Here is a 72,089-nt window from a genome sequence, read left to right as displayed (position 1 = left end):
TCAAACAGAGGTGTACTGACTACAGGCAGCAAAACTCCTGAATAGATCTGAAAAGAGTGAACGCAGAAACCAAAATTTAGGAACAAGGCCTTGTCTGATCAACGCACCTGTAACACAGTGAAACTGAAATGCAACGCACCCACTACACTCGGGAAGTGCGCTGCATTTGAAGTTCACAGAACAGACAGTGCGATGGACCAGGGACGAGACTTTGATTGGATTCCGGGTCACAGTTTGCAGTTCAGTTTAGGGATTTAGGCCAAGCAAGTGGTAATCAATAAATCAATCACAGGGGTAGATCTAAGGAGGTTACTAGATCCACCACGAGGGCAATTAGAAAGCTTGTAAATCAATTGTTTAATTCATAAACAAAACCCGGAGATTGACTGAAGCAGCGTTGATCTACTTTGCACTTGCACAACAAATGAAGTTCGAAGGCTAGCTGGCTTGACTTCAGGCTTCGTTTGTAAGTTTATAAAGTAAACAAATGTAGATGAACAAACAATCTACTCGCTCCCCAGTGGAGTCGCCATTTTGTTACCAGGAATAGTGTCTATGCAGAACAGGTAATCCCGCTAAGGCTGGTACCTACCTTAGAAACAAACAAACTAAAACTACTTTCGTTTTCCTTTATGAGAGATAGATGAGAGAAGAATAAAGGAGACCAACCTCTGTCTTGCGCTTGGTTCCTTGTTCGATTCCTTCACGTAATCTTCCTCGTTCGAAACTGGTATGGGTCCCTGCCTGAGGAGCTACCTCGTTGGTCTCCCTTCTGATAGATCTTTTGCTACTCGCTTCCTTGTCCACCCAGCTTCACAGGGTACCTGTAGAATCAAAGCAGCATAATACTATCCAAGAACATATATCTATTATCATAAACAATATAGGATCAGATGTACATTGACCACAAGAATGCATAAAACATTAATCATACAAGCATGTGGAGGATGCATAAAACATTAATCATACTAAATCATAATTTTTTTCTAAATAATACATCATCAATTAATTCATACTGATTTGGTTTCAACTTTAAAGCACGCTTTGTTTTGTAATTGAGATGCATATGAGCATATCCATTCTTTAAATAAAACTTCAAATCAGCATATTGTGATTGTGCATTGTTGAGGCTTACCTCTGATATTTGCACTTCGTTACCTTGGTCCTCTTCTATTGATAAGTGAGAAGCTCCAGTTAGCATCATGCAAAAACCTTGGCCCCTAACAATTTTAGCTGGCCAGATTTCTACATTGTACTCTTGAAGTGCAGTGACCCAATTGGCTCTTTTCTCCCCCACTTCTCTTTGAATCAATAATTGCCTTACTGCAGGGTAAGGTACTACTATTTTTGTATGAGTTTTGAGGAGAAAAGGTTTGAAATGCTTCAAGGTTTTAAAGACAACAAAAGCTTGTTTCTCAAAAATTGAGTAGTTTAGCTCGACACCTATAAATTGGAATTGAGAAAAGAGATAGGTGCCTCGATGTTTTGATCATTCAGTTGTGTTAAAATTGTTGCATATGATGTATCAGATGAAAATTTTTACAATACAAAAGGTTTAAGAAAGTCTAGAGTTCTTAAATAAGGAACATTGATAATGGATCTTTTTATTAACTCTAATGACTCTCTTTCATCTTTCCCCCATTTGAAGATTGCATTCTTTCTTATCATTGATTGAAGGGGTAGAACAATCTGTGAAAAATATGGAACAAATCTTTTTACAAAATTAATCTGGCCTAGGAATGATTGCATGGTCTTTTTATTATGTGGAGAGGAATCTTTTCAATTTCTTGGATTCGATCAGGATCAATATAAATTCCTTTCTTGGACACTATGAGTCTGAGAAGCTTGCCTTCTGCTAAAGCAAAGTATGACTTTTTGGGATTTAAATAAATGCCATATTTCTTGCATCTTTCAAAGATATGCTTTAGGTCATTCAAATGATTGTTTCTGTTCCTAGAGTAGACTGTGATGTCATCTAGGTAAATAACAACTGATTTATTAATCAGACCTTTAAAAGTAATATCCATGGCACGTTGAAATGTAGCACCTACATTGATGAGTCCAAAAGGCATTTTCTGATAAGCATATATCCCCCACTTGGTCCTGAATGTTGTCTTCAATGTGCCATCTGGATGTACAAGAATCTGATTGTATCCTGAAAATCCATCTAGAAAAGACATTAACTCAAAACCTGCAACTAATTGTAATATTTTCTCCATGGTAGGCAAAGGAAAGTTATCCTTTTGACAAGCTCTATTTAAGTTCCTAAAATAAATACAAATCCTAATATCTCCATTCTTTTTCCTGACAGGAACCATATTTGATACCCATTTTGAGTGTCTAATAGGAAATATTATCTTTTCTTTCAGAAGTTTGTTTAATTCGGATTTAATTTGGCTTTTTAAGGTTTGGATGAATCTTTCTAAGCTTTTGTTGAATTGGTTTCTCATTAGAGGTCATAGGTATAGTATGTTGAATTACAGAGGTATCATAGGTCTTGAGATTTGAATAATTCCAGGCAAAGACACCTTTATATGTTTTCAACAACTTGATGAATGATATCCTTTCTTCAGATGATAAACCAAGACCTAGGTTGACATTTTAAGGTTTTTCATTTGTGCCTAGGTTTACCACTTCAAATCTCAAAGTAGAACTCTGAGTCTTGGAGTTGGTAATCTTTTTAAATCTGTCTTTCAAATAATAGAGATCCTCCATTTTGACTACAGACTTTGGAATTGGATTTTGATCTTGTTTATGGTTGATTTGCAAGTCATAATCATGTTCATCTATGATTTGTTCCTCATAAGATCCTTCTGATGTAAGGAAATCGATTATATCAACATCATTATTAAACACTCTCCAATTTTTTACATTATCTGGGATGGATTGTCTAAAAATTAACTCTATGGAAAACCTATATGGACTAAATTCCCCTTAAGGTATAAGCTTAGATGCTACATTGGCAAGTAAATCAACACTTGCATTTTGTAATCTGGGAACTGAAGAAATGTTAAAAGCAATATAATGCGAAGTAAGATTCTAGGCTAAGGATTGATAATGTTTGAGATGCCCAGAGACACAATGGATTGTGTTTCTTACCTGTTTAATAACTATTTCAGAGTCTCCATATACTTGCAAATACTTGACATCAAGGCCAATGGTCCCTTGAATCAATGCTTCATATTCTGCAGTATTGTTAGTGCATTGAAATTCAAGCCTGCAGACTAACATGGTTTTCTCTCCTTGTGGGTTGATTAAGATACATCCAGCACCTGCACCATCTTCAGACTTGGAACCATCAAAATAAAGAGCCCAGAATAATGAATTATCTACAAGTTTATCAACTACATCTATACACTTGGAAGCATCTATTTGCGAAAAAATTTCTATCTGAGATACTACAACGTTATCCAGAAAGGGAAATCTTTGTGCATTAAAGGATCCCAAGAATGACTTAGCCAAGTAATTTCCAATGATATTATTGGTGAAAGCTACAGGTTCATAGCTTCCCTCGAGAGCAGTGATTGTGTACTTCATGAATTTCTCACGTCTACTCTGATTTGGTTAGTCTTACCATTGTATAGTAACCACATATGAGACCAATCGGTTGCAAAGTATCCATGTAATTTTTCATACCAATCCCTACTCAGAATTAAACCATAAAATTCAGGGATATCAACCGCTAGAATATAAATTATCTGTGAAACCTTTGGATTAGAGGAAAGCCTGATTGAAATTTAAATCATTTCTCCAATTACTTCTACTTTCGTCCTCTCCGATTGAACTATGTGTACAACAAATTTTTGAGGTGTAATATTTAATTTGGTGCACACAGTTATTGGCATGATGTTTGAAGAGGCTCCTGAATAAACAAGGCAATTATGGACGTTTTTGTTGAAAATCTCATAGGTAAGAAGAAATGGAGGAGTATGAGAAATAGATCTATCACCTATCAGAACTAGGTCTGTGGTATTTACTTTGTTTGAAGATGAAGGAGGCTTTCCCATATCTTTAGCAGCTTGAGTAACTACAACGGATGGTAAAGGAGCTACAGGAACTGCTTTTAATTCTCTAATTAAGATTTTCTGTTGTTGTTTGAACTTAGTCAATTCATGCAATGAAATATTTTCTCTTTTCTTTTTCATATCTTTGACTGTATTATATTCCATTGTATCTGATATTACTAAAGTTTTGGAAGTAATTGGAGGATCTAATGGAATAGAATCAGTTTGAGTAGTCTTAGATTTCTTACTTACTATCTTCTCTTTTACAGGAGTAGCAACTTTATGTTTTTGATTTGTTGTAGACGTATCAGTAGAGTTTTTACTTCTTGTAGTTATTGGCATAGCTTGGGTTTCCTCTTCAGTTGGAAGAATGAAGTCCCACATTCCATTTAACTCAACTTCTTCTTTAGTTTCTGCTTCTTCTTCGGTTGCTGAGTCTTCTTCTGGTTCTTGATCAGATTCAGCATTTGAAATAGTATTTGGTGGTTGGGATGTAGAAGAAGGATTTCTCTTGAATGGGCGAAAAGATTTCTTGGGAGAAGATGATTCTGCAACTTGTTTCTTAATTTCTATCATTTCATTTGACATGGTCTTTAACACTTTTTGAAGGCCTTCAAGGTCAAAAGGGCCTTTTGGAGCTTTATTTTTTGAATCTTCTTTGGATGTCACTTTCTTTGATTTCCTTTCTTCTATTTGTGACCTCTTTTCTAAGGCAATAATTCTTCTTTCTACAGACAATGTTTCTTTCATGTTTTCTACGAGGGTAACCTTATTGGCTCTATCCACAAAAATCACAATATTAGAGGGAGGGGAGGATATGTACCATTCATTTGCACATCTGTTGTAGGTCTAGAGGCAGCTAGGATTTTGTTTAGCAATTTGTTAAACCTAGAGTTGAATTCTTTGATCCTTTCGTCTAAACTTGCTTTTAGGTTGGAAAGATCATTGATTAAAGATGCCACGGTTCTATCATCGCCAAATTTTGCGAGAAATATTTCTTCAAAAGTGTCCCAGTTTCTTATTGAGCTTGCTGGAAGGGAGAAATACCAGGATCCTGCAGATCCCTGGAAAGTATAAGGAAACAATCTGATGACAACATCTTCATGTGCAACTCCATTAAGATTCATGGCTAACATAAAGTTATTTAGATGTTCTTCTATAGGAAGACCATCATGAGGATTATGCTTAGGTAACCACCTTTCTCAGTTTGCTGCGAGAGCATTTGGATTGGAAACCAGTACAACACCAGGGTTTGTCCAAGGTTGAGCAGGTTGGTTGGCCATAACTTGTGTTGAAGGTTGTGAAGATGAGGAAGCAGGCCCAGAAGTAGATTGTGATGGTGAAGAGCTTACTACTGGACTAGTACTATTGGTAGCAGTACTAATTGTCTGAGTCGAAAAAATGGATTATTGAGAAGAGGCAGATTGAGTAGAAGTGAATGGGGAAGTGAATGGAGGGAAAGGTGATGTGATCTCACTGATATCTGATTCAGATTTTGATGTGGCAACTCTCTTATGCCACGAATGAATGGAAAACTCAAAAGGGGTTACTCCAAGCCTTTCACTTTGTATTTGAGTTAATACACCAGTATCTCGTAATAGAGAAATGACACTTTCTTTAGAAGCTTCGGGCTTTTCAGGTTTCTCCGCAGAAATGGATATCTATTCCAATTTTTGTATTAAGGAGTGAACCTCGGGAGACTCGAGAGTGTAATCTGAAGAAGGTGGTTGTCTTAATACTTCAGGAGATGAGGGAGATGTTTCTACAACTTCATATTTCTGATCCTAAGATTTTGAACGATATCTAGAAGAAGTAGAAGTTGTGGAGGGGTTTTGACTCTTATGAACGTTTTTCAATTGATATTTAGATTTATATGCCATTCATAGTTAGATGGCCCTCCTTCTAGCACTAAAATGTTGAAGCCTCAGAATTCTGTTTCTCCAACATGGGGGATAACCACCTGGTCTGGACCTTAAAGACAACTCCTTTTCCCTTTGATGTGGTGTCTCCGACTGGGGATGATGGGACCAGTTTCCCAGAGTGGGTTTGAAAATGAGAATGGGTTGTTTTCAAGCGATTGCAATAATAATAATGATAACTAAATGACCTATTCTAGCATGCAAATCTCTAACTAACTTAATCTAATATAAACCCAGGGTATTATATGCGATATGCAATCTAAAAGATATATGTTTTACATGTGATAATAAAGATCATTCATGCATTAAACAGAGATGATAACATGTAAAGGTAATTTCTTTGACTAAATAGTTAGTCAAAGAAATGTATAAACTATATCGCATATATTAATGATCATATATGAAAATAAATACTTTCAGCTAGGCATCATACAACAGTGCAATTAACACATAACAGAAAAAACATATTCCATATATAATTCATAAAAACGAAATGTTATCACTAATTAAACAAAATAGAACTGATCATAAAAGATAAAAGTACCATATGTGTGAGGTTATGCCCATTTGACTAATAACATAGATCATCTCCTTTCTTCAAATCAAATTATTCTCCAAACATACAATAGTGCATCAACAAAGGAAAGTAGTTTGATAATCAAAAGTAATGACCGTGTTCCATAATGTCATTAAAGCATTCACAAACTTACATAAGTGCATTATTTGCAAATGTTTTTGATAAAATTTTGGACCCTTCTCTAAATGCATGAGAAGGGTATAAATACTATCTAACTAAAGTTCAAAAATAGATTTATACAAAATACCTTGAGGAGGTTTCAAACAACCTTCCTCTTAACTAGCAACTAACTCTAAAAATAAAAGTAATTTGATGACCAGAGGCTATAAAGATGTCTTGTTGTTTGTCAGCTTTTCCTTTAGATCGCATATATCATCCATTGGTTTCACTTGAGGAGGTGCCCTGAATTGCGTCCTAACCTGTCCTGCGAAAATGGCATCTGTGAGAGGTGGCAGCATCCTTTATGTTGAATTGAGTGAACAATTCAACATCATCATTGGTTGTTAGGTTTGACAAGGAATTACCAATATGCCTCCAAGTTAGTCTCTGATAACTTTGTGATCGCCTCCCTTTGGTTTTTCACCTTTGCCTTCCGACTTTTATCCAAGTCATTCAAATCTGGCTGTGACTTTGGGTTACCTTATTTTATTAAGTTGGTAGTGTGAAAAGTGTGGTTGACTGATTTTATTATATTTTTAGCCATTCCTGTTGCTCTTGCTACTGCCAACTCTGCCTTCTTAATCCGCACATCCCAATCTGTGAACAATATATCCTTATGTGTCTCTTCAATCTCAGGCAGATTAGCACTCCTTCCCTCTTCATTTTCTTGCCATTCAATATGTTAACGCTCGAATTTGCCCCAGGCTGAGGAAGGCAAAACTCAAGGCAACATCAAACCACGCTCAGCCTCGTAGCTAGCCCTACGAGGACGGGAGAGGGCTCTCTCCGGGTCAATCTCGGAAAAATATAATCAATTAGGCTCGAGATGACTGAAATTGTAACTAATCTTAGGCTAGATATTAAGTGCAGGGGTTTAAAGGTGATTTTTTGGGGGTTTTGTTGAATCAAAGGGAAAGGCAATTTTGGGTGTGGGGATGAGACACAGTTTCTGCAGAGGTCTGATTGGAGCAAGGTAGGCAATTGCTTGATGCCTTAAAGCTAATGAGGTGAGTAGATCAGACAGGTGAGGAGCTAAGGAGAGCAAGAAAACCTCAAGAGTTCTCCTTAAACAGATGAAAACATAGGATATCAAACAAACTTAAAGGCAGAGCATTACAGATTATGAATTCTACCTTAACACTTCATTTGTTCAATTGCAGAAGATGAGAGAAGGAAAATGATACACATAACAAACTTACAAGTACTGAAAGAAGCACACCATCAAAACATAAAGCCACATGAATTCCAAACAATGCTGCAAAACCCTGGTCTTTCCTTTGCCAAAATGCTGAAGTAAAATGTACAATAGAGTCTCAAAACCTTTTCCCAAGAGTCCAACCCTGAAAATGACTAAGAAAATACATAATATAGGCAAGCTAACTCATTACCTTGCCTCTAGGGGTCGAGCTCATCATCCTAGGAGTTGTTTCAACCAATTCTAAACAAAGCACTACAATCTAGGCAGTCAAAACAACTTGCCTCTATAAGGTAGGAAACTGATTCATTCATTTAATTTTCACCTTTTAGTGAATGAATCTTCTAGAACAAGTAATAAAGTGTCAAAACTACATCATGTTTCATTAATTACATCAAAAGGAGTGAAAAAATCCATCATAAGTCAAAAATGGTCAAACTGGCTTCGTTTCCTGAGCTGAAGATGAAAATTGTGCCAAAAAAACCCTGTGCGCTGCGCGCCTGAGCCCTATGCGCCGTTCGCCTTTCCACCTACTTTTGGGGCACTTCCCGGCATCCAAATTGAGCTCAGGTTGGCTTGTTGGAAAGCCCTGGATGTCTAATTTCCAACCCAAGTGGAATTTTCCAATTTGGTGTCCATTTGCCCCTCCAAAAGTGCATTCTCCCAAGACTGCTTCCTGTGTGTTCAAAAAGGGGCAGTGAGGTCATTTTTTGCATGTTTTTTGACCTTTTTGGGACCCAAACCTTGATGAAATGCCCTTGCAATAGCTGAGCATGTATATTTCATCATGAAAAATCCAAAAATGCAAACCATTTGTGATTTGGACCACCCAATCTTATGGGTCGCGCGCGACGCGCTACGTTGAGCCAAAAAACTTGTTTTTTTAACCAAAAATTTCAAAATTGACAAAAATTTTTCCCAAACTTGTTGAAATTTGGGCTGGGGGTCCCCAATCAAGTACCATGCTCAGCCAAAGAGGCTTCGGCCAAAATCCGAAGACGATCAAGATCCTTTTGTCTTTTTTGCTTCTTGACCGCTTTCTTCAATTTTGCCTTAAGACTCCTAATTCGCGCCTTGCAAACTAGGTTCCGGGCCTTGTAATGCATAGCCATGTGTTTTAATAATGCATTGTCTCTATTGGCCTTTTTCAGCCGCTCCTCCAAGTAGATGTTGACCCTCTCGAGATTAGCCTCTCGATCCTCATTTACCTGTTGCTCTAGAGAGGTGAACTCAATTTCTCTATGTTGGGCAGCTTGGCGATTCTCACGGATGTTCTGTAACTCTATGATCACGTGCTAGTCCTCAAGCTGTTTATTCCGCTGCTCTAGATACCTGATATTTGAGTTTGCCATCTCCAGCTGAATTTGCAAAGCTCGAATGTCCATTCCTTGCTCTTTGATAATCCTGATATATTGGATCTCCTCTGATTCTGAAGCTGTCTCATCATCATGAATAGTAACAAAACCTGATGGCTCACCTGAAGGCCTCTCCTCATGCTTGGGCTTCTTGCCCTTATCTTGTACCTGCGGTGCTGCTGTCGAAAGCGAGGCCCCTTCCACACGAGGTGGAGATAACACTCGCTGTGCTGATGAAGTCAACGAGACCCCTTCCACCCCGAGTGGAGATAGTACTCGTCGTGTAGATGCAAATAAGGCACTGTGGCCTCGCTGGTATGTCACATATGGAGGAGCACTTGTATGCTCAGTCTCGGGAATGCCTGGCTGGTGTGAAGGTGCTCCCTCATCATGAACTATCTCGGGAGGTGGCTGTAATGCTGCAAAGTAATCACGAGAGATGAAATCTTCCCAAGTAATGCCCTGATGTGCCAACTGATGCATGACTATGATTTTGATCAATGCATAATGATAGATGCTCTTATGTTGATGTGCTAGGCTCTTCCTTTGTACTAAAGGCACCATCCTCTCTATGTTGCGACACATGAAAAACGGAATGTTCATCATACGTACCCTTATGAAATGCATCAACAAACGGACATGGTACGCATCAAGACGTGAGAATCTGCCCTCGCAACTGAAATATCGAATGATGAGTTTCATCAATGGTGCATACTCATCCCTCAGGAATCTGAAAGGAAAAACTGCACTCAAGTGTCTCATATACCCAGGCTTGATATATGGCTCATAGTAGAATCTGTCTAACTGCTGGCGTTTACTCCATTCCTCCCTTACATTCGGTATCCCAGTGGCCTGAGCAATAGTCTCGGGTGACAAGGTGAAATTCACTCCGGAAAGATTTACATGACCATCCTGTAAATGTAGAACAAATAAACGGACTAATTCCCGATGATGCTGGATTTGTGAGATCATCTCACAGTATTCAAAACATGATTGATACCGAAAACAATCCATTGCAAGTGGACAAGCTTGCAATTGAGCCAAAGAAGTAGGCTCCTCCCTGACATGCTGACCACTTTTGCCACCTTTGTGATACCTCCTTGGCACATTTACCTCCGGTGTAGAATCACTATCATAATCCTGCTCATAAACTGACTCGGTCTCTGACATGTCTTTGAAAACAAGATAGCTGGAATATATATGCTGATGTATAAACTGCGTGCACAATTGCCTGTAAACTGTTCTTTTGCTCTAAAAATGTTATGACCAAGGGGACACAAATGCACAAGGGAATATTAGGACAGGGGAAGCATTAGGGAATTAGGAATTTGGAAATAAAAACAAGGGACTTAGAAAAGGGAAGGGAAATGATTAGGATAATGTGTTTTGTAATAGAGGTGAGGGACTAGGATTTTGAGGGATTATAGTGTAGGATGAGGGAGGAAATTAATGGGGAGAATAAGGGTGAATTTGGGAATGGGAAACAAAGGGAAAGGGAGAAATAATGACAACCTTGGTTACACTCTGTTTTTGAAACCCTTACAGCAATTTTTTGCATTAAAACCCTACAGAAATTTCATTAACAAGGAGGGCTTTCCACTTGGATTTATAAGGCAAACACATCATGAACCTATTACATTTATCTTTCAAAAACCAAGCACAAGTGGTGGATGTGAGCCTACCTGCAATTTTGTGCGGAGAGGAGGCGAGTTCATGCGCTTCTAATCAAATTTTGGGCTTAAACCCCAGTGCGTCGCGCGCCTTACCCAATGCGTCGCGCGCCTCTGATGCGCCGCGCGCGTGTATTTTTACACTGCACTTGTTTGCCTGATGCGCCGCGCGCCTAGTCCAATGCGTCGCGCGCCCCTGAAACTGCTCCAACTTCCTCACAAACTCACGATTTCGCTTTGGAATGATGCTCTTCACTCTTGGCATGCAAAATGAATTGAAAATGTCATGAAATATCCTTATAAAGACTCCCTTTTGATTTTTGCTTGGTGCATGACCCATTTTGTAATGTTTTGTCGTTGACACTTTTTCAGGATTAATAGACTTCTGACCTTTTTGGTTTCCTCCTTAAATTTGATTGAAATGATGATTTTCTTTGAAATTTTTTGCAGGGATAGGTGTGATATGATCTGGCAAAGGAGACCAAGGTTGCGCTTGGACGTTTCAAGAACTGAAATTTTTGAAATTTTTTACAAAAATGAGATGACGACTCATCTTCAAAACAGAGTTTTGAAGAGGAGTCCTAATTTATCTGTATAATGATGAAAATTATTGAAGTAACCACCTATCGAGGGCATCCCTCTGGCCTGCTGGTCTTCTTAGACTTTGCAAAACAAGACTGATTCAAACCCAAGACCTAATGACCAAGAACCATTGTTATGACCCAAAAATTTGAAACAGGACTGTACATGACCTTTGAAGACTTGTTTTTATGAATAGACCTGAACCAGCAGTGCCAGGCACGAGGGGAATGAGTAACACAAACCATTCCGTCAGAGTTATGGCATGCGTAACGAAATGCAACTAATCGAAACTCATGGGACACCTAAACATGAAATGCAAAAAAGAGCTTTGATCTCTGACAGAGGGATAACTAGACCGACTCTAACATTGGCTCCAATGGGGATGGTAGCTCCTTGGAGATGCCAAGAACCGCAGATCTCTGCAAGAGCTAGACAGTGCCTTCATCCATTGGGCGATGGAGTCATTATTCCATTTTGAGAATTGAACGGAAAAATCATAAACCAGTTTGACCAAAACAGACTCAAAACTAAAAAGGCTGATACAACTGACTTGACAAACTTAAACCAACTAACCTCTATTTTCAGAATTATAGCCTTCACTGCGGGCCCCAGACTGAAGATGAGAAGTTAGTATACATGCGCAATAAAACATAAGTAAAACGATATGTACAATGATGATGAAATGAGCAGAAAATACTCAGGAGTAGTATCTCTTTAATAACCGACCATTAATCGACCCTCCAGGACATTCATCTCCATTCATTTCTTTGAGAAGGAAAGCGTTTTGGCCACGATATGCTGCAATCTTATAAGGACCCTTCTATTAGAGCCAGTCTAGTTATCCCTCCGTCAGAGATCAAAGCTCTTTTTTGCATTTCATGTTTAGGTGTCCCATCGGTTTCGATTAGTTGCATTTCGTTAGGCATGCCATAACTCTGACGGAATGGTTTGTGTTACTTATTCCCCTCGTGCTTGGCACTGCTGGTTCAGGTCTATTCATAAAAATAAGTCTTCAAAGGTCATGTACAGTCCTGTTTCAAATTTTTGGGTCATAACAATGGTTCTTGGTCATTAGGTCTTGGGTTTGAGTCAGTCTTGTTTTGCAAAGTCTAAGAAGACTAGCAGGCCAGAGGGATGTCCTCGATAGGTGGTTACTTCAATAATTTTTATCATTATACAGATAAATTAGGACTTCTCTTCAAAACTCTGTTTTGAAGATAAGTTGTCATCTCATTTTTGTAAAAATCTTCAAAAAGTTCAGTTCTTGAAACGTCTAAGCGCAGCCTTGGTCTCCTTTGCCAGATCATATCACAGCTATCCCTGCAAAAAATTGCAAAGAAAATCATCATTTCAATCAAATTTAAGGAGGAAACTAAAAAGGTCAGAAGTCTATTAATCCTGAAAAAGTGTCAACGACAAAACATTACAAAATGGGTCATGGACCAAGCAAAAATCAAAAGGGAGTCTTTATAAAGATATTTCATGACATTTTCAACTCATTTTGCATGCCAAGAGTGAAGAGCATTGTTCCAAAGCGAAATTGTGAATTTGTAAGGAAGTTGGAGCAGTTTCAGGGGCGCGTGACGCGTTGGACTAGGCGCGCGACGCATCAGGGGCGCGCGGCGCATCAGGCAAGAAATTGCAGTGCAAAAATACACGCGCGCGGCGCATCAGAGGCGCGCGACGCGTTGGGTAAGGCGCGCGGCGCATCAGAGGCGCGCGACGCGTTGGGTAAGGCGCGCGGCGCACTGGGGTTTAAGCCCGAAATTTGATTAGAAGCACATGAACTCGCCTCCTCTCCACACAAAATTGCAGGTAGGCTCACATCTATCACTTGTGCTTGGTTTTTGAAAGATAAATGTAATGTTTCATGATATGTTTGCCTTTGAAATCCAAGTGGAAAGCCCTCCTTGTCAATGAAATTGTTGTAGGGTTTTAGTGTAAAAATTGCTGTAAGGGTTTCAAAAACAGAGTGTAACCAAGGTTGTCATTATTTCTCCCTTTCCCTTTGTTTCCCATTCCCAAATTCACCCTTATTCTCCCCATTAATTCCCTCCTTCATCCTACACTATAATCCCTCAAAATCCTAGTCCCTCACCTCTATTACAAAACACATTATCCTTATCATTTCCATTCCCTTTTCTAAATCCCATGTTTTTATTTCCAAATTCCTAATTCCCTAATGCTTCCCCTGTCCTAATATTCCCTTGTGCATTTGTGTCCCCTTGGTCACAGCATTCTTAGAGCAAAAGAACAGTTTACAAGCAATTGTACACACAGTTTATACATCAGCATATATATTCCAGCTATCTTGTTTTCAAAGACATGTCAGAGACCGAGTCAGTTTATGAGCAGGATTATGATAGTGATTCTACACCGGAGGTAAATGTGCCAAGGAGGTATCACAAAGGTGGCAAAAGTGGTCAGCATGTCAGGGAGGAGCCTACTTCTTTGGCTCAATTGCAAGCTTGTCCACTTGCAATGGATTGTTTCGGTATCAATCATGTTTTGAATACTGTGAGTTGATCTCACGAATCCAGCATCATCAGGAACTAGTCCGTTTATTTGTTCTACATTTGCAGGATGGTCATGTAAACCTTGCTGGAGTGAATTTCACCTTGTCACCCGAGACTATTGCTCAGGCCACTGGGATACCAAATGTAGGGGAGGAATGGAGTAAACGCCAGCAGTTAGATAGATTCTACTATGAGCCATATATCAAGCCCGGGTATATAAGACATTTGAGTGCAGATTTTCCTTTCAGATTCCTGAGGGATGAGTATGCACCATTGATGAAACTCATCATCCAATATTACAGTTGCGAGGGCATATTCTCACGTCTATATGCGTACCATGTTCGTTTGTTGATGCATTTCACAAGGGTACGTATGATGAACATTCCGTTTTTCATGTGTCGCAACATAGAGAGGATGGTGCCTTTAGTACAAAGGAAGAGCCCAGCACATCAGCATAAGAGCATCTATCATTATGCATTGATTAAAATCATAGTGATGCATCGGTTGGCACAGCAGGGCATTACTTGGGAAGATTTCATCTCCTGTGATTACTTTGCAGCATTACAGCCACCTCCTGATATAGTTCATGATGAGGGAGCACCTTCACACCAGCCAGGCATTCCCGAGACTGAGCATATAAGTGCTCCTCCATATGTGACATACCAACGAGGCCACATGGCCTTATTTGCATCTACACGACGAGTACTATCTCCACCCGGGGTGGAAGGGGTCTCGTTGACTTCATCAGCACAGCGAGTGTTATCTCCACCTCGTGTGGAAGGGACCTCGCTTTCGACAGCAGCACCGCAGGTACAGGATAAGGGCAAGAAGCCCAAGCATGAGGAGAGGCCTTTAGGTGAGCCATCAGGTTTTGTCACTATTCATGATGATGAGACAGCTTCAGAATTAGAGGAGACCCAATATATCAGGATTATCAAAGAGCAAGGAACGGATATTCGAGCTTTGCAAATTCAGCTGGAGATGGCAAAGTCAAATATCAGGTATCTAGAGCAGCGGAATAAGCAGCTTGAGGACCAGCACATGATCATAGAGCTACAGAACATTCGTGAGAATCGCCAAGCTGCCCAACATAGAGAAATTGAGTTCACCTCTCTAGAGCAACAGGTAAATGAGGATCGAGAAGCTACTCTCGAGAGGGTCAACATCTACTTGGAGGAGCGGCTGAAAAAGGCCAATAGAGACAATGCATTATTGAAACACATGGCTATGCATTACAAGGCCCGGAACCTAGTTTGCAAGGCGTGAATTAGGAGTCTAAAGGCAAAATTGAAGAAAGCGGTCAAAAAGCAAAAAAGACAAAAGGAGCTTGATCGTCTTCGGATTTTGGCTGAAGCCTCTTTGGCTGAGCATGGTACTTGATTGGGGACCCCCAGCAAAAATTTCAACAATTTTGGGGAAAATTTTGTCAATTTTGAAATTTTTGTTTAAAAAACAGGTTTTTTGGCTCAACGCGTAGCGCGCCACGTGCGACCCATAAGATTGGGAGGTCCAAATCACAAATGGTTTACATTTTTGGATTTTTCATGATGAAATATACCTGCTCAGCTATTGCCAAGGCATTTCATCAAGGTTTGGGTCCCCAAAAGGTCAAAAAACAAGCAAAAAATGACCTCACTGCCCCTTTTTGGACACACAGGAAGCAGTCTTGGGAGAATGAACTTTTGGAGGGGCAAATGGACACCAAATTGGAAAATTCCACTTGGTTTGGAAAGTAAACATCTAGGGCTTTCCAACAAGCCAACCTAATCTCAATTTGGATGTCAGGAAGTGCCCCAAAAGCAGGTGGGAAGGCGCGCGGCACATCAGGGTTTTTTTGGCACAATTTTCATCTTCAGCTCAGGAAACGAAGCCAGTTTGACCAGTTTTGACTTGTGATGTTATTTTTCACTCCTCTTGATGTAATTAATGAAACATGATGTAATTTTGGCACTTTATTACTTGTTCTAGAAGATTCATTCACTAAAAGTGAAAATTGAATGAATGAATCAGTTTCCTACCTTATAGAGGCAAGTTGTTTTGACTGCCTAGATTGTAGTGCTTTGTTTAGAATTGGTTGAAACAGCTCCTAGGATGATGAGCTCGACCCCTAGAGGCAAGGGAATGACTTAGTTTGCCTATATTATATATTTTCTTAGTCATTTTCAGGGTTGGACTCTTTGGGAAGAGGCTTTGAGACTTTATTGTACATTTTACTTCAGCATTTTGGCAAAGGAAAGACTAGGGTTTTGCAGCACTGTTTGGAATTCTTGTGGCTTTATGTCTTGATGGTGTGCTTCTTTCAGTACTTGTAAGTTTTTTATGTGTATCATTTTCCCTCTCTCATCTTCTGCAATTGAACAAATGAAGTGTTAAGGTAGAATTCATAATCTGTAATGCTCTGCCTTTAAGTTTGTTTGATATCCTATGTTTTCATATGTTTAAGGAGAACTCTTGAGGTTTTCTTGCTCTCCTTAGCTCCTCACCTGTCTGATCTACTCACCTCATTAGCTTTTAAGGCATCAAGCAATTGCCTACCTTGCTCCAATCAGACCTCTGCAGAAACTATGTCTCATCCCCGCACCCAAAATTGCCTTTCCCTTTGATTCAACAAAAACCCCGAAAACTCACCTTTAAACCTCTGCACTTAATACCTAGCCTAAGATTAGTTACAATTTCAGTCATCTCGAGCCTCATTGATTATATTTTTCCGAGATTGACCCGAAGAGAGCCCTCTCCTGTCCTCGTAGGGCTAGCTACGAGGCTGAGCGTGGTTTGATGTTGCCTTGAGTTTTGCCTTCCTCAGCCTGGGGCAAATTCGAGCGTTAACACCTTCCATAAGTTTTCAAATTTGCCGTGTTTTCCTTTGTCTTCATTCCGGGCATCCCATCTCAGAACTACCTCATCTAGCTGAAAAGTGTCTGTTTTTGCCTTTCTATCATAAATCTTTTTGATGCGCTCCTGCAATTTGAAAGTATTTTGCAATACCTCCACCCGTGTCTGCTGCAAATGAATCATTTGATTAATCCTCCTTTGCATGGGATCTTCTTCACTACCAGCTTCCTGAAGCAATTTGACTACTGGGACAGCAAGCGAAGTAGGAAAAACCGTGTCTGTGCCGTATACCAACTCGAAAGGAGACATGCCAATAGACTTTTTCTGACTTACCCTATGAGCCCATAAAGCATTCACCAATTTCTTGTGCCAGTTCTTTTTATTAATTTCCAGCAACTTCTTTATGATATTAACCAAAGATTTATTAGATGATTCGGCCAATCCATTGCCTTGAGGATGATATGCAGTGGAGTGTCCTAGGCTGATATTGTATTTATAGCAAAATTCCACCATTCTCTTTGATTTGAATGCTGCTGCATTATCTGTGATTAGCTTACTAGGACATCCAAAACGTGACAAAATATTGGTTTCAAGAAAAGAAACGATTACCGTATCCGTAGCCTGTCGAGTAGCAATAGCTTCAATCCATTTTGTAAAATAGTCTGTGGCAGTCAATATCCATCTATGCTGTCCTGATGAGGCCGGATGAATTTCCCCGATGAAATCCAACCCCCACTGCTGAAAGGGCGCACTAACTTCAATAGGTTTGAGAGGCAAGGGCTGTAGTTTCCTCTTTCCTTCAAAAATTTGGCATTCATGACAATTCTTAACAGCCTTAAACACATCTGAAAACAACGAAGGCCAATAATATCCCGCCCTTAGAATCTTATTTGCTGTGGTTTTCCAAAACAAATGGCCCCCGCAATCTCCTTTATGAAAGTCCTCCACAACTCTTTGAGCTTCCTCCTCTACCAAACAGTTCAATAACATTCCAACAGGATATTTCCAATATAATGCAGAATTTGGCAGCTTTCAATTTCAACGTTCTACTCTTATTTCTAGGCACTCCGGGAGGTGAAGACAAATTCTGAAGTACATATACAATATCAGCATACCAAGGAGAAGAAAGAAACATATTAGATACCTGAACTGGCATACTCTCTTCATCTTCATCGGTCATGGCAGCAATCAAATTTATGTCTAGAACTTGCAGATTTGTTTCAGCCATTAGTTTTGCAAGTCCTTGTCCTTTGATAAACTTGTTTGGTTTAATCTCCACGTCATATTCTAACAATGAGGCAATCCACTTACCTCGTCTTCCCTCTGGGTCTACCTGTATCAAAACGTCTTTAATTGCTGCACTAGGAACATATGCTATTATGTGGGAATGCAGTATATATACACGGAATTCTTTCAAAGCTTTTACAAGCGCAAGTGCTTGTTTCTCAATGATATTGTATTTCAATGCTCCGTCTCTTATAATCCGACTGAAAAAGGCAATGGGTCTTTCAACTCCTTCTCTCTTTTGCATTAATACGGCTGCCAAAGTGTGCTCAGAAGCAAATGAAAACAAAATGAAGTCCTGTGTGTAGTCCGGGCTAATCAAAGTAGGGGCTGAAGAAAGAGCTAATTTTACCAAATTGAATGATTTTACCGCCTCCTCGGTCCACTTTATCTGACTGTCCTTTTTCAGCATATTCGTGATTTCTCTAAGATGCTCAGCTAGATTTGGAATGAAGCGACGCAGAAAATTAAGTTTACCATTGAATGATTGTATTTCTTTCTTGTTCCGAGGCTTTTCAAGCTGTTGAATGGCTTCAACACGTGCAGGGTCCACACGGATGCCGTCTTTTGATATGATGTGGCCCAAGAGCTTGCCTTCACTCATGGCGAAAAGGCTCTTTTTTGGATTCAGCGAAATGCCATATTTTCTGCACTTTTGAAAAACAACTTTCAGATGATATAAATGTTCCTCATCAGTCTTTGAAAATACAGTTAAATCATCAAGGTAAACAACCAAAAATACATCTTTTTCATTAGCGAAGGCCATGTCCATTGCGCGCTGAAACGTAGCACCTGCATTCTTTAAACCAAAAGGCATTTTGGCATAATGGAAGGTTCCCCACAGAGTGGTGAAAGCTGTTTTGTCTTGATCATCTTCATGGACCAATATTTGATTATATCCGGAATACCCATTGAGTAATGACATCCTTGATGCTCCAACTACTCGTTGCAATATATGATCCATCTTTGGCAATGGATAGTTATCTTTTAAGGACACCTTATTCAAATTTCTGAAGTCAATACATAAACAGATCTCACCTGTTTTCTTTCTTACAGGCACCAAATTTGATATCCAATCAGAAAAGCTGATAGGCACAATGATTCCTGACTTATATAACCTGTTCACCTCTTTTTCAATCGATGGTAGCAACTTAGGATTGATCCTCCTCAACTTTTGTCGGAATGGTTTCTGATTTGGTTTGATTGGAATAGTATGCTGAATGATATTAGTATCATATGTTTTCAGATCGGAATAATCCCATGCAAAAACATTTGCAAATGAAGACAACAATCTGATATATTCTTCCTTTACCTTTGGTGTCAATGATTTGGATAACTTTACCATCTTAGGATCCTGAGCCGTTCCAATATTTACCTCGTCAACTCCTTTTTCTGTTGGCTACAATGTTGGTTTGCGGGCTACATCATCATGATCAAAAAGCTCCTCTAAAGGTATCAAACCTTTAGGAATTACATTATCTTTGAGCTGTAATACTTCCATCTGATTTATTTGCAACTCATTGCTACCATCATCATGTTCTGCATCCATTAAAACATTTTTGAACTCACCTTTATTTTGCAGAAAATCATTGATCTCCTCATCATTTTGGAAAACTTGCCAATGTCTTTGATTATCCGGGACAGCGGAACGATGCTTCACATGGATTTCAAATTTATTACTTGAGTTCATAGGAATTTTCAGATTGTTGGTCGCCTTAGCAAGTGCATCTGCAATGCTATTTTGAACACGAGGCACACACGTCAATGTATAATCTGAAAATACTTTCAATATATCTAAAACAGCATTCCGGTATGCCCGCATCCGAGGGTGTTTTGTTTGATATTCGCCTTTAACTTGCTTGATCACTAACTCAGAGTCACCGTACATGGCAATCCTCTTAGCATTTAGCTTCCTTAAAATTTTGAGGCCAACAATTAAAGCTTCATATTCGGCTTCATTATTTGAACAATCAAAAGCAAGTTTATAAGAACATACCCGGACATTACTAGGTACTTTGTCTGAGACAGAAAAAGGACTACGTACCCAAATACCAATCCCAGCACCATCATTACCTATTGCTCCATCAAAATCCATGGTCCATAAACCGTCTTCCTCTTCTGCCAAGTGTTGAAAGGTTGTCTGCTGTGATTTTTCTGTTTGATGTCCATTACTTTCAGCTAATTGCTCGGTGATGCTCTGCTGTTCCTGACGTTCTTTCCTTAGGACTTCTCTGAAATTCTCTGTTATTTCTAGGATATCATTTATTACAACTAACTGACTATCAATATCATTTAAACTATCTGAATACAAAACGAAAGATTCAAGATCTGTATGTACATAACTGATAGGATGATTGATTGGTTTCTCCTTGCTGGTGATCATATATTTCATTTTCTGTTCCCGGTAAAACTTTCTCATTTGACAAAACACGGGAATCGTTGCATAAGAGAAATCAAGCTGAATTGTTCCTTGCAATTTTTCCCCCCAAGATCGAGAAAGGAGCATACCAAAGCGAAGAGGAATGTCGGCCACAACAACGTCCATCAAGACATTCTTTGCAGGGATCTGATGCAAACTTACAACCAAATCTTTAATTAACCCAATACATCTCACCCTTCTGGAATCAAAGGAGTAGAGATCATGATATTTCCTGGTGATATCCAAACCCAACTTTTCCATGATGGCCTTTGGCATAAGATTGTGGGATCGCCAGTGTCAAACATAGCATTATGCAATACAAACTCATGCAGCCTTAAACTTATATAAAAAGGAGGTACTTCCGACTCACCACTTAATGCTGGTCCAAATATCAATTCCGGCTGATCATCCTCAACACTGACCATATCAGACATTGGGTCAAAATTCAGAATTCTGGAGACTTGTCCTCTATAGCTGTTGTTCTTCATGAGCTCAGTTAATGGAATAGACACCTTCAATTTAGAAATTTCGTTCTCCAAATTAAAAGAAGTCTTGTCCACTTCTTTGGCTGGAACATCTTTCTTTTCAGGTTTATCCTTTGGTATGCTGATATGATTTACCTTTTCATCTGCTGGGATCTCATTTGCTGGAATAGACTTGCTGGTCATAGGGTCAGCACTCTCTTTACCTTTCTTTGATGCAGCTAATGTTTCCTCTTTAGATGCTGGAACTTCTTTTCTCTTTTGGATGGGATTTATGGGAACATTTCTGCCTCTTAGTGATAATTGGCGCTGCTGAGCGGACAATGCATGCATATAACCTCTCTGATACTCATCTGACTCTTCCTCCAAAGCGATCTCGTTTGCTAAGATAAAATCTGCATCATTTTGAACTGTTTATCTTGCTATCTTTTCATCATCTTCAGTAATAAATGTGGGCATATCGTCAGGAGTAAAAAAATGATTTTCTTCTCCAACTACCTGATCATCATCATCTGACTCAGGACCAACAAAATTCTGCTGGATAGGTGTCTTCACTTGTTGCTGTTGTGATGGTGTAGCTTGTGTTCGTTGCTCACGCTGTTTGATCCTAAATTGTGGCTGTTGCTGACCACGAAAATTAGGATTCCGAATCCGCGTTTCGGGCTTGTCGATAGCTAACCTTTCAATCATTTTTTCTACCTTGCGAAGAACTTGGTCTGATGTAGAAGCTTCTTCCTTTATAGTAACCTTCCTTTCAGCTTTCATTCTAGCTCTCTTATCATTCAAATTTGCTTCGACACTGACTGCAATTTTCTGCATCTCTTCTAAGGTTGCCGGATCTCTCTCTCTTAGTTGATATGCCATGTCTGGATCAAAACCATCGGGGAACTTGAGCAGCGCTGATTTTCTGGTTGGTTTTAAATCATCTGGAATTGCGTTGTATACTGCATTGAATATGATACAATAGTCTTGAACGGACTCTCCAGCATTCCTTTTAAGCTTAGTATATTCGGCATTGATTTGCAGCGGATCTTTCTTCACTTCCCAGCATTCTAGAAATTGTCTTTTGAGATCATCTAATGTAGGAATACTTCTGGCTGGCAGATTTCTAAACCATTTCCTTACCTCTCCACCAAAAGTTTGCACGAATAACCTCATAGTCACATTTTCTTCATCGATTTCATGAAGATCAAAGAAATCTGCCATCTTATCCACATGCTGTTGAGCTGTGATATTCTGAGGTGTGCCATCAAACAAAGGAATTTTACTTTGATAATCTGCAGGCATGTCATTCAAAACTTGAGGCAAAGCGAGGGGTGCAAACCGAGCTGCCATTGCTTTTGGAGGATTTGGTCTAGGGGTAGTTGGAGGAGTGGGTGTAGCTGAAGTATGTGCGGTATGTAGGGGTGTATGTGGAGGAGAAACCACGTGGGATGAAGAAGGGGAATTGACTGTAGATTCTGGATATGTAATTATGGGAGAAATGGAGATGAAAGGGGGTTCGGTCTGCTCGTGCGAGGCAGAAGCCGTGATAGTAGATCCAATGTTGGCAGATGCAGCTTCTAGAAAATCAACCAGATTTGCAGCTTGAATATCTGTCTGAAGTTGTCGTAGGATAAAATTTTCAATCACTTTATTGTTTCTCTCAATTTCAAGGGCAGCAACAAAATCAGGATTGAGAACTAGAGAATCAAGTGCACTTTCAGATTTAGTTTTAAACAGCGATAGTTCAAACCTCTCGTCAAAATCAATTTCTTCAAAATACTTAAAGATAGCCGGACATGAATGAGATTTAAATATGAGAGTAGGATCTGAAGTCAGCTTGTTATTTTCAAAATATCAAGGAACAAAACAGCTAGTCAGCTTGTGAAAACTCTCAACTTATCATCCAAAAGCTCAGAGTTTGCAAATGTACTGGGGTGCTTCAAATGTCATGGTCAAAAGCTAAACCGGAGATTGACTGAAGTAGCTTTGATCTACTTGCGCTAATGCAAAGCAAAAGCGTTTCGAAGGCTACCTGGCTAATCTTCAGGCTCCGTCTGTAGCTTATGAGAGAAATGACATCAACGGGCAAACCATTCTAATCGTCCCCAGTATGGTCGCCACTATGTTAACGCTCGAATTTGCCCCAGGCTGAGGAAGGCAAAACTCAAGGCAACATCAAACCACGCTCAGCCTCGTAGCTAGCCCTACGAGGATGGGAGAGGGCTCTCTCCGGGTCAATCTCGGAAAAATATAATCAATGAGGCTCGAGATGACTGAAATTGTAACTAATCTTAGGCTAGATATTAAGTGCAGGGGTTTAAAGGTGATTTTTTGGGGTTTTTGTTGAATCAAAGGGAAAGGCAATTTTGGGTGCGGGGATGAGACACAGTTTCTGCAGAGGTCTGATTGGAGCAAGGTAGGCAATTGCTTGATGCCTTAAAGCTAATGAGGTGAGTAGATCAGACAGGTGAGGAGCTAAGGAGAGCAAGAAAACCTCAAGAGTTCTCCTTAAACAGATGAAAACATAGGATATCAAACAAACCTTAAAGGCAGAGCATTACAGATTATGAATTCTACCTTAACACTTCATTTGTTCAATTGCAGAAGATGAGAGAAGGAAAATGATACACATAACAAACTTACAAGTACTGAAAGAAGCACACCATCAAGACATAAAGCCACATGAATTCCAAACAGTGTTGCAAAACCCTGGTCTTTCCTCTGCCAAAATGCTGAAGTAAAATGTACAATAGAGTCTCAAAACCTTTTCCCAAGAGTCCAACCCTGAAAATGACTAAGAAAATACATAATATAGGCAAGCTAACTCATTCCCTTGCCTCCAGGGGTCGAGCTCATCATCCTAGGAGTTGTTTCAACCAATTCTAAACAAAGCACTACAATCTAGGCAGTCAAAACAACTTGCCTCTATAAGGTAGGAAACTGATTCATTCATTTAATTTTCACTTTTTAGTGAATGAATCTTCTAGAACAAGTAATAAAGTGCCAAAATTACATCATGTTTCATTAATTACATCAAGAGGAGTGAAAAAATCCATCACAAGTCAAAACTGGTCAAACTGGCTTCGTTTCCTGAGCTGAAGATGAAAATTGTGCCAAAAAAACCCTGTGCGCCGCGCGCCTGAGCCCTATGCACCGCGCACCTTTCCACTTGCTTTTGGGGCATTTCCTGGCATCCAAATTGAGCTCAGGTTGGCTTGTTGGAAAGCCCTGGATGTCTACTTTCCAACCCAAGTGGAATTTTCCAATTTGGTGTCCATTTTCCCCTCCAAAAGTGCATTCTCCCAAGACTGCTTCCTGTGTGTTCAAAAAGGGCAGTGAGGTCATTTTTTGCATGTTTTTTGACCTTTTGGGGACCCAAACCTTGATGAAATGCCTTGGCAATAGCTGAGCATGTATATTTCATCATGACAAATCCAAAAATGTAAACCATTTTTGATTTGGACCTCCCAATATTCTGGGTCGCGCGCGGCGCGCTACGCGTTGAGCCAAAAAACCTGTTTTTTTAACCAAAAATTTCAAAATTGACAAAATTTTTCCCAAACTTGTTGAAATTTGGGCTGGGGGTCCCCAATCAAGTACCATGCTCAGCCAAAGAGGCTTCGGCCAAAATCCGAAGACGATCAAGCTCCTTTTGTCTTTTTTGCTTCTTGACCGCTTTCTTCAATTTTGCCTTAAGACTCCTAATTCGCGCCTTGCAAACTAGGTTCCGGGCCTTGTAATGCATAGCCATGTGTTTTAATAATGCATTGTCTCTATTGGCCTTTTTCAGCCGCTCCTCCAAGTAGATGTTGACCCTCTCGAGATTAGCCTCTCGATCCTCATTTACCTGTTGCTCTAGAGAGGTGAACTCAATTTCTCTATGTTGGGCAGCTTGGCGATTCTCACGGATGTTCTGTAGCTCTATGATCACGTGCTGGTCCTCAAGCTGTTTATTCCGCTGCTCTAGATACCTGATATTTGACTTTGCCATCTCCAGCTGAATTTGCAAAGCTCGAATGTTTGTTCCTTGCTCTTTGATAATCCTGATATATTGGGTCTCCTCTGATTCTGAAGTTGTCTCATCATCATGAATAGTAACAAAACCTGATGGCTCACCTGAAGGCCTCTCCTCATGCTTGGGCTTCTTTCCCTTATCCTGTACCTGCGATGCTGCTGTTGAAAGCGAGGCCCCTTCCACACGAGGTGGAGATAACACTCGTTGTGCTGATGAAGTCAACGAGACCCCTTCCACCCCGGGTGGAGATAGTACTCGTCGTGTAGATGCAAATAAGGCCATGTGGCCTCGCTGGTATGTCACATATGGAGGAGCACTTGTATGCTCAGTCTCGGGAATGCCTGGCTAGTGTGAAGGTGCTCCCTCATCATGAACTATCTCGGGAGGTGGCTGTAATGCTGCAAAGTAATCACGAGAGATGAAATCTTCCCAAGTAATGCCCTGCTGTGCCAACTGATGCATCACTATGATTTTGATCAATGCATAATGATAGATGCTCTTATGCTGATGTGCTGGGATCTTCCTTTGTACTAAAGGCACCATCCTCTTTATGTTGCGACACATGAAAAACGGAATGTTCATCATACGTACCCTTGTGAAATGCATCAACAAACGGACATGGTACGCATAGAGACGTGAGAATCTGCCCTGGCAACTGAAATATCGAATGATGAGTTTCATCAATGGTGCATACTCATCCCTCAGGAATCTGAAAGGAAAAACTGCACTCAAGTGTCTCATATACCCGGGCTTGATATATGGCTCATAGTAGAATCTGTCTAACTGTTGGTGTTTACTCCATTCCTCCCCTACATTCGGTATCCCAGTGGCCTGAGCAATAGTCTCGGGTGACAAGGTGAAATTCACTCCGGAAAGATTTACATGACCATCCTGTAAGTGTAGAACAAATAAACGGACTAATTCCCGATGATGCTGGATTTGTGAGATCATCTCACAGTATTCAAAACATGATTGATACCAAAAACAATCCGTTGCAAGTGGACAAGCTTGCAATTGAGCCAAAGAAGTAGGCTCCTCCTTAACATGCTGACCACTTTTGCCACCTTTGTGATACCTCCTTGGCACATTTACCTCCGGTGTAGAATCACTATCATAATCCTGCTTATAAACTGACTCGGTCTCTGACATGTCTTTGAAAACAAGATAGCTGGAATATATAGGCTGATGTATAAACTGTGTGCACAATTGCCTGTAAACTGTTCTTTTGCTCTAAAAATGCTGTGACCAAGGGGACACAAATGCACAAGGGAATATTAGGACAGGGGAAGCATTAGGGAATTAGGAATTTGGAAATAAAAACAAGGGACTTAGAAAAGGGAAGGGAAATGATTAGGATAATGTGTTTTGTAATAGAGGTGAGGGACTAGGATTTTGAGGGATTATAGTGTAGGATGAGGGAGGAAATTAATGGGGAGAATAAGGGTGAATTTGGGAATGGGAAACAAAGGGAAAGGGAGAAATAATGACAACCTTGGTTACACTCTGTTTTTGAAACCCTTACAGCAATTTTTTGCATTAAAACCCTACAGCAATTTCATTGACAAGGAGGGCTTTCCACTTGGATTTCTAAGGCAAACACATCATGAACCTATTACATTTATCTTTCAAAAACCAAGCACAAGTGGTGGATGTGAGCCTACCTGCAATTTTGTGCGGAGAGGAGGCGAGTTCATGTGCTTCTAATCAAATTTTGGGCTTAAACCCCAGTGCGCCGCGCGCCTTACCCAACACGTCGCGCACCTCTGTTGCACCGCGCGCGTGTATTTTTAAACTGCACTTGTTTGCCTGATGCGCCGCGCGCCCCTGATGCGCCGCGTGCCTAGTCCAATGCGTCGCGCGCCCCTGAAACTGCTCCAACTTCCTCACAAACTCACGATTTCGCTTTGGAATGATGCTCTTCACTCTTGGCATGCAAAATGAATTGAAAATGTCATGAAATATCTTTATAAAGACTCCCTTTTGATTTTTGCTTGGTGCATGACCCATTTTGTAATGTTTTGTCGTTGACACTTTTTCAGGATTAATAGACTTCTGACCTTTTTGGTTTCCTCCTTAAATTTGATTGAAATGATGATTTTATTTGTAATTTTTTGCAGGGATAGGTGTGATATGATCTGGCAAAGGAGACCAAGGTTGCGCTTGGACGTTTCAAGAACTGAAATTTTTGAAAATTTTTACAAAAATGAGATGACGACTCATCTTCAAAACAGAGTTTTGAAGAGGAGTCCTAATTTATCTGTATAATGATGAAAATTATTGAAGTAACCACCTATCGAGGGCATCCCTCTGGCCTGCTGGTCTTCTTAGACTTTTCAAAACAAGACTGACTCAAACCCAAGACCTAATGACCAAGAACCATTGTTATGACCCAAAAATTTGAAACAGGACTGTACATGACCTTTGAAGACTTATTTTTATGAATAGACCTGAACCATCAGTGCCAAGCACGAGGGGAATGAGTAACACAAACCATTCCGTCAGAGTTATGGCATGCCTAACGAAATGCAACTAATCGAAACTTATGGGACACCTAAACATGAAATGCAAAAAAGAGCTTTGATCTCTGACGGAGGGATAACTAGACCGACTCTAACACAATATATTTAGAGATCTTAGTATTAAATCATTAAATTCAGTTCTCTGATCAATCGCCTTATCTGTTTACTGATCACTTGTAATCAGATAAGGAGTGACAGGCGACATTCTCTGGTAGAATAGATCTTGTTGTTTTGATATAATGGAATTAAGCTCTAATGCCTCTTTGTTGAATTCATCAACAGTAGGGACATCTTTATATTTCACCATGGCTTCTTGAAACTTTTGGATTTGCATGTTTTTTGCAGATATGTATGATTCATGGCTTATCCTTAATACTTCCATACTCTTCTGCAAATGGACTATTTTTTCAGTAGTCTGTTTGTTCACATTTGATTTTTCTATCTCCAGTTGTTGCTCGAGCTACGTTATCCTCTCTTCCCTTTCCCTTAAAAAAATAGATACCTATGTGGCTTTATCCATGGTTGCAATAGCATATGCCCCTGTAAATTGTAATAGCCTGGTTAAATTTTCAGTGGGGTTCGAAGGAATATCCCTCCAGACTATGTCCATCGGTTCATTCCCAGGTGGGATTTCGGGTGTTTCTATTCTCCTTCTTTTCAACTGTCTTCTTACTACACCCTTATGCAGTGGGTTGTAGAACACATCTAAAGGAGGTATCTATATAACTTTTAGAATAATTTCAGATGTCGGAAACATAGGGATGATTTTGCATTATGCAAACTTGTCCCTTGCTCATCCATTGGCTCCGACTCTAATGTTTTTTGAGTCTGCTGTGGAGTATGACATTCTGTGGTTTCCTGGACATCTGTTGTCTTGGGAGTATCTTGGAGATTTTTATTAAATTGGTCCCATTCCTGCTCCAAATCACTAGTTTTGCTTTCAGGGCCGATATCTTTAGTTAGGTCACTTATGACCTGTTTTTCGGCTGACCTTCTGTTGGATTCCATTGTAGTCTTTGTCTCTGGTGTCTTTTTTGTATCCTGGGCTGTGTTCACCTGTGATCCTATACTAGAATTTGGCCTTTCGTTGTTGATAGTTACACTGGGCGTAGGCTTGTTATCAACTCTTAACAAATGCAATGGGATTGTCTCGAGCATTTGATTTCTAAATACTTGAAACTTTTCAAAATAATTAGGATTCAAATTTGCCTTCGCCCAATCAAACGCTTGTTCGAATGATTCAACTGTTTGTAAAAGATCTTCAAATTGATGAGCTTCATGGACATAGGGTTTGATCTTTAGTGTTGTAGTAAAATTTTGTGCTACTTTTTTCAGGTCGAATTGCCTCTTAGGCAGAGTATGGAGCCTGAGGCTCTCTAAGATTAGTAATTACTTGTTTGCATGGTTGAAGCTTGCCAACAAAAAAGAACCACACAGGATGGGAAAGGGTGGCCATAATGATTTTTTGTTATCTTTCAAGGTCTTGGTCAAGCCCTTCCCAACAGTTTGGTGAGGTATTTCTCTGGCTAATAGTTTGTCGGAGACATACAAAGGGAGTACATGCGGGTTCATTGTACTGCCATAAACTCTGATATACGTAAACCATTGTTTAGCAAAATACTTGCTTACTACGAGAAGGTCTGTAGTGGCTTCTTTAGAAAATTTGGGGGCTTTCTTATCGAAACTCAATTGGTGTAATGGTAAAATAACAACATGGCAAATTTTGTAAAAATGGGGAATAAAATGGGACCCACATCTATTTGTGACTGAGATGAAAGGGGTAAGGGTCTTGCAGAGTCCATTTCCATCCCATGATTGGAAACTTAGTACAGAAACATATGGCATCCATGATGTAGACACTGAAATAAAATGGAGGAAGGTACTCTGTGGAGGTGGATCTCTTTTGGCGATATTCGGAAACAGAAGTAGCTAGGTTATCGGATAGGATAGTGGCCCAATTCATTACATGGGAATTGACACAAGCATCAATTAAAGGAGCCCATTCTATGGAGAACTTGGTATTATTAGGTAATCCATATAATCTACATAACATAGAAGCTGCATAGTTATGGGGATTTGCTAAAGAAGCAATGGGGTACATACCCGACTTATCATATTTGAACTTGTTCTCTAGGACTCTCCAGTCCTGAATCATCTTGAATGGTTCTTCATTCTGCTTTGTGAAGTTGGCCAGAAATGATTTTTAATATATGTCCTAAGGGTCAGGAAGATGATACATATGTTTCAAATCTTCAGCTTTGAATGACCCCATTAGCTCCCTCTTTGAGTTCCTAAATTGTCTGTTTTCTATATTGAGATTTTCCACCACCCATCTAATCATATTAGTGTATGGGAGTATTTTAGCTCTTACTCCTATTCTGTGAAGAAAGGAGCAAGCATCATCTTTGAATTGAACTCCGGAGGGTTTTATTGAGTCCGATGTCACCTTGGTGACAATAATTTTGGGTTGCTCATCTTCAAGCATGTTGTAGATGACTTCCCATGCCGTTGCTCCTCCATCGACACTGCAAACTATATCAGCAAATATGGGTGACATTTCTGAAACCTCAGACTGTGAAATGCTCTATTGCTTTTGCTTTTGCATTACCTTCCGCAATGACATATCTTTGGAAGCTTGCGTGAAACGAAAGGGATATATCAGTGCATACGATAGAGGGCAATTAAAGCTGAGAGCTATTTGAAATCACTTTGAATCGTGGGAAGATTTTGAATGCGATTTCTGTTTTAATTAGCCATAACTTGAAAACATCAATTTCTCTCCTCTAGCTGCTAAACCTTAATTACTCTGTCAAACCACTTAATATTTCATTAAAACTCAGTAACTTCCCACGCTTCCTGCTTATTTGCCACATCGCAGTTTTCAAACGTTGCCATATAACGTTTCTCGGAGATAATGTGAATGTGATTGCGAAAATTGCAATATCGCATTTCGCAAATTTTTAAGGGGTGACATAATGACATGCTGTATTAATTTGCAACTTGTGAAGTGCAATCGCGCGTTCTTAAAGTGTTGTGATCGGAAAATCGCAACGGGGGCTTTATCGCATATTGCATTTCGGGGTTTTCTTCAAGATGTTTATAATTGTCACATGGAAAACTGCGAAATGCAATTTGCGATAAAATTTCTAAGTACGAGTTGTATTCTAAGGTTTTAAGGAAATTTGTAGAGTTAGGATTTATTTTCAAAGCCTAAAAATTTAAAAAGGGTCCCCATTTATATGTCAAATATTAACTATTATTCCATATAAATGGGGGGGTGTTACATAGTACAAGAGGAACCAAGATAATGGAGGGTGTATAATTTTCTCTACAAATCAGCTAGCTCACTGATATCATGTATAAATTTCACCTGCAGATCAAACTGGTATATGCAATGTACTAAAGCATAATACTAGATCTACATCTACCATAAACTTTGTGGAAGCTTAATCAACCATGAGCAACATCAAGCATGAACACTAACTGATAAGAAGGAATCAATCACACCTAACACGGAAGAAATTATCACTGGGGAAAGCACCAGCCTAAAACCCCATCTCTGTATTATCAATCAAGTGGAAATCCTCAACAACATACAAAAAGAATCAGCTCAAAAGCTATCCTGCTCTCTCTGTACTCTGATGATGTAGATCATAGACTCCCTAGGCCTCAATATATAGGCCACAAGTCCTCCAATCCCCTATTTCCTTGTGCAATTTTGATTGGGGTCCAATTACAAAACATATGTGAATTGGCCCCAGATCATACCTGCTGTCAACCTCAGGTCCAACTATGCAATCCTTGAGGACACTAGTTCCTCCTGCATGCAAGGAATATTCACTAGAAATATCCTAGCATCTGATAGTACACTGTCCCTCATCTGATCTCAACTGGGTCTCTGTCTGAACTGACATGCATCAGTTATCCATGAGAGAATACTCAGTTATCTAAAAAAGCAGTAGTCACATGCATGCAAGCATTAACTAATTGTATCTCATTAATTTAACAACTTGTTAAACTAATCTAACTGAACTTGATTAAGTCAATTGATCCTCTCAATATAGAACTCATCCTTAATTCCTCAATCAGTGGAGCAAATCAAGGACACATTCCCCAATCAGTGGAGAAATTATTGCATGTTCTAACAAAGACTTCAAGTTCATAATTCCTTAATTTATTAACTCAAACTGAATTAATTAATTAATTTACAAACTGTTGTTAATATCAAATTCGTTTTTACTTCCTATATTTAGTCCAGGGACTGACTAAAATAAGAATCCACGCTGCACTACTAAAAATAGAACTTCTATTTTTAGCACTTCCATTTTTCATTCCCTGTTGCCCAATCCAGCACTGATGCCCAAACTGCTATTTTTAGCAATTTCTTGTTGCTAATTTTCAACACTCCCTCTCAACAAGAAAGGCTTCCTCTCGAACCTGATCCTGTACATTTGGAATGTTCTGCATGCAACACATCTACCAAGTGTGGTTTCTCCAGCAACTCTCGGAACAAAAAAAAAAAGAAGAAGCTCCCAACTGACATCTCCGTTGGGCTAGAAACATACTCTAATGCTGAAGCTCTACTTGCTGCTGACAAATGCTCCCTCTCTGACCTCTACGCTACTGCAACATCTCAATGCATCTCGCACCGTTGCACCCTTCTTTGTGCTACCTTGCACTGTGCAACAAACTTGTGCCTCTTGCATTGCTGCAACCTGCATGCTCTGCGTTGTCCTGGGATTCCCTGCACTGTAGCTCTCTCTGCCGATCCATCTGCATCTGTCTCTACCCAATCAATTAGTTTTTCTACTCCTCATCGGGGCTCCCGTAGCAAAGTCGAATCAAAGAGGTTGGGTACCTCAAGGATCCTGCCCCTCCTCCTTGGGACGATCACTCTATATCGCCCACCCTCCTACATGGAGGTATGGCTGCATGTGATCCCTCAGCCCACCTGGCTCGAATTTTCCCCCTACCACCTATTGGATGTCTCTGCATGAGTAGATGTCTCTACTCGATCTCCACTCAGCTTCCCCTGTTGTGGCTGCTTCACAACCTCCTGAAGTTGTTGCACCAATCGTGGCTCCTCCACAATTGTCTAAGACTTCTTCTGGTGCTGCATGTTGAGAGGTAATATACTCTCCCTCTCAACCACCAAGTCTCCATCAGTTGCCTTGCTGCTCAAGGCTTTGCATGCATCTTGAACCTCAAGAGCATACAGATTCTTGACTCGTGAACCCATCTGCTTCACCTGTCTAGTGATGATGTGTCTATGGAAAACCTTTCCCTTACTAAAGACTACATCATAGGCTCTATCTTCCAGCATCGCGATCGACACCAAGTTTCTCATCAGTCCTGGTACATACTTGACATCGGTCAAGGTAAGGCGAGCTCCATGCTCCCTCTGAAAAATAACCGTGCCTACACCTGAGACACTATACTTTTCATCATTACCCATCGCTATGAGTATATGGAGATCTTTCTCCTCCAAAGTACTGAACAAACTCTTGTCGTCGGTCATGTGGAAAGAAGCTCCACTGTCAAGAAACCAACCACTTCCCACCATGGATGAAACCATGCATGCAAAGAGTGTGAAATCCAACTCGAACTGTGAAGTAAGTGCCTCACCTTCAAATCCTTCCCCGGATCCCTTCATGGATTTCCTCAATGGACAATTTGTAACAAAATGGCCCACCTCATGACAACGAAAGCATCGCACTTTCGATTTTTCAAACTTCTTCCCACCATGGGAGGAACTGGACTCGGAAAGAGAAACCTTCTCCTTCCCCTTCTTCGCCTTACTCGCTAAGGCACAGTTCTCTTCATCCTCCATGGATGAAGAACCATCTCTGGTGCTCTGTCTGATCTCCTCCTGCATCAAATCCGACCATAGTCATTCCCAATCTGGTAGTTTATCTCTTCCATTAACCGAGTCCTGGTAGTTATGCTAGCTCTTAGGAAGTCCAAGGAGTGCAAGACTCACCATGTCATCATCAGCTGTCATGACCCCTACACTTGCAAGCTCATCCCTGCCTGTGGTGAGCTTGGTCAGATACATAGAGATCGTGTTGCCCTTTTCACACTTGATCTTTCGAAGTTTGTCCTTCAGTGCCAGCTTCCTCTGATCACTGTTGTTCTGATAAAGATCTTTCAATGTTCTCCAAATTGAAAACAAAGTCTCCTTCCCCATGGAGGCTTGAGACTATGTGATCTCGAACTCCCTCCAGAATGATTCTCCTAGCTCTAGCCACACACTTCCTCCATCCGCCAAGTCTTGGGCATTAGATCCTGAGGGCTTGGGGACTTCTTGATCAATGAAGTACTTCACCCTGTTATCCTCTAATACTACCTCCATGCGATCCTTCCAGGCTATATAGTTTGAGCTGCCATCCAGTGCATACTCAAGCCTCAAACCATAGAACGCCATTGATGAAATCTGAAATGTGATAAGAACTCGATATCTATATCTAGAAACCACAAACTTCTTCCTTCTTGTATATTGTTCTTCCTTGATCACCTGTGCTCTGATACCATGTATAATTTTCTATACAAATTAGCTAGCTCACTGATATCATGTAGAAATTTCACCTGAAGATCAAACTGATATATGCAATATACTAAAGCATAATACTAGATCTACATCTACCATAAATTTTGCGAAAGCTTAATCAAGCATGAACACATATAACTGATAAGAAGGAATCAATCACACATAACACAGAAGAATTTATCACTGGGGAAAGCACCAGCCTAAAACCCCATCTCTGTATTATCAATCAAGTGGAAATCCTTAACAACATACAAAAAGAATAAGCTCAAAAGCTATCTTGTTCTCTTTATACTCTGATGATGTAAATCATAGACTCCCTAGGCCTCAATATATAGGCCACAAGTCCTCCAATCCCCTATTTCCTTGTGTAATTTTGATTGGGGTCCAATTACAAAACATATGTGAATTGGCCCCAGATCATACCTGCTGTCAACCTCAGGTCCAACTATGCAATCCTTGAGGACACTAGTTCCTCCTGCATGCAAGGAATATTCACTAGAAATATCCTAGCATCTGATAGTACACTGTCCTTCATCTGATCTCAACTGGGTCTCTGTCTGAACTGACATGCATCAGTTATCCATGAGAGAATACTTAGTTATCTGAAAAAGCAGTAGTCACATGCATGCAAGCATTAACTAACTGTATCTCATTAATTTAACAACTTGTTAAATTAATCTAACTGAACTTGACTAAGTCAACTGATCCTCTCAATATAGAATTCATCCTTAATTCCTCAATCAGTGGAGAAAATCAAGGACACATTCCCCAATCAATGGAGAAATTATTGCATGTTCTCACAAAGACTTCAAGTTCATAATTCCTTAACTAATTAACTCAAACTGAATTAATTAATTAATTTACAAATTGTTGTTAATATCAAATTCGTTTTTCCTTCCTATATTTAGTCCAGGGATTGACTAAAATAGGAATCCACACTACACTGCTAAAAATAGAACTTCTATTTTTAGCACTTCCATTTTTCATTCCCTGTTGCCCAATCCAGCACTGATGCCCAAACTGTTATTTTTAGCAGTGCTATTTTTAGCAATTTCTTGTTGCCAATTTTCAACAGAGGGGAGGGTTGAGATGTGAAGAGAGGAATTAATTTATAGGAGAAATGGTTAGTGACTATAACCTAATGATCCTTCCAAATGAAGGTAAAGAGAAGATTTTAGCACACAATATCACAAAAATGAGTTATACATCTCAGTGGAAAGTATATGTTGAACTTACATAATGATTTTTTATTTGGGTGTATAAGTAGTTTTGGACATACATAGTAATTTGTCGCTTGGGTGTACTTCAAGTGGTTGTGATGAAAAGTTTACTCTCCCCACCCAAGTGCAATTCTTACATTATGACATATTTACTCTTAGTGAGGCAATTTTTGACGAACTATATAATTTATTCATACATTGTTTAATAAATTATAAGAGAAATTAATTTATACTAGAACCTAATGATGATGATCCTTCTAAATGAAGGTAAAGAGAAGATTGTAACACCACAATATTGCAACTAGCATTTGCACCTTATGTTGCAAAGGAAACGTCGTAAGGCATAGAGTGGTAAGGCATAGAGTGGGGAAGAATAGCGACATGTGAATGGGCATTGTTGAAAGCAAGGGTGGATGATAATGTGTATTCTGAAAATGGATATTTTGTTATGGTCAACCTAATGCATTCATTAATTAGATGACAACAAAAAAGTTTCGAGCCCAGGTTGAACCAACACAAATCTTTTCTACAAGACTGAAATTGCCTAAATGATTCCTCAATTAATGGAAATAACCATTTCCCTCCTCTAATACCTAAAATACATTGTAGGAGACCGATTTTTCAAGTAACTTAATATAACTAGCAATTGCCCCAAAAAGTGCAAAGAGAGGTCGATTACAAACAAGTTTTTTTATGTATAAAGTGTTGAGAATGGAGGATCTCGGATTAGACTTTAGTTGGACTCCGTTGGTTTGGGAGATGTATCATGTGTTACCATTTGTGCATATTATGGGCATAAAGTTGGTTATGATGATGGAGATTATTTTCAACCAATTGTGGGTTGGCAACAACTTTTGTGAATTCCTTGGGTAAGATTCGATCTTCTGGATAACGGAAATTCCAGTGTCCATTTAGTCTATACTAGAGTACAATTATTGTTGGCAAAGTTAAAGAAACTGCCATCAATGTATAGAGCCAATGTAACTCGTAGTCATCATTTTTATCCATACAGGGCTATGATTATAGGTACCAACCATTTGAGCAGGCAGGGGGTGTATTTGCTAAATAGGGATCATGTTATCCTCGTGGAGTTATTGGTTGCACTTAGAAAATATAAAGTAGGATTGAGCATCGACTATCTGGCTGGATGGAATTTTTGATAAGCGCTGGCCAATTTTATCTATTGTGTAATCATTTCCCTGATTTAAAGGCTGCTCTGAGTTACTAATAGAGACGGTTCTAAAAGATAAGGCTTCGAGAACCTTACTTTAGTTGGTGGAGGCTTAGTACATTTTCTTCTGAAGCTTTGGCCTCAAACTCGAAAGCTACTTGTAAAGCATTCTCCAAAGCATTTATACTAAGCAGGTCCATTTTTCTTTGGATATTTTGGTTGAGAGTCCTTTGAGAAGTGAGTCGAGGAACTTCCAATTCGTCACCATGGACTTGAAGCCATCAAAAATATTGTTTGATGCCTTTGACTAGGTACTTGCCTTACATGAATCCACTGCTTCATGATTTCCTCTGCTTTCCCCTTCAGGTATAACCTATCTTGCATTTCTTGCTTGAAGCATATCAAAGTTTGTGTAGGAGGTGAATTTGAGTTGACTAAGTCTCGTACAAGAGCCCACCGCCATGTTAAGGGTTGGTCGCTCCATACTGACTTCTTTTAGCATCAACTTCTATGCATCATTCAGTTGTTATATTTGAAAGAAGGCTTCTCGTACAAGAGCCCACCACCATGTTATGGGTTGGTCACTCCATACGGACTTCTATTAGCATCAACTTCTGTGCATCATCCAATTGTTACATTTGAAAGGAGACTTCTAGGCTTTGTAATGAAGCATCCATCACTTATATTTTAGGATTAAAAGCTTGATATATAGTTCATATATCAGTGATGTTATTGTCCCATAATACCATAAGACTGAAAGATTCATATCTGGTTGGAATTTCGATGATAATGACGGCCTCACATTCTGCTAGACTCCACATTTTCTGAAAGGCCGGGAACATATTTTTCATTTTAGATGCAATTTTTGGTTGTCAAATATGTCTTATACATTATTTTTATTGGACTTCATGCCTGTAGAGATATTTACTCTTGGCTACTTCCCCAGCCATGATAGAGAAAAGGAGCCCAAACACTTGTGAAGCTTCTTCCTCTGCATAGGTGGTGTGTCAAAATGGGTTCTCTTTTTGGCAGACATTTGAGTAACGGTCTTCCGCCAATATAAGATTCTGGTATGCAAGTATAATTTCAACATAGAATTGCCTACATGAACTTAGACCTGAACATTGCCTGAGAATAGAGACTTCAAAGCTAGTTCTTCAAGCGCATGTAATATAGATTCATTTAGAAAAAGGATGCGTGAAGACAATTGTAATGTTGAAGACAGACTTTGATCACCATATTGAGGAACTAACATTGTGCCCGAGCCCTACTGGCTTGAGAGTTTTGACAGGGTTTGTGTTCGACTAATATAGTCAACGAAGGTGAGTATTGAATAGGTTCTGATTGGACCACAAAACCATGATGAGTCTCAATGATTCCTCAGCAAGGCATCAACCAAAACAAAGCAGGAATTACACAAGCCTTTCGGGATGCTCTCTAAAGAAGCATGAAACTTCTCATTGTGTTCAGCAACATTTCTATTGAAGGTAAAGTTGGCTCATGTAAAGCAAGGGAAGTTTTGCATCTTCCACAACTTCACATTGTCAAAGACAGCCGTATTCTCTTGTCCAATGTAAGAAGAGAGAACACTTACAATGCAATATATTCATAAAAACATACTAAGAAATGATAGTTATCAAGATAGAATCTGAATTCAAATGTGGATACCGTACAATACAGAAAACAATTGGGCCACAAAACTACAGTTCAGAAAATTTTAGGAGTATACATATTATTAAAGCAAAAGCATGCACTTCTTCAAATTTATTGAAAAAAATAGGCATGTGGATAGTCCAGACTAATTTTATCAAAAAATTTAATGATTGGATAACATAAACCCCTACAAAAATGCTCAAAGGTCCGTTGAGCCTTCTGATGCAATCCCTTCAAGAAATGTATTTTCTTATGATACACTATACACTGTACGAAACCCAACAAAAACTAGAGTAGCAGGTCTTCTCTAAAGAACATTAGATTTATTATTGAGATTATTACAAGTTTGATTTAAAAAAGTTGATAGCCATCACACTATTTTCTTTTGCTTGGTGGGCGTATGTATTTGTTTGCGTGTGTTGTGATTCTACTTTTGATAATGCAAATGATGTAACCTATTCTAGGTGTTCTGGAAGTAAGAAGGATATGCACAGACATTAGGTACACCCTTTCAAGTTGAAAAATAAAAAATAAATAAGCACATATCAAACAGAGAATATATGACTAAATACCTAGTGGAAGCTACTTATTTAGTATGTTGGCTCGGTTGGCATGCTTCATTTGAATGTAACTTTGTTTATGAAGGTCTAAGCAGGCCTTTAAGGTGCAGGCAACAGTGTCCCAACTACAAATGCAGTCTCCTCAAGACTTCACACATGAACAAAATAGACAAACCTCTCTAGGCATCAGCAGCAGCATAGTCTTCTGAAATCTCCCATGGCTAGCTCCTAAAACGTCGTTAAACCATGCACTGAATCATTGTAAACGCTCACTGTATCTTAAAAAATTATTATTACTTGTAAAATTTGTCATTGAAAACAGAATTTTTGTGCGACAGGATAAACAAATTAGTGCAGCACGGACAATCAAGTGAGGATCCGCAGGTTGTTAAAAGGCGAGCCCGTTCGAAATGCACCTCCCCTTTGAACTTTCTCATTAAATAATTTTAGGTCGAGGGGACCCATGTGAAGACTTCATAGCAGCACGGATTAAGAGCATATGGATGCTGGTTATATGGATCTTTCAATTTTTGTAACATGTCAAATGTTGTACTTGAATGGAGTGGTGTTCATTTTTTATGAAATGAAATAAAGTGTGAGGTTGAACTGCAGGGAAAATGGACACCATTTTTTCCAATAGAATTAATTTAGATTTATTTCAAATATAAATCTAACATGAGTTTAGAGGGATTTAATTTATTTAACAAATATTATTTTAATGTTTTGTGTGGTTATTTTTTTTATTTTTGTTTTTGTAAAGTTTTATTTTTTATTTTATTTTGGTGGATATGAGCAAAATTTCAACTTTGATGATGGAGGGACACCCTTACACATCATACTCGATCGGTTTAATGAGACAAGTAAGAAACTTGTAAACTAATGACACTAAGTAAGTTAAAAGACAGGAGAATGGAAAAAAGGGATGCATGGAAGGTGTTGAGTATGAAATGATATAGCCACTCTATTTTAATTTATTTAGGCTTATTATTCTTAATGAGGTTGGACAAGTCCCTATATGGTTACACTTCACTAGAAGGAGGATATAACCACAAAAATGAAATAATGCAACAAGTATAACTTCCAAGCATCATGATTCATTTCCAACTTCAACCCACAATCTTTACATCCCAATATACTAAATGAAAAATATTCTTATGAATAAATGACTAATGTACCTCATGCGTGTTGAGTCTCCATCATTGGATGAGTACACTTATTTCAAAAAATGACCTGAGCATATGAGAAAGATGCATCACAAGAGTTGTGTATGTGGATAATGTCAATTATTATTTCTATAATGTGAATCATGGAGGGATGATGATTATTATCTCATGATGCCCATGGCTTCTTTCAGCCTGCCCTTCACCAGGTACCACCGCGGGGACTCCCAAACGAATGGCAGAACGAAGATGCAATACACGGCCGAGGGAATCGAACCCGCGACGTACATATATCTCCAGTTGCTGGAAAAGTAGGACAGAGCCGGCAGCACTGCTATGCCGAGAGAAAAGAAGTAGAAAGTCGACATGCCAACCGGTGCTCTCTTGGACGGTCCGACGGCTTCCGTCGCCAAGACGAACGACGACAACCCCAGGCCACCATTGCTAATTCCCGTCAATAGACGGAGAATTATATAAACCCAGAAATTCGACGACATTGCCGTCAAGAAACCAAAAAATGGCATTGCAGATGCAGACCAACTTCAGGACACCCTCACGCCCCAGCGAAGAATCCGATAGATGCCCAGATATCCCTGCACCTGTATCAAAAAATAAATCAGAAACTGAAAGAAAATCTTAATGGCGATCAGCCGTCAGATATAAAAGCGCACAGGGGCTGAAAATATCAATTACCGAGCAAACACCCGACAAAGAACGCAGACTGCAGAAACCCAACTTTGTATTTCTGGCCGCAGACGAGATCCCATCCGCAGACCGTCGAAACCCCGGGGCCTCCGTCCCAGTCCCATGAGGCCGGGTCCATGGAGCATATAGATCCCGTCGAGCTGAAGGATTCGAACCTTGGCTTCACGGAAAGGAAATCCTCTGGAGTTTTCCCTCCATTGCAATGCCAATGGGGTTCATAGTCGGCGAAAATCATGACCATCGTAGGAAAGGCCTCCAGTGTCCGTGCGAGGCTCGACAGCAAGAAATGCTTAATCTGCCACCGCCCGAACAATAACTCAGAAGACACAGAGGCCATTGGGTTGGGAGACAAAAGGACAGTGTGAGGATCAACGACCAAACTTCCTTCAATCGTCTAACACCACAAATCTACGGTCAACAATAAGACACGGCATCGGCTGGGGCAATTCATTTCAAAGGGAAACGCCTTACGGCGTAATGAATTGAATTTTGTATCCCAAACTGTTTTCGAAATTATATCCATATGGATTAACTGTTAATAGTTTTTGTGAAGATCTATGATAAACACTTCACTGTTTTTGTGGAGATCTATGATAAAGATCTATGATAAACACTTCACTGTTTTTGTGGAGATCTATGATAAACACTTGCACTAGTGGATCACTTTGAAGAATACCTGCAACCAGGGCAAAGCCATGTCCAAATGACTTGGTCAGCTAGCCAAATAATGCTAGAACATAAATTATAAACTAATAAATATATTCTCTATTCTCAGGAATCCTCTGCTTTTTATATTCGGATCATATAGATATTGAGATCAACATATATGAATCAGAATAAGTGATTAATAAACCAACACAAATCCACAATACAACGAAAGTCACCTTCCTGATCTTAAAATGACCTTGCATTCTGCCACCAACCAGCATTTTCTATTAATTAATTTAACAAGAGTTCTCTCTTGTTTATTTAAACTGCATGACTCCATTCCATTAGGCCTGCACAAAATTTAATTTGAATATTATTAAATGCAGGCCTGCTAATGGTGATGGAGTAGTTGATGGCCACCATTTCCAAATCTTATATTAAGTTGTAGAGATGGAAATCGTGCTATAAATATATATAAATATATATATATATATATAGTTAGTCACATTAGCAATTATAATTCAATGGTGCTGGCTTGGGCATTGATTTTGAGAATATCATCATTCAAATTCAAAATTCAAGTAAGCAACCTGCCTACTCTTTCCGAATCAAAAAGGGAAGTTATTGGTTTTTTCTCATTTCAAGGATAATCTGTGTTATGAACTCACAAAGAGTTTATTATAGATAATAGAATTTTTCGTCCAATTTCTATGTTGCAGGGTTTTTTTCTTTTCTTTTCTTAGTGTTGTTCCCTGCAATTGGAAGTTATATTGAGTGGTAGAGTCATCGTAACTGCTATGTATTAATCATGGATAGGGATCATTATGAATAATATGTACATGTGCATGGGAAATGATAAGCTCTTGCTGCTTGCTGTATTAATGATGAAGGGAAAGCGTGAACTTTCACAGGAAGTCCTCAATTTTTGGAATATTTGATGGCGTCTAAGCTGGCGGTAGAGGATAACTTTGACTTTCTCCATCCATGGCACTAAAATTCTATCTTCGCACAGATTTTCCTAAAGCTAGAATCTCATCAGAAAGCCTTTTCAACCTTAAATTTCCGATAAAACTTTAATGCTTTTAAACTGTTTAGGTGTGCGTATTATATGACTTGGAATTCTGAAACTGAGTCTAACTTGAGAGATTTTGAACCAGAACTCCTTGATGTGTCAGTCTTAATTATTCAAAATCATTGAAATTGGTATATCCAGGAATTTTACGAAGTAAAGATGGAATTGTACCACTAAGTAAGATAAAACAAGATGGATTTATGCGACGAATTAATAGATCAAAACATCGTAATGAGAGTCCATGAACTCATGGGTATCTTAACGTAGATAAAACTGAGTGAATGAGGAAACTTGCAGGCATAAAGTAGAAACCTGAGCTTAGAGAAGCCAAAAAGCACAGTAGATTTTGGAATGGAAATAAGCTTTCCTATTTTGGGTATTCTAAGATATCTGTTTTTGTATTTGAAAAATCAGGTGACGTGGCAAATTTATCTCGACACCAGACTTGTGACTGAATTCTGATAATGTTGGTCTGTGATGAACAATTGAAAGGCTACAGTCCTTAATGTGAATAACCTATGCAAAATTATCTTTAACTGCTTCAATATAAATGAGTTCCATGGCCTTACAAGAAGGAAAAGTGTCTGATACCAACTTGACAACTTCTGATAAAAACAGCATACATGATACAGTACAGAAAATCATACAAAATATTAAGAGTTCAAAAAGAGAATTTGTTGGTGGAAGTACTCTGGTAGAGGATCTCGATGCTGAAGGTGCACTCAAATATCATAGAAGGAAAAGCAACCGAAAAAATCCCAAGTACTTTCAGAAAAGAAAACTTGTTGCTGGAAAGAGCAAATCTACATCTTCAAGATCATTCAAAATATACCAGGGATTTACCGATGAAAACCATCCTGCAGCTCTGAATTCCTTCCATGTGTTTACACTGCCTGTAGATGAAGATGATTTTTCATTGATTAGTTCTCCCGCTAATACTTGCAAAGAAGAAAGCTTCGAACTTGTTTTAGATGACAATGGGGCTTATACTATAGACCCTTACATTGGGCCTTATGATCATAAAACTTTAAGGGAGGAAAATCTGCAAAACAACATCGATATACAAAGAAATGTTGAAGAGTTTGGGGGTTGTCAAACAATTTCAAGAAATGGATGCAGACTTCCTTGGTCCTGGTCTGGAAGGCGAAATGGTAGAGGTAAAAAATTGAAGGGCGTCAGAGGGAAGAGGTTTTCATGTGGTGTGCTGGTTGCCAATAGGAGAAAATCACTCTCTGATTCTGCTAGTACTCTGCACTATCAAGAACCTATTCAATTTGAATATGTTACAGATTTTTCTTCCTCGGATTGCTCCTATTCAAAGGATGAAACCCCATTGGTCAGATCCCCCCACACGAATGTTTTAACCTTGGACTCGCCTCTGGACGATTATGGTGATTCTCCCCATGTAAACAACAGACGTTTCAGTGAGCTAGATCTCCATCCTCTCATCAAAACTCATCACAGGACCAGAAAGTCAGGGATTAGTGAATATGAGACAGAGGAGGAATCCTTACAGATGAGGACTAACGAAAACATGTTAGTGAATAGAAGCTTGAGTCAAAAGTACAGTCCCAAGTCTTTCGAGGAACTGGTTGGGCAGAGCATTATTGCTGAAGCTCTTTCCAGTGCAATTAACAAAGATAAGATTGCACCCTTTTATCTTTTTCATGGGCCCAGAGGTACAGGGAAGACATCTGCTGCAAGAATATTTGGTTTTTCTTTGAATTGCATGGCTGATTGCAATGCAAAGCCTTGTGGAAATTGCAACGGGGGAAAGAATAAGAATAAAGAATAAGAAAGCTTTCGCCAACAGAGAACGAGAATGCCGAGGAGCCATGAAATGAGTGACCACAAAGTAGAGCGATCAAGTGAAGAACTGGTGTGAACTGGTGTGAATATTCGGCTGACTGTGTACCATGGGTTTTCTGTCACCTTCTTCACCGCCGAATGGATGGACGGCTCTCCTCACCACACCCTGCCATCTTCGTCAAGGGACATGATCCGCTTCATAGAGCTCCCTGATGTTCAGATCGAAGGGGATCGAGGCGCCTCAGATTGCTGTCCTCTCTCATCCATCCACAGACGCTTGGCCTCTCTTCGCTGACGCTTGGTTTCTAAAAAGGCCGATGATCTAATGGTTGGAGTTTATTCCATCGTCTAACAATCGATCTAAGGGCCCATAACGAGACACCGCGGCACGGAGGGGAGTTCCTCTCAGAGGGAACGCCTTACGGCGTAATTACGGTATTCCAACCACTATTTTCTGCCATTTTGGCTCCGAAAAATGACATTTCCTAAATTTAAGATCAATTTTCTTTCCTGATTAAAAAATTGAATGATATAAATCAAGTACATTGTTGTAATAATTATTTGCAATTGGTATAAATTTAAATAGTCTAAAAGGTTTGGAGACTAATTGAATCCTATGAACTTGGAGTTTGACTATTAAAGATAACACATGAATGAACTGCCAATGAACTGTGTTCAGAAGCTTCCTTTTAACCTCTGAAAAGTAAAGAAACTTTACACTGCCAGGAAACAACACGGGTCCCAAGAGATTTCGAAATTTCCAAAAAGAATAAAATGATAACTCTATAATATGACATTTGGCTGTCAGCGACCTGAAGTTGAAAAAATTTAAAATGCATTTATGTTACAAATATCCATCAAAGACGCTAAGCGAGATGAATATGCTAACATTACAGATAAAATTAACAAGATCCAACCATCCGCCAAAATGTGGAGAGACCAAAAATACAATTCGCAATATTTTAGTATATATTTCAGTTGTGCTGTAGGGATCTCCCCTCAATACATAAAGAACCAGCCGAGAGATGCTGCATAAAGCTACACTCGCTTAACAAGTTGATATTCCAGATTCTCCTGTAATGTACACTTTTGAGAAAAGCACAGCCTTTCTCTAAAATCTATATACAGCTTCTAGCCATCACAACTTGACGACATGGCTCTCTAAAACTGATAAACTGAGATCTTCTCTTGATTGTGATCGTCGACTCTGCAACCGCATTTGACCTCTGTGAGGCGTCCACAAGGGTCCAGTATCAGTTTGTATTTGCCCCAAATTGCTTGGAAAACACAATCCAACTGACACAGTTGACTGGTGCTTGAGAGAATCAGCATGTTGCACACTTCCACCCGCAAGGCTTTGCGCAAGTCCAAATGGTTGCTGACACCCTGAATTTGAAGGGCTAAGTGGTATCTTTGCTCTTCCATCCCCTGAAAATAATGAAGAAAAATAATTCCAGTTACATTACAGAATATGATGCTTGGGAAAACACAGACAAAAATCATATACAATTTGCAACATCATGATTCATAACTGTTTTAATTTCATTTCAAGGAAGAATAAACAACATTATTAGAATTACATGACAAATGAATTTGGAAGGTTTCCTGTGATGAGATCAATAAAGTAAATACAAAATCCTTCTTGTAAAGTAAAACTAAACAATAGAAATCTTAATGGCGACCACATGAATTTCTATCCCATCCAATCAGGATTAGTAGACTGAGCATGTTATTAAAAGAAGCAAAGCTTCTCCCCCGAACCACTTATAGGGAAGGCAGTTTCACAACACATGAGACAGAATAAAATGGGGGAAACTAGTTGAAGGATCAAAGCACCAAAGACAATAGAAACAGATCTACAAACTGTAGTCCTGGACTTAAATTTCAGTTCAATGATAATACATGAGAAGAGTAGAACATGCAGCCTACCTCCTACAAGGGATGTCAGCCCATCCCCTAGAATTGCCTTATTTGATCCTTTTTTAGTTTTCTATAGTAGCTTCAACCACACCAGTTAGCAATTCTGGAAATGAGTTCAAACAACTTTAGGAAAATGGAAAAGAAGAGATGAATTTCCTCATTGTAAATAAATGTCAGTTGCATCAGAACCAAGCCCATAAAAAAAGAAATCCAATCAGATCCAAAACGTATCCGTGTTTACAGTATGTGTAAACAAAGCTAAAGCTTTTGGAGAGATGCAAAAGTGGTGAACTTCTATTCGATCCTTGCTAATTCTGTCCATGATATGAACAACTTCCCCGTATAACTCCGTTTGTCAAGAGTAACTTAGAGCAATGCCTTTGGAGAAAAAAGGAAATGATAAGCAAATAATGAGCATGTAAGAGGTTGGGGAAAGTTAAGCCTAGATCACACGGGAAACACATTCAACTTGAGTTTGTCACCATGTTGATGGTTATCCCCTGGATTAACTACCTACGAAGGTGCACTGTCTTCGATATCTCTTGCATGTAAAATTTTCTCTCAATTTCCAGGATCGAAGAAGTATGCATTGTATTAAATTATAACCAAAATTGGAATCAAACTATTCTAATGTTAAAAACTTCTTCTGAATGTCACTCATCAGAAAAGGAATGCATTGCCATGGATCAGTGGCCAATGAAGAGGAGCATAAAAAAAATAGTGACAAGCATGATCTGCAATGTTACAATTGATGTTATAGCTCAGATCTTTTTGACACATTTCACAAGCAGGGAACAAGGAAAGAATCCTGAGCATATGACCAGAAACAAGGGTCAACTAAGATGCCCTAAGGCACTTGCCAAGAAACGTGTTGGTGTGAAAACAGAACTAGAGAGGACACTCCTTTGTGACCAGATGCTGAAAAGAGTCATGGCTATGCAGGTTAGCCCGCTGCCCAGTAGCAAATTTAGGCACTATGGATCTGGTCTTGAATAGAAAAAACGAAATAACTAATTGCTAGATTCCTGTTTGCATATTAAAAACAAGGGGTGAAAAACATATCATTAATAATTTCTCAGTACTACAAGGTACCTCCAGGGAAATACACTTGCAGTTGCTGTTTCTTCAATTTGGTCGCTTCTTTAACATAGTTACGACACATACTAATGACCACACAACATTTCAAATTCAAGTTAGCCTCTTTTCCTAAATGACTATCTCGTCCGTAGAAAAGATCAGCTCTATAAACTCTATTATAAGGTTTATTAAGGAACACACAAATGGTATGACTTCTACATTTGAGAAATATATGTGTTTTATAATTAAACAAGCTTTGGGAAGTATCCTGTGTACAGTGTTAAATCTTTTATATTTGCTTTAAGGAAGGCATGCTTTTTGAAATTCATGGAATCTCCAAATGTTTCATTGTCCACTTTGACTGTTTGGCATAATCCAACAACGTCAACGATATCATGTAGAATGTCATCGAGTATCCCATTCTTCATATCCACAGTTCTTGACTCACGCAAATGGTGCATCAAAGGCACTTGGTTTCATTCTTGTGAACAAAGCATCCAGGAAGGGAGGCACCTCAGCTCACTTGGAATCCCAGAAACCTGATTATGAGGAAACATTAGATGCAGCCACAATGCCACATTATAATATACCCATTTTCCACACAATACTGCCATAGGTGTTCCCAATCATCTGAAACACTTCATAGACTTTAAACCTGTTCTGCATTTAATTGTGTAGTAATCACAAAAATGAAAAATGTGGAACAGCAATAGCCAAACATATCAAGAGCCCATGAGCTTTTAGTCTTGAACAGCTCATGACCTGAGGATGCCTCTTCTGTGGTTTTACCCTTGTTGAGATTAGTGGAACATGAGAAAATTAATTGACATCCTCAACGGGAGTGAGCTGACTTTATTCCACATACTACAGGTTCACATGTACAGATCCTTTGTTGTGTGTTATTTTTTCATGGAACAAATCATCATCATGAGTATAGTTACAGAAATTATAAACTATTGCTAATAGTCCAAACTAATCGTATTAATCTTCTCAAAACCTTTGGCAAACCAAAGACAACCAAGCATGGCACTCAAGCAACAAACACTTGTAAATTCAATAAGAAACTTAAGTGAAAATTTTATGCAAACATATGCAGCGGACTTGTGGAAAAAGCAGGGGAATCAACATTTCTGTAACCACGGAGGTTAAAAACTTGACATAAGCATAAGATGCAGCGAAGAGTAATAAATGCATAGCCTCTGAAAGAAAAGAGAATTAAAAGGCAACATAAACACAAACATATAGAGGCAGATTGTCAAGTGAGTGAAGGAAAAGAAAAATGATCAATCAAGATTATTCAATTGGTAAAATAAGTTTTTTCTGAGTTAAGGCTTCTGTGATGTGAATAACTTTGATTATTTTTTTTGGATCCATCACACTGAGTTTTTTGAGTTGATATTTGGAGGCTTCGAGCCAGCAAGTGTTTTTTGAGTCCTGATGGTGAGCCACTCTGGCTGGATCAAAATGTCAACTCAAAAAACTCACTGTGATGGATCTGGAAGAATTTAATCAAAATGGCCAAAAAACTGTTGAAGATGAATAATTTAAAGTTTCAGTTACAGAGCTTACCAGAACGACTTGGAGAAACTCCATTACCGATGGAACAATGCAGCACCTAAAGTCCAAGTAATGCTACCAGACCCCACAACTACTTGTTGCTCCTTCAATTGCAAACCATCTCTCAGGAGTGATACTATATATGGAGCACGAAAACAATATTGTTCTATAAAAGGCTGTGGAACAACACTCCGCTCAGCATCTTGCCAAGTTTTAGTGCAGAACTCCCGACCCTTCTCTAGAACATCATTAAATGAAGCAGCAGCAGATAGATTAAAAAACTTGAACACAACAAAGAAACCTGACATAGCATAGAATTGCCCTTGAGATTGTTGCTGCTGATCACTGATAGCACAAGGATGTTGTTTGCAGTCTGTCCCTGCCCCCGAATGTGACCATTCAGAGGCATTTATGGTTGATTTCGCTAGAGCTTCACATTCTTCCCAGTTGGGCTCACCAATCAACTCAAGCCCTACTCGAGATTCTTCTTTACTTATGTCTCTTCCACCAACCAGAGGACTTCCATTCTGGAGTAAGAAAGAACACTGAGAACATGAGTATTGCTGTCTATAACCAGCATGTATGCAAGGATGATTGAGATGCAACTGACCACCAGAGAATTTCCCACTGTCAGTTTTTAAATTTTTTCTGAGTAGAAGTACAACGAACTTTTCAAAGGCATCATTTAGGCCATAACCTGTAAGAGAATATGCATTTAGATGGCGTTCCATTGTTCCAATGGTCAGATTCAAGCCATATTTAGATTCAAATGTCACCTGTAATGAGGAACCCCCTAAGTCAAGTGCACCAAACGTCTCCAGAATCGGCATATTCTGCAATCTACCCATCATATAATTAAGAGCTACCCATCCATAGTAAGCCTCTTCTACCCCAGTAATTATCCTAACCCAGTTTCTTCGACACATAAATGGAGATTCTTCTAGAATTGACCATGCCTTGTCCAGGATCCATTCTGAATCTGAACTTGGCATCCTGCGAAGCCCTGCTGTGGCCAAAAGGAAAAGAGGGCTATTTTTATGAGCATGAGCCGGTATTTGCTTTTCAGCCCACTGGAGCAGTGGTTCCATGGCTGACCTCAACCCTGATTCATTGTGTAAAAGTTTATCAAAACCAGGTTCAGTTTCCATGCGATGATAAGCTCGACCATTCTGTTGTCTTGACTTGCCATCAGTACCTTCAGGAAATGGGCGCAGCACCATTGGAAGACTCCCTTGATGCTTGCCATCATTCCGCACCCACTCATACACATAAACTCGGGTACCAGTGCTCCCACAGTCCAAAACTATAGAAAAATGTGATGCCTCTGTACTCCGATAAGATTTTAACCAACCAAATCCCGCAATGATCAGAATTAAAAGCATTAAGAGAAGTAAAAACCCAACAGCCACCTTTAACCAGCATTGTTTTCTCAATGGTGTTGAAGGTCGGCCCTTCTCCTTTGAAAAGCTAGTGCCTCCTCCTGTGCCCTCCCTTATCGATGAAGGTTTTGTTCGAAGAATACCAGCACCGCTCAAGGCTAAATCCCCTTCTTCAGAACCAACCTTGCGGTATGTTGAGAAGTCTTGGAGAGACGATGAAAGCCGCAGGCCACCTGTCTTTCCATAACCTGCCCATGCAGACCTGAAGGGTGAAGCTAAGGGCGGCAATGCAGAAGATGAAACAGAAGAGCCAGAAGCTGATGAAGATGCAGAGAAATGACTCGCCCTGAGCCGGTATTCTCCTCACCACACCCTGCCATCTTCGTCAAGGGACATGATCCGCTTCATAGAGCTCCCTGATGTTCAGATCGAAGGGGATCGAGGCGCCTCAGATTGCTGTCCTCTCTCATCCATCGCTTGGCCTCTCTTCGCTGACGCTTCGTTTCTAAAAAGGCAGATAATCTAATGGTTGGAGTTTATTCCATCGTCTAACAATCGATCTAAGGGCCCATAATGAGACACCGCGGCATGGAGGGGAGTTCCTCTCAGAGGGAACGCCTTACGGCGTAAAAATAAGCCACAATGAAAAGTCTATATTGAACTTACTCTCCTACCTATGTGCAATTCTTACATTATGACATTTACTCTTAGTAAAATAATTGTTGAAATCCATAAATTATTGATAACTTATACTAAATTCAAAAAATAAAATTATTTATGAGAAATAACTAAATTAAACAAATTAAATATATTTTATCTAAAATATAAAAATTAATAAAAAACCATAAAAATGTAAGGATCCAAAACTATTTGGTATAGACTGAAACGTATATTGTATTTAAAAATGATTTGACCCTTCAGTGTATAATGACTACCATTGAAATCTTTAAGGGGATATACATTTTCTTTCGTTTGAAACCATTAAAAATGTCTCTAATGATATTTTTATGCATTTGGGTCTAAAGATATTTGTTATTACGAATAATGCACCATTTTACCTGGCATGTCCCATTGCATCCCATACAGGGAATAAAAATCTCCTGTTAAATTCAATGTAATAAAATAGTTTCCTCATATGGGTGGTATGGGTGAATAGGTGACCGGTAGGCTTGTTGTCGCTTCACATATATGGGGAAAATCAACTTCTATTAATAAATGAAATATCAACTACTGTAAAACACACATTGGAGAGATGTGATGACTTTACACATTTGCAAAAGTTATTACAAGAGGCCGAAAGAATGACTTTTCAACATTAAGAACCCTAGAGGTTCAAAAACCTAACCTTAGAAGATGAAACATCAAAAGGTTTATGGGCCCCGAGGTGGTTACTCGGTACATCAACTTCCCAGTGGCACAACTATTGCATACAATATATGTTTGGGGTGCATGATAACTTGTTGGAAAGAACTATCTGAGGACTACAATTTGTTATTAACGCAACCCTAGCCCCTCAAATTGCCAAAAAACATCATTTAGGGCCTAAAAATGGTCTTAGAAGTTTGGGACCCAAAAATCACATAAATAACTTCCAATAAGATATAGAATCGTTGAGATAGTGGAAGAGGTAGGTGACTGTTGAAAAATGTGCAACAAGAAATGCTTGTTGAGTATGCAACAAGATGATGGAGCTTAGTGAAAAAAGTCGCCTTCACTAAGTGGGCCCGCAGGCAAATTATGGCGCAAGTTCTATTTTTGATCCCAGTAGGGATGATCACAGTATGGGTGACCACAGTATGAGTGATCACAGTATGAGTGATCAAAGTCTATTTTTAGACTGGTTGTCAAAAATAGAAAAGCCAAATATTATTGTCTCATAATAATATTTGGACTATAAACTTGATCTTATTCTCTTGGAGCACTTCAGGATGAGCTACGGATGTGGTACATGCAGATCCCAGAAGGAAATACGTGGTTACCTATGGGATGACTAATATTTGCATTCAGGACTTCAGTTAGAACTCAAGTGAGTTGAGTTTAGTGGACTGGAGGTGCAGTTGATGGAGTTGTGTTCAGTTTAGCTTTGTTAAACATTTAGTCTAACTGGCAAATAGACTAGAGATGAGTTGGGTGAATTAGTTATTAATTAATTCACAAGTTATTAACTCATAATGCAACTATAGAATACATTAGTTAACTCAGTTGCATGCCAGTGCATGTTCAGTTCAGTAGGGATAGGTGTTAGAGGATCAGATTGCTATCAGTTGTGACTATAGCTGTGCATGATGATTTGCACAATCAGAGGGATTGAGAATGCCAATGAATTGGACAATGCCAAGAATTGTAGCCTGTGATCACGTCCAACACAGTGTGAGTGATTCTTTGCAGGTGAAATACGAGTTTGGTAAACCATTCTCATCAGTTCTTGAGCAGGTATTGAGCTGGAGAGGCAGGCAAGCAATGGAATAGATTTGGAGATCATATCTGAGCTATATTGTGTGTAACAGGTGGAGCTGGTACTGGATTGTTTGTGATAAGCATTGTACTTTGTAATGTTACATGTTCTCAATCATTAATATACAGATAGTGTGGGGTTTTTAGCGAGATGCTTTCCCCGGGTTACATACTATGTTAATGTGTGAATGTTCTTGATGTTTTATTGTTATTGATGCTGTTATATTGATGATCAACGTAGAGGAGCTTATGTATTGTGTATGTATTCCGCAATAGTACATGATCAGGATAATCTCTGTTGAATATGTGTTAAATTATTCAAAATTTCTACAGTGACCACTGATATCCACCTATATCAATGAATGAGGTTGACATGCTCGCAACCTCTAATTACATGTTATGAGAAGCTATGTCCTCATAGTGTGTGACATCATGGTCATTAAACCCATTTCTCCTCTGCACATGACTATATTTTTGCCTAGATGTCCACTTGCTCCTAACAAGTACTCGATTGGTTCAAGTTTGGTTTCATGATGGATATCTCCCTCTCGTGAAAGCTACCTCACTATACTCTCTTTTCTATTAGTTGCATGCTTTTTATCTGTGGATTTCTCCGAGTTCAATTATAGTTCTTTCACTCCCCTTTATGAATTTCAATTCTAGCTCCACTATAACTTTCTAGCTAGTTTTTTTTTTGTTCTTAGACTTTCATTCCCTATTTCCTTCCTCTCATCTTAGACCTTCTTGTTATGAGGTTCGCTCGACCCTTCCTATGTTTCATCTCTTTCTTCTAGTTGCAGTAATGACTTGTCATAGAGCTAATTGGAGGTCTGGTAGCAGTGCTAGGGGTTCTCCAAATGGTCGCGCACTCATTTTTGTATTGATTCTTCAAAGAGGATATTCAATGAATAGACACATCCAAAAATATCTAGGATAAATAGGAGGTAGAAGTTGAGGTAGTGAGTTAGTGGGACTATCACTAGGATTCAGATACTAGTACAAATGGGGCCAAAATCCGACGATGATTCGTCAGATATGCAACTTATTGGCGTCATCTATTCGACACATTGTAGCTCAGCAACTCGTCGTTGGCATTGCGTCAAATAGTCGACACTTTAGTTAATGTCGGATATTCGACAGGCGTTGATTATCCGACACAAAAAATGCCCGAAATTATCATTGAAAAACCGACGCTTCAAAGTCGGTTTTGCGACGCTGTAATTCATCGGATATCTTATGCACAAAACGTCGGTAGGGAGGCACACATGCATCAAATATCCGATGGGACCTGCGTTATGTTCTATCGCCCCTGACTTGCAAAATTATAACATTTTTTTGTCGGATATTCGATAATTTGTCAGTTTAGTCTGATGGGAAAATTTGGTGTTGTGACGTCGTATAGTCAATTGTCTACCTAGATTGTGCAACGAGAGTGTTATCTCTTCGATGCTTCCTTCGGTTGGTATGGAGAAGCTCGTTCAATATTTCAGCGTTGGATAATAGACATTACATTAAATTAGTTCAACGAGAGTTTTGAATATCAGATGTGTCATTTCATCGGTATGGACTACGTAATTCGATGGTGTTGCGTCGGATATTCGACAAGTAACAATTTTGTCCGGCGGGGGTGTCATATGTTTGACACTTTGATTCATTGGTTATGCGTCGAATATCCGATGCTTATATGTCTAACGCTTCGTTTCGTCGGTTTTGCGTTGATTATCCGACGACTATCCCAACCGATAAGAGTTGAATATTCAACAGCTAACATATTGCATTGAATATTTAACGAAATTTTGTGCATGATATCTATATCTATATATATATAGTTTGACAACTTTTTTATCTCAATCATTGTTACTTTTAAGCATTTTATTACTTCAGTCAATACAACAATATGAGCTCAATAGACAGGTGATTAATATTTATCCTTTACCTCCTCGGATCAATAAACAAATCTTTCTAAGGATTAGTCACTAAACTGTCTTGCCTCGAAAACTTAAGGCTTATGTCAAATATTGTGGTTTGCCTTACAAGGATGTTTTTCTTTATATCTATCAAGAGATACTTCATGAACCTAATCTGAAACATGTGCCTAATCACCAAAATCTACCACAAAAAAATTACTATGGACTGGAGAAGTTCTAGATGAAGATACTCCTCAGAGAGTACAACTTCATTTATTTCCATCCACCGTCCACAAGAGTTTCAGACATAGTCAATGAATAACTGCAAAAAATATTTTATTTAGGCCTTGTAGGGCTCAAATATCACCGAATATAGTTCATATATTAACCACAGAGAGGTAGCTTAGCTTAGCAAAGTTTTCATGGTGAGGATTATGCCCAAACTGAACTACATATTTGTCACAAAATTTTCCATGAGAGTCTACAACAAGGAGGGTCAAGTAGGCTCAGATAAATGCCTTAGTAATAATCTCTATAAAACCCACGAAAAACCTTAAATAAATCCTCCAAGAGTGTCTCGAAACAACTACAAAAAGGGCTCAAAATGGACTATTGAAATCATCCAACGAAGATTTATAAACATGCCCAAAAAGGTAGATCTACAGAGCTTACACACTATCTGTCATAGTCACTCACTTCCAAATTAGTTTCAGGAGAGTCAAATCGGCCTTAAAACTCTCCCACAAATTTTCTTAGCTGGAAAAATGTGCCAAGAGGAAGACAGCTAATGTGAGCCTCACAAGCCACCGAATTTGGGATAGGAAGACCTATAAAATTTGGCATTGTCTTGATAAACACAACATAATAATAATGATGATGGGCTGATCTAATATCACAAGAATTGTCAATGTAATCAGAGAAAGCATTTAAAAGAAGCCCTAATTGTGTTTTCCCTAGTTTTCTCAACATTGTATCAGAAATAAGGTCGTGTGTATAAGGGAAATGTAGAAGGTCACTGGAGGCTACAAGATTGGCAAAGAATTCATTCCTCCTAGGCCAATATCCTAAAGAAGGCTAGACTCAAATCCTAGGCACATTATCAAGGCCTAGTCACCATATTTATAACTTAAGGCAGCGAAGAAGTTATAGAGCATTGTAGCTTTGTTTTAAGGTGCCAAGAGGCCTACTCTCAAGCTATTGGAAATTTGAACCCATCTCAAAGCATATTGAAGTCTTGTGCAACATAATTATCCCTATTCTAAGTGTCAAGACCTTCGAACTGTGTATATCTAAGTGTGATTTTTGATCTCTACTTCAAAGAGGCCAAAGGCCTAATTTATTAGCTCTAAGAAGGTCGAGACCTTTGGAAAAGGGAGTGAGCTTATGGAAATTGATTAGCAATATTTCTTTCACCATCTCATGAAGTCGAACTTATAGTAATAACCTCAAATCCAAAGTTCTGGGCATTTTCGTGGGCCTATTCTAGGTTGTGAATATTGAAACAAGAGTTTTGAGACCTGATCATCTTCTGGGCATACGTGTAACATTAAAGGCTTGATACTCAACCTTATAGCACTCAGTGAAGGATCTAAGTATTTTTGGGCATACTACTCTTGTTAAAGGTACAAACTCTTCATCTCAAAGAAGACTGAGATTCATCTATATCTTTGTGCAGAACTAGATCAATTTTGAAGGCATTCTAGAAGGGTGGATCTCATCTACAGTCAAAGTAAATCTTGCAAACATATATCCTTGTGACATAGTTACCCTATACTCTTTGCAAGATCAATTTTTTGAAAACGAGACACTGTGGCACAAGAGTGCAGTCACCACACACACACACACAAATATATATATATATTTTCTCTGAAGCACGAACAATCAAGAGAGCCGATCTACAATTTCTAAGTCTACCATTGAGAAGTCTATTCACTATGTAATATTCTTAAGTACTTGTCACGAAGACAGTATGAAATTTGTGCTCCAAGTCAATTCATGGTTCAAGAAGGCAATAGTAAGGCTATGTGTTGAAGAGAGCGGTTATGAGCATGCTTGGAAAAGGCACTTATCATTTTCTATATATATGTATATTTGGAAAAACCCTGTGGACATTTGTCATCCTTGAGAAGGAGCAGTCTTCTTTGTTTGAACAAGACACTTCATAAATTTTGAAGGAGAAATATCAATCCTAGAGGAATCTCAAGAAGTAAATTTGGAACAATTTTTGGAACATCTTGAAGAAGGAAATCTAACTCAACCTAGACATCAGTCAAGTGTTGAAATTAACCCTTGGCCATCCAATATGTCTTCATTCTGCAAGGAGAGAAACAAGCTCGAACGGACCCCTTGGCCATCCAAGATGTCTTCATTCTGCAAGGAGAGAAACAAGCTCAAACGGACCCCTTGGCCATCCAAGATGTCTTCATTCTGCAAGGAGAGCAACAAGCTCGAACGGACCTCCAACTACCAAGGATGGAAAAAGAGGATTGGTCTCATCCTCATCGAAAATGATGCAATGGATTATGTTCTAGGAAATGTTATAGAACCATACAAGAAGGACACAGATGCATGGAACAAATATTTGAAAGGTGAGATAAGAGCTCAAATGATATTGGTGGAGTCAATAAAAGATACCATTATCCCTTTTGTGGCATAACTAAATAAGGCAAAGGAAATCTATGAGAGATTGAATAAGATGTATTCGGTGAGTACCTTAGGTAAAAAAGATTGCACTAAGGAGCAAGTTGTACAAAGCAATAATTCCTTTTGAAGATGTCTCAACTAAGAGATTAGTTGCATGCTCTTGTTGAAACAATTACTGATGCAAAAATGACAACTTGTATTCTCAATGCACTTCCTTTGGAATTAAACTCCTTTGTGACCAATATACACTCAAAGAAAGGAAATAGTCGGTTTCAATGAACTTTGGTCCCAATGTGTAATGGAAGAATCACGGATGAAGGCAAAAGAGGAAATTGATCATCTTGGAAAGTCTCAAGCTTATGCAACAAGTATGAAAACATTGGGCAAAGGAAAGTTAGGAAGATCACATCATCCAAAGAAAGAAGGATAAGTTGATCCTCTGTTTTGATAAGCATGATGGAAGGAGGGAAATTTAAGGACCCTTGGATCCTCGGGCACTCTGATATATAAAGATAGATTCATGGTATAATCATGGGACTGTGGATGCCTGAAAGACAATAATTAGTAGCAACATAGTTCATGAATTTGATATAGCAGTCGTCTAGCATATAGAAGCCCTAATTTTGTTTTCCCTAGTTCTCTCAACAATAAATACATAGCCACCCATAGATCAAAATGGCTTATAACATATAGTATTGCAGTATTTATATTGTTAAATTTAAATTTAAAAGACAAATTATATAGAATTTATTTCAATCCTATCAAATGATATTTTTAATAGCAAGTTATTAGGCCACATTGTAAATAAACAAAGGATTTACATAGATTCTTTAACCAATTTCTTTACTAAGGATGCTATGGGGATGAATATGGTATCCAATGGTGTGAAGAATGTTTTGGATTTCTTTCAAAATGAGTTTCATGACATGGATGTTAATGAGTGTTTCTAGCAATTTCTGTGCAGACAAGAAACCCACAACTTTGAATTGGATTGAAGGGCATGGAAAATCAGTGGTGTGTGATGTTATCATCACCAAGGAAGTTGTTAGAAAGGTTTTGAAGACAATTGTTCCAGTTTTTTTGAAGTTGAACAAGCTCAAGAACATAACTAGATCTGCACTAGCTAGTGCAATGGGAGGCTTCAATGCTCACACATCCAATATTTTCTACTATATTTATTATAACTAATCTATATATTGGTTGCATTTTCTAATCTATATTAGTCTAACAAAATTCTAACATATATTAGTTGTTAATTCATAACATTTTGTGATTATGATGACAATTTAAGTACATATGAGTGTAATTTCCATGATGGGATGTATGAATTGTCCTCCCCGCATTGCCCATCAATGATTATAACCTTGAATGGGCTAGCACTAGTCTGTCATCATCATCTTAAATTGACCCGACAGATGAAAATTTACCATGTCTGTCATCATCACTTCACAATATCTCATAGATGACCCTTTCTACAGATTATATGCATGATTTTTTGGCAAGCCACCCCCTCTACCTAGTCTATGATTGATTGTGAGAAAATGTCAATAAAGGACAATTTATAGGAGGGGATCTTGTCAACAAACAATTTTAGCGCTCAAGAAAAAATAATTTTTGCTAGGTATGAAAAAGCAGATGTTTGATTATATAGCCAGGTGTTTAGAGTTCCAAAAAGTTAAGTTTGAGTATAGACATTCAACTAGATTACTAAAACCAATACCATCCCTCGATGGAAATTGGAAATGATCTTTATTGATTTTATTACAAATTTACCCCAAACTTTGAGGCAACATGATCCCATCATGGTGGTGGTGGATAAACACACTAAGACTACCCATTTTATTCCAGCGAAATCAACAAAAAGGTAGTAAATATTGTTGAAATTTAGATGAAGGAAATGTCCACACTACATGGTGTTCCTAAGGCAATTACTTCAAAAAAGGATCCCAAGTTTACATCAAACTTTTGGATAGGTTTATTCAAGGGAATTGGAACCAATTTGAATTTTAGTACATCATGCCATCAAAATTATATGGGCAACTAGAAAGGGTCAGTTAGGGGATTAAGGATATGCAAAGGATGTATGTGATGGACAAGCCATCAAAATAGGAAGAAAAGTTGCGCTTGGTGGATTTTTCATATAACAATGAGTACCAAGCATCACTAAAGAAGAGTTCATTCAAGGAATTGTGTGGTAGAAAATTCAACACACCTATGAGTTAGGACAACCTAGTGGACAGGGCCATTGTTGGGCGAAAATTGCTTAATGAAATGGCAAAGAAAGTAGTTAAAATCAAGCAGAATTTGAAGGTTTCCGGTGCTAAATATAAAATATATGCAAATAAGAACATACTAAACAAGGAATTTTAGTCGATGATCATGTCTTCTTCAGAGTGAATGTAAAGAAAAGCTCATTAAAATTGAGTGGTTCTTCAAAGTTAGCAACTAGATTTTGTGGGCCATTTGAAATTGTGGAGAGGATTGGCCCACTTGCATATATGATTCCATTACTAGCGTCCATGCATATTCATAATGTTTCATATATCATTACTTAAATCATGTTCATGATATTAATCATGTAATTGATTGGAATATGATTCAGGTGGAGCCCGAGGGAGATTTTAGGTCCAACTAGTGGGAATTTTGAACAAGAAGGTCAAGGTGATTTATTGAAATGTTTCCTTTTTAAAGGTGGAGTGGACACATTTTAGTCCTCATGATACCACATAGGAACATGAATATTCCATGATGGAGGAATACCCTCATTTTTTTGAATAGTTTTGGTTGAACATATATATGTATATGATGCACTGAGGATGGTGCATGAATAAGTGGGAGGGTAATGTAACACTGCTAGGATGACCCCTATGTGTGTGATGTATATATTATGTTTAGGTTGGTGACCTCTATATGTGTGTGATGTACATATCATGTTTGGGACAGATGAGCCCATGTACATGTATTTTAGGCTAGTGTGCCTATGTTTATGTGTTTAAATGCTAGAGAGCCTAGTTTTATAAATATGAAACCACATGCATATTAATAAAGAACACCATTGTTGCAGACCAAGTTAGACAAGAGAGTATGGACGACTAATACTCCATGAGTGTGAAATGGCGGCTAAGGAATAAGTGATGAATGGATTAAGCAAAGGTGACTAAGTTATTATTAAAATAAGACCATGTCAAAAAGTGCACATGTTTAAGTCCATAAAGTGACTTTAGAGAGTGTCAATTGTCAAACGAGGGACATGCACATACAAGTGAAGTGTGTTAAAATCACTCCATCATCCATTGCATCATTGGTAGGGGGGAGGTAACTAGACTCCTTAGAGGGTGTAACACCCTCCTCCTACATTTACCCAAGTTAATCGGTTTGTCAAGGTAAACATGTGAAGAGAGGCTACTATGATCTTATTCAACCTCCTAGGTCACCTTAAGGAAGTGGAACCGACAAAACACAACCAATTTGACCTGCTACACATGGAATCAAACCCCCAGGTGCCATCCATCCCATCCAGGTGACCAACCCCTGAGACAAACTGACTTTTTGCTACATTAAAGCCTCGGTCGCTCCCTTGACATGGTCATGCATGTGATTGGGGCCCTCCATTCGCTCTCACAGCATGGGCATGCAAGAGACTTGGGTCTTTTTCAGCTAGTTCTAAGCCTGCGACTCCAGATTTTGTGCCACTTTTTCAAGGCCAAGACTCGGGCAAATGCACAAGACTCCTTGAAACTTTCAGGAATGAAAGGTGACATCAAAACAATGATACAAATGCAAATACTCTAACAAGTACTTGACTGGACCCCTACTAGCCATGATAGGGATTTCGTCAAACATGTCACAAATATGCATTATACAGGTCCTAACAACAAATCTGAGCATAGGGTTCTCATATTTATCTGAGAATCACTAAGAAGCATTGATGCATTATCACATTAGCTACATTATTATCTATTAGGTCATATATTCATTGTACATTCATTTACAAATCAAAACATGATGAGAGCCATACATCATCACTGTCATAAAGCATGCTCATAACCAACATATAACCAACATAAATAACAAGGATACATCAGCCATAAATGCCTCATATGAACCAGTACATTTGCTCATAAAATACCAAGGAAAGGAACTCTTATTAATGAATGCAAAAGCCAACCCGGTATGGGACTACCATGTTCCACCCGACCATATATTGGCTGAGCCAAGTCTCTCCTCAACCAATCGCCCCCATGCCATATTCCAAGCATGAATGTGGGACTTATAACCAAAATCACCTAGGGCTTTCCGAGGCTACACCACCTCACCCTCAACAATAGAACCAGGCTTTAACGCAATCCCCACCGGATCACTAGGCCATAAACAATAACCATACAATACCAGGCTTTACCACAATCCTCACTGGATCACTAGGCCAAAACAAGCATTGATGCCACCGGATATCTCCACCTACACCGTGAGAAATTTGTCTGTCCCGACCTCTTAGATTTACCATGCATCCTGCCATTACTTGTTAAGGGATTCCTAGGCCTATGATGTCTCCACCCTCTAGGCTTTACTGTGTATCCCATCCCGGGATTCCTAGGTCCAATCAAGGGTACTCACCACTAATATTTACCATGTATCCTGCCATTACTAGTAAAGGGATTCCTAGGCTCAATCGAGGTGTTCACATTCAGGCTTTACCGTGTATCCCATCGTGAGATTCCTAGGCTTTGTGAATAATCATGCGACCACCCCACTCATCTTCGCGTCCATCCAATAATCTAGCTCAACTACATACAAAAGAACCCACCATACCATGGCTATATGGAAATGGAAAGGCTAAGCTGAAAAACACCATCACACCTGGAAAAACCCATGCCCATGACAACAGGAGAACTAAGAACACACATGCATAACCATGCATGCTAAATCTAGCAAGGAAATCACACATGCAAATCGGTACCTACAAATAATCTTGTGGTAGCTTCTAGATCCTGCTCTTCCTTGCTTGATCTTTGCTTCCTCTTTGCCTTCTATTATAGTGGATACAACCACCCTCCAAATTTTTTCTGCTGCTTTGATTTTAAAGCCTTCCTTCTTATCCACATGAGCTCATCTTGCACTAATCTAAGTATTCATGCTTCGATTGAGACTTACCTTTTTCATTTGTGCTTGTGTTTGCTTGTTTTCACACTTACCTTATCTTTCTAAGTCATAAGTTGATCTCCCAACTTGGTCTCACAACAGTTTTGGGCTTACCTCCAGAAACTGTGCAATCCTTGAGGGCAAGCATTCTTGATGATAGGAATTGCGCAGTCGTGATTGGAAATCAGCCTTGAGCTCAAAAATTGCACAACCATGGAAGGTATCCCAGCACTGAGCCCATAAACTGTACAACCTTCCCTAAGCTCAGAAATCGTGCAGTGCACATTGAGTCGTAAAGTTTTCCAGTTCCCCAGAACTATGCAGTCTTTCCCGGAAGTGTGCATGGAAAGTTCCCCCTGGGAAAAGAAATAAAACTAAAGGGAAAAAAGCACCCCTAAGAAGTAGGGATCTATTATTAGTTTCCCGAAGATGGCACATTGCTATTTTTAGAAGTTTCCACCAAGTGTCGCATTTGTCCTTGATCTCAGGCATGCTCTTCTTAAAACCTTATTTGCTCAAATCTAGTTAATCGACGCCTATAGAGCTCATTTGAGCATTCGATCTTGGATCTCTAGCATTCCCAAATATATCAAGGAACCTTCGGCGGGGTCATCGTCACTTTTCTGGGTGAGTTTTTCTTTTATCGCCTTTTCTGTTGCTTTTTTTCATTTCTCTTGTGTGAGTGTTGTTTTGATTGTTTCTCTTCATGGTTGTTGGCATTTCAACTTGTTTAGATTGCAGAAGTGTTGTTTCAAGTTATCGCTTGCCTTTCACAAATGTCGCATCGATTTTCCTGTTTTTGCACTAATGGTCGTCATTGCGGCGAATCTTCTCAAATGCTTGATTTTCCTTATGTTTGATCAGTTTATGCACTTGATCCACATTAATTCATTCACACTTAGTTAGTTTGCACTCAAGCTCACATCATCATTCACTTCTGCTCATTTTTCACACTTCCACCGGGCAGATATGTATTTCCCTTGGTCAGATTTTGCCTTGCCCAATTGGGCAATGTGCAATCCCAAGGCTCAAGCCACAGGCTTTGCCTCTGGAACTGCATAGTGCATTGTACAAGCTGGCCCCAACCATGCACTACACAGTTCCAGGGGTCAGCCTGTCACCTTGGCCATTGAGACTGCACAATGCGCAGTCTCTTCCAATCTCTTCCCAGGCTACAACTGCACATTGCATAGTCTCAAGCCACAAGCTTCATCCCTGGCTGCTGGGACTGCGTAGTGGGAAGTTTCCACAAGAAACTAGTCCTTCTTGCCAATGAAAGTTGTGGAATCCTTCCCATGAGATGCTCGGTTTTCTGCTTGATCATGCCTTGAAAGTCAATTTTCTAAAGCTAATGTTTGCTTGCAAAGAGTGTCCTTTTTGTCCCATAGGTACCACATTTTTGAAGCATTTCTCTCCAGTAATCATTGTTACCATGGCACCAAAGAGAGTTGCTTCAAGAGATACCACTTAAAGCAGTATTGGGGAAGTAGTTGAGCAAGTTCCAATTAACTTGTCAATATATGTTGACATTCGACTGTTTATAGAAATGGAGTCAACAGTAACATGGCAACAAGTCCAGTAGGAGTAGCAGAATGCAAGAATCCAGTACAAGATCTAGGAAAGAGAAAGGTCATTGACAAAATAGAGGGAGAACAAATCTGTAGAGTGAAATCAAATTCAATCCTTATGCAAGAATCTTTGGCAAAGGAAGTAGAGGAGACAGAGAGCAGAGCGGAGGAAGAGAGAAAAGTAGAGCTTGCAGGAAGTAGAACTGAGGGCGCAAAAAGAAAATAAATAACCGAGGAAGAACAATAATAAAGGAAGAAAAAACATGAGGAGAAGCAGAAGTAGGAATAAAAAGAAAGGCAAGGTGCAATGTGAGGAGAAATAACATCGATTTAAGTTGAAGAGCAAGGAGAAAATCAACCAACAACAGAGGGGGAGAGCTAACATATGAAGGATCAGGAGCTTGCTCAACAGAATGAAGACTTGATTGAAGTTGCAGACTTGGAGTTGTAACCAGAACCGTAGGATGAATATGTTGACCTGATGCCCAGTGCACCACAAGTTACCATTTAGTCTCCACCGCCTCCAGCTGCAAATTTAGCCCCGAGCGAGGAAGGGGACATAGTTCCTCTTGATGATGATCTGGTAATGGATGTGTACAATCTATCATATAATGAACTTTAGAAGAGGATTGTACAAGCCTGGAGAGAGCATCTTTCGGATGGTCATGCATCACCTGTATTCATTAGATAAAAGGTGTTAGTGGCGGACACCAACAGGAATCTGAACGCTATTACCGAAGCCAACTTGGCCTTCGCAGGTGTGGCAAGATCAAACACTCAGTATTTGACGGCCGAGGGTAAGTAATTGATACAAAATCTACAGGTTGCCTGATAATATATAGAACAACTCCACGGAGCAGCGTAGAATGCAGCTCTCGCACAGGTCTGCTTGGGGGAAATGAGAGCAACGATACATGTTGAAGTATCAACACTTTGAGAGACCATCTATGAGGATCTCATGACCGTACATAAGGCAATTTTCCACTTGCATATCTTGCAACAACAGAGTGAGGAATTTGTCAAGACTCTTAGGAATGTACAAACTTCCATCACCATCGTGCAAGAATGGACATTGCAATACAAAGAACAAATCAGGAAGGAGATTGAAGAGTACTTAAGAGTAACTGAGACAGGTTGCTGCCAAGGAGGATGTAGAGTTGAACAGACAAAACATGCAGAACTACATCGGTGGTCTTGTCTAGATCAGAACCATGTTACTCCTGCTCGAGAAAGATATTAAGACTGGTTCCATATCATTGTACCTGGATGCTATGGAGGCTAGAGTCTACTTCCAGCTTGACACCCTCATGCAGTTTGGGGATGTCATCTCATAGTACCAAGCTTGGCATCAATACATGACCGAGAAGCATCAAGTGGAACTTGTCGAGCTAAAGTGTTCCCAAACTCAAGCATCATAGTGTTTTGTCTTGTTAGGTTGTCAAGTTTTCTCTACCCTATTTTGTCCTCTTTAGGTATGAGTGTAAAATGTAAAATTATTTGTAATTATGTTGTAAGTGAAATTCTAAGTGCCAATATTGGAATATGAAGAGTCATCATATAATCTAATATGACATTTTGTAAAGAAGTTGAAGAGTCATGAGGATAGTCCAAAGGTCACAAAGGGGAGTGGAAGAGTCAACCTTCTTTGTAATGACCCATTTTCGATTTATAGGCGAAAATGTATTAGCATGTATACGATGTATGCATATGATAGCCACATATGCATACATTGCATACCTTGCACTAATATATTTATCAAATAATTATGAAAAATGTTTAAATAAATAATAAAAGGTTTGAGTACCTAAAATAATTAAGAAATGAGATAATATCTATAAAAAAATTGACACTTAGAATATGCATAATAAATATTTCTTAAGTATAAGATTAATGAATAAAATTAATATTCTCCACCATAATAATAATAATATTAAAGTTATAAGTTAATAATTAATATATATATATATATATATATATATATATATATATAATTTTATTCAAATATTATAATTAAAGTTTATAAAATACACATTACAAACATATTAATGTAAATGTACATATAATTAAAATTTAAAAGTAAAAAGGAAGCATAATAATATCTATGATTCGTACCGTTCCAGCAAAGCGTAATACTATGACTCCCTAAATCTAATATGTCGAGAGCGGTGGAAGAAGGCGGGGACCTCTTGAAAAAACTATTTATGCAAGTACTTGGAGAATTGTAGGGGAAGGAGAGGGGAATGGAACACTGAAATTCTGAATTGAAGATTAGAATTCGAAGTTGAAGGATTGGAATTCAAAACTGAAGATTTGAGTAATTATTCTTGAAACTTTTGGGCACAGGGGCCAAATTACTTTGAATTTAAAGTAATTTGGGAGCTCGGTACCAAGGTTGTGCCCAGTTTTTGGTGGGAGGTTTTGTTCTTTGGTAACTAGAGAAAAATAGGAAACATCTTCAAACTAATTTCCAGGTATTCGTCTACACTTTATTTTCAAATTCAATGTCTAGTTAATGATAAATTTAGGGCAAATTACGGGTTTTGTTATATTTGTTAAGATAGATTTTGTATTCTGGTAATAGTAACTATCTGAGTTCATTAAAAAATTATGGGTATATTTTATGAAATTTAGGGTCTTACAATCTTGTTATAAATAGAACCTCATAACTCATGTAAAGGGATTTTGGGAGCCAATCTTTTGGCTATGCTTAGGTTTAGAAAGAGCTTGGGAGTTTTGTGAAGAGCCTTGGTTTCTCCATAGTGTAGAGCGAGTATACTTCTTTGGAGGAGCATGCGTTCTTGGCTGTAATGTTCCTCTATTGGGGCTAGTGGTCGTCAATGGTGTATGTATGAAAGGAACTTTCGCTTGTAATAATAAAATCAAAGCCAACATGCTTTCATGCATATGTTGTGAATATAGTAGGACTATTCTTGTTGTATTTGAAATGTATGTTATTTAACTTACACTTATGCTTATGAACTATTTCGTTTGCATTTGTATGAATCTTGTTGAATGCATGTTGTTGTATTAACTCATCACTTTAACTTGTGGACTATTCTGCATCTTAGCTTGTGATGTCATTTTGCTCGTGTGTTCCTTTCAAGTTGTGTACTATTACAAGATTCCAAGGGGCACACTTCCTTTTCCCTTCGTGTGTTGGAACCTTCATGCATCGCACTTGACTCTCTGCAGGGTCACACAATTGCTCTCACCCAAAGTTATCATACTTCCCTCTGCACGTTTCCGCAGTCAAGGCATAACATTACCAGCCATTGTTGGGATTGCTACTCCAAATCGTGTGAGGTCTAGTTGGGACTTTATATTGAGGAGATCCCCTGAATGTTGGTGGTCCAACATCGTCAACATTTCTAGCACTAGAGTGAGGGCCAGATGAAAAGTTGAGCCCTTGAAGTTCGTTTTGAATTTCTGCACTCATTCAATGACTTCCTCCACAATCATAATCCCGATATGTTTTTCCAGAGACATAAGTCTACAAGTGTCGGAGAGCATTGTATATGACTTGTCAACCCTTAAATTCAATGGCGAGGGTGAGACAACCTTGCTTGAGCATATTGTTCACTTTCTTGAATTCTGCATAGAGCGCAACATCCAATGCAAGGATGTTTCTTATAGGTTTTTCATCTTCACATTCGAAGAGCACGTAAGGAAGTGGTGTCACACATTGACCAATGCCTCCATACACTCTTTCGAGCATCTTCTCATAGAATTATCTCGCGTTTTTTACATGTTCGATCATAAAATTTTGGGAAAGAAAATTTTAGAATTGTGAAAATCACGTGATGAACCATTGCATCATTTTCACATTCGTTTTATGCATTTGTGTTTTGAATATCCGAAAGATGAAGTTGATTGGAAGTTCTTGACATGAATATTTCAATATATTGTTCACATTTCATAAAATTCGCATGAATTAGAATATTTTGAGCCGCTCCCAACATACCTCGGTGTTAGATCTTCTAAATATGTGTCAGACAAGGTTGTTGTTCCAAGTGATCCTCCGTCATCCTCTCATCAAACAACTCTAGTTCCACAGGCTAAGGTAGGAGAAGTTGATAATTCATTTGTTGATCTACCACCATCTTTTCCCACCTCACATATTAGAATTCCAACGCAGGTTTGGACTATCAATATGATGATTGTGATGAAGTGTTATCTCCTCGTCCTCCATCCTTTGGTCCTTCTGATCCTCCGAATTGTGATGTGTTGTGTTCATCTGTTTCAAATCTCCCTTGTGATGTTCACAAGGATCAAGTGTTGGATGGAGTTGTTGTTGAGAAACCAACTTGCGGTATCATTCACGATGATTATGTGGGGGAGCGCATATCTAAACAAGAATCTATGACGAGGGATTATTCTCTTCCTTCCACACCTCTCCTTCATCATCCTGACATTTCCCATGATTCTGTCATTTCTTTTTAATCTTGTGAGAAAATAGTTCTTGATGATGTTTCTACTTTTGATCATTCACAGAACACGTCGGATGTCAGTTTTTCATCCAGATGTGGAGAGGATGAATCTTCTACTCTTGATCTTCCTAATCTCTCATCTCATCTTTCTGAAAACTTAGAGGGTGAATTTATCGTTTCTCATTTTGTGATTCATCAGATCATGAGGATGCCTCCGTCTGTGATCTTGAACTTTTTGATCATGGTTGTCGCGACCTCTTCATTGATTCATTTGGTCATGATTCTGATTTTTCCACTACTAATCTTTCCCAACCACTGATCTGTGATGATCTACCTTATGATGTGTTGGAACTTCCCCAAGCTGTCGAGGCACTTCAGCTCAAGCTATTCCAACGGAAGATACTCCTCCCATCTCCTCTATTGGTGCATCACATACATCTTCAACATGTCCTCCAATATCTGGATGACCCTCTATGCCTATCCATCTGTCTGTGGATGATAAGTTGTACTGAAGGCCAACTCCATACCTAATACTGCAAAAAACTCCTTCCAAAACTTGGAAGTGAACTTTGCATCCTTGTTTGACACAATATTCTTTGGAACACCATGAAATCTGACCACATCGTTGATGAACACCTCTGCCACATCACTAGTTGAATACATAAACTTCACTGGAATGAAGTGCGCTACCTTTATCAACCTGTCCACCATAACCATGATGGAATCATGTTGCCTAGATGTCCTTGACAAACCTGTAATGAAATCCATGGAAACGACCTCCCATTTCCACTCTGGAATCAAAATCAATTATAGTAGTCCACTTGGGTGCTTACACTTTGTCTTTACCTGCTGAAAATCCAAGCACCAAGCCACAAATTATGCCATATCCTTCTTACGATTTGACTAATAATAGAACTTCTTCACTGTGGTTAATGTCTTCTGATATTCTGGGTGTCTTGAATATGGTTTCACATGAAACTCCCTCAAGATAATCTTCTTGAGCTCACTATTGTCTGGCACATATATCATGTCCATAAATTTGATCAATCCATCTGCTAAGAGATGATAATCCACATCTCGTGCACCTGTACCTGTACTTGTACCTATATCTATACTCTGTTGTAACCTATGTTTGAGCTCCATGTACCTGTTATCTTGTTGACCTACCTGCAAGATCCAATCGTGTAGATCTCTCCCATAAGAACTCATAGCTGCAATGTGATTTACATGTATTCGCCTACTAAGAGCATCTGCAACCCTATTCTCTTTACCCTTGATGTACTTGATCTCAAAATCAAACTCATTGATCGTGGCCAACCATCTAGTTTGCCTCGCATTCAGATTCGTCTGGTCAAATACGTATCACAACCCGCTGTGATCACTCATCAATACAAACCTCCTACAAAGAAGGTAGTGCCTCCACATCTTCAATGCATGAATGATCATTGGAAACTCAAGATCATGAGTTGGATAGTTCTATTCGTGCTTATTCAATTTTCGTGACTTGTAGCACACTAGTTGCCCCTCTCACATAAGGACTCCACCAATTCCTCTCTTGCAAGCATCTGTACACACTACGAACTCTTTGTCTAGATCTACAATCTTTAACATTGGAGAATTTGTCAACAACTACTTCAATTTCTCAAAACTGGCTGCACATTCCTCTGTGCATTCAAATTTCTTACCTTGCCTCTGCAGTGATGTAATAGGATATGCAGTCGAGGACAAGTTCTTGATGAACCTCCTATAATAACATGCTAACCCCATAAACGATCTTACCTCTTCCACATTTCTAGGAGTTTCCCACTCCATCATAGCCCTTATCTTTTCTAGATCCATCGTTATGCCTTACTTGGAAACAACATGTCCCAAGTAATGCACCTCTCTTTGAAAGAAATTGCATTTACTAAGATTAGCATAAAACTGATGCTCTCTCAACAATCTCAATATTGCTGTGAAATGCTCGGCATGCTCTTCCTCATTCTTAGAATATATCAATATGTCATCGATGAATAAAATAACAAACTTGTCCAGATAAGGACACAACACACTACTCATCAAGCACATAAAGGTAGCTGGAGCATTAGAAATACAACAAACTCATAATGCCCATACCTGGTCCAGAAAGTTGTCTTGTAGATGTCCTCCTCTTCAATGCGTACCTGATGATATCCTGATCTCAAATCAATCTTCGAGAACACTGCTGCTCCCTTCAACTGATCGAACACGTCCTAAATCCTCAACAACAGATACCTGTTCTTAATCGTCACCTTGTTTAAGTCAATGCACAACCTGAGAGTACCATCCTTCTTCTTCACAAACAATATCAGTGCACCCCATGGTGATACACTTGGCCTAATGTATCCTTTGTCAAGCATTTCCTTCAACTAAAATTTCAACTCTACTAACTCTGGAGTGCCCATCCTGTAATGCGCCTTTAATGTTGGTGTTTCCCCTGGTACCAACTCAATAGAAAAGTCCACTTCTCTGTGAGGTGGAAACTCTTAAATATTTGTTGGAAATGCATCCTAGAATTGTTGTAAAACTAAGTACCTGCTCAATACTTATGCATCCTCATACTCCTTGCCTTTGTCACTAGAGATATGTATTGCAAATAATAAACACCCTTTTTTGCGACTGCGCTTTGCCTGCATAGATGTCACCATCCTAACTGATGTTGCCTTCTTCTTACCCTGTAAGATTCTCGGTTCTCCATTGTCATCTAAGCATTCAATGGCTTTGTCATAACAATCCACCTTGGTCCTATGCAGATACAACCAATCCATACCCAACAACAAATTGTATGATCCCTTCGACAATACATTCAAATGTGCTGATGTAGGCATACCATTCAATTCAAATGCACAAACTCTTACCCAATGATGAACTCTCTTCTTTTTACCTGTAGCCAACTGTACTAACCAAGATTCTGCATGCACTTCTTTATTCAAACCACACTTATCCACCAAGTCAGGACTAATATAAGTATAATTATATCCATGGTCAATTAAAATAGAAACAACTTGATCACAAAGCTTACCATCCATCTCAATGATAGATGCATGGTGATCTATTTGCTTGTTATCCAACGCCGCATAGATACGAGGAATGCTCTGCCCAATATCCCCAACAATCTGCGCCTCCTGTGCCCTATAGATCTGAGGCCTACCACCCTGATACTATGGAAAATCTCTCTTGAGATTCTCATTACCACATATCCAACACTCCAACCGTCTGGTACCATCACCTCTATTCTGTTGTTGTGACCCATGTCCTTGTCTAGCTACATTGAACTTCTTGTATGGTGCAACATTCTCTTTCTCTTATGCATTCTGAGGCATCGTTCTTGTCGGTTTCCATTTACCTTTAGCTTTGTCTTTCCCTTTCTAACCTTGCTGAGATTTTGCCTTACGTTTTGACTTTTCATAACAATGCTTCAATTTTCCAATAACTTCCTCCAATGACTAAGGATCATCATACTCAATCCGATCCTTAAATGCTAATGTCAATCTACTAGTAAATCTTTGAACTTTAGCCTTTTCATCCTTAAGATACGGTACATACCTCAATAGCTCCAAGAACTTAGTCGTGTACTCCTCATCTACCATCGATCCCATTTTTAGCTCATAGAATTCCTTGGCTTTTCTATCATAGTACCTTTCCGACAAGTACTTCTTCCTGAAAATTCTATTGAATTCATGCCAACTCAACTCTTCTGTCCTGATGTCTCTGACCCGCTTCACATCTTCCAACCGAATGATTGCTTTACCTTGCAGGTTGAAGATAGCTACTCTGGCCTTCATATTATCTGTGCATTTATGCAACTCAAATAAGTTCTCCACCCCAAGTAACCAAGCCTCTGCATCCTCCGAATTCTTCAAATCTCCATCAAAGGTAGGTGGCTTCGCTTTCTTAAACTCCTCCGACAAATATCCCCTGCCACTCCTCCTGTAAAGGATG

General features: G+C 39.1%; 1 pseudogene across 1 annotated transcript; it reads right to left on the bottom strand.

Moving 5' to 3' along the window:
• Positions 1–45,004: 45,004 nt before the first annotated feature.
• Positions 45,005–67,417, bottom strand: LOC149204988 (putative apyrase 7 pseudogene; annotated as a pseudogene). Its single transcript, XR_016253024.1, has 3 exons — positions 67,261–67,417; positions 48,625–50,350; positions 45,005–45,486 (listed from the first exon to the last, which is right to left on the bottom strand). The product of XR_016253024.1 is annotated as a putative apyrase 7 pseudogene (transcript).
• Positions 67,418–72,089: the final 4,672 nt, after the last annotated feature.

Source organism: Pinus tabuliformis, chromosome 1_2 (assembly GCF_031772625.1).
Source record: "Pinus tabuliformis cultivar Carrire ecotype Pingquan chromosome 1_2, CPIR1, whole genome shotgun sequence".
Classification (NCBI taxonomy): Eukaryota; Viridiplantae; Streptophyta; class Pinopsida; order Pinales; family Pinaceae; genus Pinus; species Pinus tabuliformis.
This window is presented reverse-complemented; position numbering and strand designations above follow the sequence as displayed.